The sequence below is a fragment of the Maylandia zebra genome, linkage group LG18 (genome assembly GCF_041146795.1).
Source record: "Maylandia zebra isolate NMK-2024a linkage group LG18, Mzebra_GT3a, whole genome shotgun sequence".
NCBI lineage: Eukaryota > Metazoa > Chordata > Actinopteri > Cichliformes > Cichlidae > Maylandia > Maylandia zebra.
The window spans coordinates 13189142-13259875 of NC_135184.1; the positions used below are offsets into that span (position 1 = coordinate 13189142).

Sequence of the window (70734 nt, forward strand, 5' to 3'; positions counted from 1 at the left end):
TTTGCAGTGTTGTGTTACATATTTTTACTTAAAGGTCAACAAGAGCCCATGTGAATTTAATGAAGAACTAGATGCATCTGATGCAGGGACAGGAGTGCGGTTTTCACAGTTTTTTGTAAAATTCCATATTCTTGTGCCTTTTTTCAATCACTGTCTAAACTAATCAGAGTGTAACTAGTAAATGGGATTCCCAAGTGCAGCATCATCTTCAACACTACCATAGACACTGGTCTATGGTAGTGTTGATACTTGAATAGCTCTACTCAGGACTGCAGACCAAAGCAAACATCACCTTACGATCATGGCCTGTACCTATGACTCTGGTAATACAGTTTGGTTGTCCTCAAAAGATATTCCATTAAAAATGGAATACACTGTGCACAACATGGGATCTGTCAATGTCTGGGATACATGTTACTGTTTCAGTTTAAGTATCATGCCACAGCTGATGTTAACATAAAAAGATAGCTAGTAAGTGAGGATGAGCAGATTTAGGATTAAAGAAAGGTGAGATAGAGTCAACATTACATTGGTATTGTTTTTTTCTGTAACAGTTCCTCTCATTGAATTCACAGAGTTGGTTTCAATAATTTCCTGTTTATACCACTGTTATGGCACAAATAATCAGAATCAACAGGGACAACTTCAGCTCTACAAAAAATACTTGTAATAGGCACTTTTAGTTACTTTGTTGTGACTGCTGACAAATGAAAGAAGGAACTCTACCAGTTCTCTTTTCAAGGAATGACAATAAAATCCACACCAAGACCTAATGCGTGTGAGCATCGGCAGAGAGCACTGCATTGTTCATGACAACAGATAAAGGTACAACCCTGGTTTCAAATTCAGTGTTTTGCAGGCTCAGACAGGCACATACTTTTCTGCCACTCCTTACTTCCTCATTCATTAGTTCCTCAGTTAGCACATGTTTTCTCTAGATCCACAACAGCACAGTGCAACAGCGCAACAGTCCTGAGTTTCAGGAGTTGCACAAATTGGACATACAAATTGGACTCTCTATAGAAAGCAGAGTCCAATTTGCATGTTTCCCTGAGAGTCTCCCCATTGACAAACAGTCTGAACACACACAAGCATATTTTATGTATGATCTACAACAGCTCTGAAACTCCAGAACAGCTTCAAACATCTGTTATACGCAGAGTACCCTAACTAACCCTAACATACATCTTTTTTTCTAAGAAAACAAAACCAAAGTCAAAAAATAACAAAAACAACCAAGAGATGCTATAACAATAAATAAATGACAAAAAATGAACTGAACTGGAGATTTTAGTCTTAGAGCTGAAAGCTGAAGCTATAGCATGTTCCAACTACACTTTTCACATGCAGTATATTCTAAATAAACGAAACTAAGACCAAAGGAAACATAGTAAAAAAAAAGTAAAATAATTTTGAAAGAATAAATAACAATAAACATACAGAAATAAACACACACAAAAATATTCTTTTTTTTATAAACAATGAAAGTTTTGATTCACTTTCATATTTTTTAGCACCATGTTTTTAAAACTTACATAGTGGTACACACTCTTAATAATTTATAACAGCTACTTTTGACTAGTTACTAATTATTATACATTTTATTTTGCTGTAATTTAGTGATGATGTATCTGTCGCAACATTTTTTTCCACTGCATTCAGGCACTGTTCTAAACTTTTCCCAGAGAAAAGTAAATGACTATAACTGATGATACATTACAGCAAATAAAGTTGTAGTAATTTAGATACGATTCATGCATGTCCAGTATAAACTGTTTGGGGTCCAGCACTGAACCGTTGAACCCCACAGGTAACCTTCAGTAAATTGAAATCAAAGTTAAAATAGTTAAATACTACAGTATCAATTAGTACATACATCTGTCATCAAAGTAACTGTTTACCTTTGTAAATGTTAGATAGCTAACATTTTTAGAATTTTTCTATTTTATTCCTAAATAAATGAAATAAATCTTAAATTTTATTTAAAAATGTACTAAAAAACACTTTACTGCTCTCACCTCTCTATGCAGAACTTTAGTTTAAAGTGTGCACAGACGATCTGAATATTAGTTCAGGTTGTGCTCAGTGCATGTGCCAAGTGTTCAAACTGACTGAAACAGACATTTGAGAGCTCACAAACACACAGTAGTTTTACATATTTGTCAATGTGACTTTTCATTTGGTAATGACCTTATTACTGTGAGTTTCATTTGGAAAAGCTTCATCAAGAGATGAATCACATTGACTGAACAGTGAACAGATTCACCTTTGCCTTTTCATTCAGATGACATAATTCTGTCTGTTCTGTCTGGCACACGGGAAGAAGCTTCTGATGGTTTTCAGCCAGCCCTCTGTAAAGAAGAAACACAGCATCAGGTCAGATCAGAGTCCTGACCAAGACCAAGATCACGTGACTGTGTGTAGTTAGTATGAAGGACAGAGGATAATAAACACTCACATTCAGAGCTGTTTTTCCTGTTTCCTGAAAACGTCTTTGCTGAAAACAATTACTTTGTACTAAATATAGTTATTACTTAGGACTGTAGTTTTATTCTCTATGATTTCATCTACAAAAAAAAAAAACTCTTCCCACTTCATGACTGTTACTGGAGATTAATGCTTCAGTGGGAAATCTGCACAATTGCAACTGCAAACCATTCTGAAATGCTATGAGGTAACCCATTTTGTAACCTGATGTGCTCTTCCCTACAAATGTAACTGCCTGTTGCATCAACACAGCTCACAACTGCTGTCACTTTGCACTTTTGTAGTTTACTACACAGGTTCTAAGATTCGTGATAGCCTGCATTCTTCTGTCTCTCACACTGCTTTTCATTTACTGTATAACTCATCAGTTCTTCAGTTTTTTTTATGTGAAGACAGACCTTCACAGACAACTTAGTAATATGCTTAAATGTGACTGTAGATGTTTCTTTGAAACAAAGCAAGTTAACACACTAAGACATCATCAGGATCTTTCAAGCTCACATCCTCTAATACTGACCTTTGACCCAGAGTGCCACTACTTTCTGTTTCAGGGCCTTTCCATGCGTGTCATACATGGTGCATATGTAAACACCTCCATCTTCAGAGCGAGGACCTAACAAAGTTAGGCTGGCGTTTCCTGTGTTCCATGGATCTTTCCTCATCTCTGTGCGGTTTGTGTAAGGTACGTCTTGACTTTTCCGATCCTTCTCATACACGACCTTCATTTCGTCTTCTTGGATATGTTTCCACTCCACTTTGGCGGTCTCCGTATTCCTCAGTTTTTTGGATATGAAGGGTAGCAGGACAGAGTCTGCTCCCTCTGTCACATCAACAACTTTGAGCTGGCATACTGAGGGAACAGAGCAGAACATGAGCTGCGCCAAACAGAAACTGTAAATCACATTAAAAACAAACATTTGAAGTATAGTTGAGACGAAAATCAGTGTTCAAAATGTTTTTAAAAATCGGATTGAGAAATGTCTTGATGCATTTTCAATCATCCAGGAAAGTAAATCTCCAAAAGTTGATTCTGTTCATCTGGACGTAGCGTTTTGTGGGAGAAACGTTTTGTCACTCATCCAAGTGACTTCTTCTGTCTCAGCTGACTGCAGGTTTCCCCAATCTTATAAACAGTACATTTGCATAATGACCATTGATCAACAACCACTGACCAAAAGCCACTGATCAATGGCCATGAGTACCATTCACAGAGAGTTGGGGAATGGCTGCAAGTCATGAGAATTTGCATGGTTATGATTAAAGAACTGACCTCCCAGCCCATTGTTCCTTCAGTGGGCTGGTTTCAGTCATTATGCAAATGTACTGTTTATAAGATTGGGGAAACATGCAGTCAGCTGAGACTGAAGAAGTCACTTGGATGAGTGACGAAACGTTTCCCCCACAATATGCTACGTCCAGATGAACAGAATCAACCTTTGGAGACTGATTGAGGAATAATTGTCATTAAGTCAAGTTATTTTGTGTTCCACTATTCAGACAAAAGATAATTGAGAGGTTTCACAGAGGTATAGAAAGAGCAAACTGCACAAGACATCAACACTAATTTAAAAACATTAGAAATGAGACGAAGCTACTTCTGGATATTCTCTCACTCACAAGGGGTTGCCTTTAATTTTTCATTTGGCAGGTTTGAGATGCCAGGAATATCCACACAGAGAACTCAGATAGCACAACAAGAATATACAAACTCCACTCAGGAGTTTCCACTCTACCCTATTTAGTCCTCATTCTATCTGTATGTAGACATAGCTCCAGCATACCTTTGTCTTTTGTCACAGTTTCTGTATTGTCCTCCTCGGGTTTCTAATCCTTGTTTTGTTCATTGTTTTTTTTACCCTCGTGTTCTTTTGGACTTCTTTTGGCTTTTTGGATTTCAATGCTCTTTGAATTTGACTTTAATAAAGGTTACAATACCTTTCTTTTTGTTCTTTTGACATGAGGTTTAAATCCTGCATTGGGGTCTTCATTGAGAGAAATGTGATTTAATGGCACTGAGAGGTCAGTAGCTTTTTTCTGGTTGATTGCACACGCATGTTTTGGGTCTTTGCGGGGAGCCTGATGGAGGAGAAGTGTTTGAGGCAACCTGCGTTTGGCTCTTTCACTTCTCTGTTACCATCTCGGCAACACTGTTTAATAAAACTGGTAAGTTGAACAGATGCAGGCTCCAGCTTTCGAAAAAACATCTATTAGGAATCACTTATTTCCACGATGTACAGAGTTTAAGCCATAGTACATTTACTTTTGATAATTGACGTCCTTTTTATACAATTTTATGTGTATTGGGGTGTTTTCATGGTGTTTTATTGTTAGAAATGGTTTTAAATAAATCAAAATTAAATAAATAATTACATGACAACTATAAAGTTAATAGCATTTTATAATTCTGCAGCCAAGAAGAAGTGCAGAAAGCATCATTTCTGGCAGTCTTCCTATAAGTGTCACCACACACCGCTGCTCAGGCTGATTCAGCTCTGCTGCCAGAAGGACAGATACAGATTCATACCACACATTTTTATAACACACCTGTCCAACAGAGACAGGTGTGTTATAGGTTTACTCTGTCAAGTTATCAATAATAATTTTCCAAAAGTATTTCTGGGGAAAATAGAAAAAATTTCATCTTATTTTTTTATATCCAGTCAGAACATGTAGTAGCTGGGGCTTCTGTAGAAACTTTGCTCAGTGACATCAAATGTAAAACTGAAACTGTAAGCACCGCTCCTTTAGGAGCAGGCCAGGTATTCAGCATTTGTTACTATGGTGATCTATAAAGGGCCACCCACCCACTCACACACTACTACACCCACCTGCTGTTTTCTTCATCCTTTGATATACAAGACACATGAAAATACTAATGCCAATAGCCAGGACAAGCACCGGAACCAGGACCCCGGGGAGAACTTTGGGCCAGATTGGAGGAGGAGGAGGACGCTCTGTAATGAACACAAACACAACCTGAACATGATGCTGAATGTTTTGAAGAATTCATTAATAATTAATATGAATTCACTGATAATAACCATGCTAATTGAAATGAATTCTAGTATGACCTCTGCTTCAAATGGATTTAAGATTTTTAAATCTTATTTTGATTGTTTTTATAATGATTTCTGCTGATGAAATCACAGTTATATGTTGGTTTATCCTTTTTAAACAGAAGTCTGACCTTGGCTACGTTCACACTGCAGGCGAAAGCGCATCAAATTCGACTTTTTTGACCCTATGCGACCCATATCCGATCATGGTATGACAGTTTGAACGGCACAAATCCGATATTTTCAAATCCGATCTGGGTCACTTTCGTATGTGGTACTGAATCCGGATACATATCTGATGTTTTCGAAAGCGACTGCTGTTTGAACGGTCATGTCGCATTAAATCCGCCTTTTACATCACTGACACAAGACAGACGCCAATTATCAGCGCCTGGCTATTTAATCTGCAGATTCTAACAGAAATCTGCAACTATCCTTTGAAGCACCGCTCCTCTCTAAAACAGCAATAAGGATCATTATTAGGCCATATGTAAATAACAAAATAACTTTATTACTTAAAGCAAAATTGGGAAACCTAAAGTCCGAAACAAGTCTTTATATTAAGTGTCATCAGTCAAACAATGCTGTTTGGTCTGGGTCTAAACAGAGCGCGTTGTGTGTGACGTCTTCTTTTGCGCTTTGAGGACCGTGAATGGTTCACACTAGAGCGCGTTTGCTGTCACATTTTATTTGTAGTGTAAACAACCAGACAAAAAAATCGGATTTGATCAAAAAATTGGAATTGAGCATTAAGACCTGCAGTGTGAACGTAGCCTTTGATCTTCTCTGGTTATGTTGACTGTTCCTGAAAGCCTTTCATCTTTGTAATGTTGAATGGTCACTTTTCTCTCTGGTCACTCTCTAAGGGGAATCTACAGCACTGACCTTTGACCTTTAGTTGCACTTCAGTCTGGTTCTGTTTTTCTCCAACCTTGCGTACGGTGCAGGTGTAGAGTCCACTGTCAGAGAATGTAGGTTTTCTCAGAGTGAGGCTGAGGTCTCCGGTCTTCAGGGCGTCCTTTTGAATGGATGTTCTGTTGACGTATTGTTTATTTTGCTCTGTAAGATAATCACCTTCCTCTGTGCGAACATGGATGATTGAAGGATTCAGGTCATCGCGTCCCCACACAACTACACCCTCTTCAGCTGGAACGGGAAGCTGGCAGAGCAGAAGGACAGACTCCTCCCCCTCATACACCTCGACTCCTGAGGCATACTGGGAAACTGAGGACGCAGAAAGAGGTTAAATCAGTCTGAGTTCCATATTAAACAAACAATGTGAGCCGGTGTAGAATTATCTGTAGCTCAATTGTGCAAACACATGAAAAGAAAGTCCAGCTTTCCTGTTTCTATTCTGAAATTTAAGAAACTACAAAATGAAAACGGTAGTGGGTGAACTTCTGTCCTGAGTTCCTGAGGCTAAAAAACAGTTTCTGAAAGCAGATCTGAGTTTTGTCATAGTTAGGGGTGGATCAGGTGACACTGACTCATTCCTTAGTTATGAGGTCAGGCTGCTGGAGGCTTCCCATGATGCATTTTTCCTCCTTTCCCATTATTTTCATTCCCCGTGCATTTATACACCACTACAGGATGTCATTACCCTTGTCTTTTCTCTCCCTTTTTTGTTGTTGTTTTTCTTCCTTCACACAGTCACCAAGTGCTGGTCATAGGGGATCATCTGACTGTTGAGGTTTTGATTCTAATACTGTAGGTTCTTTACAATATTAAGCTCCTTGACATGACTGTTGTTCTGAACTAGTGGTATATAAATAGGACAGAATTTAAATGAATTATTTTAATGTTTAAAAAACAAGTGGAAAAGTAGACACAGCTGAACTGAGCCAGAATTGCAAAACTAGATTACAAAACTAAGACAGAACCTATAGAAATAAGCTAGAAAATATCTACTAAAAACAAAACTGATAAAACATAACAATATACTAACTATGAATCAAGCAGGAATTAGACACCAACAAACAGAACTCTTAGGTCCATAACTCAAAGATGGAGGACCATGACAATGTCACTTATTCAATATAACTATAGTATAAATCCTCAGAGGTATACACACTGTGTGAAAACTCTGTCAGCACATGTAAAAACATGCAGGAGGAGCACAGGTGTTTTAAATCGAGTAAAATAAGGAAATTTCCTGCCTCAGAGCCGCAGCGTGACATAACAGTAAGTACTATTAGTCAATATACAGCGATTCTCTGATGTTCATGCATTTTCTTTTGTGACCTTTAGATGAACAGAAATGTTAGTTATTGATTATAAATATAAATACAATTAATTTAATAAACATTAATAAACTAATGCTATGCTTTATACTGACATATAGCTCAGGTGGCAGAGCAGGTCAGCCACTAATCAGAAGGTCGGTGGTTCGATCCCAGGCTGCATCCTGGCTGCATGTCAAATATCCTTGGGCAAGATACTAACCCCATGTTTGCCTACTGGTGGTGGTCAGAGGGCCTGGTGGCGCCTGTGTCCGGCAGCCTCGCCTCTGTCAGTGCGCCCCAGGGCAGCTGTGGCTACAATGTAGCTTGCCATTGCCAGTGTGTGAATGTGTGTGTGAATGGGTGAATGACTGAATGTAGTGTAAAGCGCTTTGGGGTCCTATGGACTAGAAAAGCGCTATACAAATGCAGGCCATTTACCATATAGAGAACACAGTCTGTTCAGGACCAAGTCTTCTGCCTAATATCATAATGTTCCACATGCATTGTAATTTAATGAAATATATTTTCAAGTAGCCTAATAAATGTGTCACTGCATGTACATCATCATCATCTGTCAAGTAAGAGAAGCAAAGTACAATTCAGTAGGCCAGGTTTCAACAGCATTGATGCTTATTGATGACCTGGGGTCCCCAGTTTCACAGCGGCAGGGGAAACCCAGTACAAAATGCATGCACGCAGTCGAGCAGTGGACTGGCAGGATTTTAATAGGCTACCGACTTTAATAAATACCCAGTATGACACTGCACAATACCGGTACATTGGCATGTGCGTATTTACCCAAATGACACAGTTACTGTGTAATGCGGATGTGTCCGACGCAGATCATGTTTTGTTCTTCTGCACTCTGCGCAAGTAATCAACCCATATTTGAACGCAGAGCAGTCCTGCTTCCACCTGAGCTATCAGTTATATCTGTGTTGATATCTCTGTGAAAAGCGGTGGAATTTAAATATTTACCCAACTGTAAGTGAGGGAGAGGGATGACAGAGAGACAGAGAGGTAATGAGGAAAGAATGAAAAACGTAAGAAAACACGCACACGGGAGGGAGCCGAAAGCAGCGATTAAGAACTGATACAGATGCTCACACAGACGACTTCATGTTCTTAACTTCATACTGGCATTTTAACAAGTTATATCTGAGTAATCTTAAGTTGTTACTGTGGTGAAATAACGTGAACTGGACGTGAAGAATCGCCACACTCGGTGCGTGTGTGCGCCAAGTGAGTATTTCAACTGTTGACTGATCAAACTGACAGAAACAGAAAGAGGAATAAAGGTGATGTTACCGAGCAGGAGGGAGACAAGCAGCACGGTTATCCTCATCCTCCTGGACGACTCCAGTTTAATCTGACTGACCGAAGAACCAGATTAAAGTGACCGAGAGGAAGAAAACAGATGAACAGACCTCCTTCACCTTGCACTAGTTTATCGCCCTTCCCACAATGAATCCACCTTTACTTTCGGTTGAACCGGAAGTCTGATGCTTTCACAATACAATACAGTTTTTAAATTAAGTAATTTCACTAAAGAATGTTCTGGGCTTTTATAAAGTCAGTGAATTCACCGCATCATTATATTTGACCGATTCTTAGTATTGTTATTCTAACTGTTTGATCTTTAGTAAAGACGCTGGATTCGTGATTCTTTGTAAGCATTTGCTGTAACTGAAGAGACATTACATGCAAACAGCTTGACTCATGGCTGGGGACCCGGCACAGTCCCGTCTTAGACATTTTTACTGGTGCATGCGCAGTGCACTATTTGCTTCGAACAGATATGGGAAACCCCTGTTTTACAATAACACTGGTGAGATGTTCTTTCTTTAGCTTAGGACTGTATGACTAACGACATCTTCAGCATAATGCATTAACAATAGATTCTAGTTTATAGCATTATAGCTTGAAAATAATCATTCACTTCAAACCTGAAACTCTTTCACTGGTAAGAACATAATCAGCATTTCACTTTGTCATCATCAAGTTACATGTAGTTTCCACGAATAGCAATAGCTTTTTTAAACAGTCCATCTTCTACGCCTTAGTGTTCATACGTGGAGTTTTGGCTTGCAAACTCTCCCAGATCATCTAATGTAAGAACTGCCAGCCAGCTGAGAGGACTGTTCAGCCATCTACAAGCCTTTTTTTTAAAACCATCTGGAAGTTGTACCTTTGCAGTCTCAGCATCATACGCTGCAGTCTGGCTGGAGCTGACTGTATGGGCTTGTTTAGGATTGTGACTGATGATCAGTTTAGATTTGGAGCTGTGACGTTTTCTAATGTGTGGGCATCTCATTAATTGCTTTGGTCTTCACTGGATCAGGCTTTAAGCCTTTGCCTGTGAAAACACGTCCAACATAACAGGCTTCTTTGAGTAGGATTTGCACTTTAGGGGGTTAAGTCCCAGTTTGACTTCCCTCGCACGGTTGAGTACCATTCTGAGATTCTGTTAATGCTCTTTCATATCTCTTCCACCAGTGATTATGTCGTCGACGATGACAGCACAGGGGTATCCAGCAAAGATCTGCTCTACTGCACTCTGGAACACCTCACTGGCTGAGTTGATTCCATATGGCATTCTGAGAAAGCAGAAAATGGAGAGTTGAAAGTTGTGAGCATGGATGACTTGAAGTCAAGCGTTATCTGCCAAGAGGAGCATTTCACATCCAGGACAGAAAAGACTGTGAAGTTAGGCATTTGTGCGCCCACTGCCTCTATGGTACGCATAGGGTGATGCAGGCGTTTCAGAGCTTTATTTAAATCTCTTTGATCAATGCAGTGTAATGTCATCTGAATTTTAGAGTAGAGGTTGTACATCTTGATCCACTACAAAGAATTGCAGAGGGTATTCCTTGTCTCCAGAGTGACACGAGCGTTTAACTGTGCCAGCTGTTTGATTTCCTCACCTCCATATGCCTCCAGTTTGGTTTTCTGTGATGGCAGGAGTTTTCCATCTTGTTTCAGTTGTACAAAAAAGAACGGCTGGAATGTCATTACATTTAGCGCCGCTCTATTGGTTTTCTATTAATATGCACAGCGGTGAATATGTCATTCCTATACAGAAAACAGGGGTTCACAGAGTCTACATTGACCCCATTCACAAAGAACATTTCCTCATCACTGCTGGGCGCTTGCATCTCAACACTGTTTACAGATCTCTTTTTAAATCCCCTTGTTTGTGATGACTTGCAGCATTTCTGGAAGTGATTCCATTTTTTGCATTTATGACATTACTGCCATATGCTGGGCATTTATCTCTTTTTGCCATGTGGCTTCCTCCACAGTTGTTACAGTTAGTTATTGCATGTGCAGCACTCTGTTCTGATTGTGTTGAATGCTATTCCTTTCCTTACACAGTTTCCGGGTCTACACTAACCATACATTTACTTACATACAGAAATACATCTTTATCGTATGTATTTCTCCTCTTTGTTATTTATTCCTGCACAGCTGGCTTGGATCACCCATAATTTCATTGTACATGTACAATGACAATAAAGGTCTATTCTATTCTATTCTATTCTATTCTATTCTATTCTATTCTATATTTAACATTTAAATATGAATAAACGTATACTGATATGAAGTCAGTTCATTAAAAGTCCCTTATTTTCTCCTTCATAGTTTCAGTCGAGTGTTTAACGGTGGGTTAAAAGTTGCCTCTTTCAGTTCCGTGATCACACAGAAAACAGGGTCACAATGACACAGACGTGTTATTAGGAGTCATTCTTTATTCCCACTACACTTCATAAACACTTTTTCTTTCCAGTTTTATACTGAATACTGAAATGTCTGCATTTGTTGAAACCATGACTCATTCAACCAGTAGAGGCTTGTTTTTAACATTTACTGAGCAGCAACCTTCAAAATATATGCTGGGTGTTCACAGTAGAATTAAAGTTATTAGGTGGCACTGGATTCAGCTGCAGGTTGTGCTGTGCAAACACTGACCTTCTAGTTTATAGTTGGGTTTCTGTGAATGTTTTTATAGTCAAAAAATTTTATATCTACTATTTATTGTGTTATTGTGTTCTCCTCATTCTCCCAAATAATTGATAAGTACTGAAAAAACCGTGAGAGTGACACAACAGTTTCTTGTTTGAAGAAGATGGTCAGTTGAGTTCTTCCGCTGTGGAGTTTCCCATCTTCTTCTTCCTGGTCCTGTGTGTGTGTGGGTTCCCTCAAGATACTCAGTCTTTCTCCCCCAGTCCAAAGACATGTATATAAGGATAACTGCATGAATGGCTGTGGGCCTCTCTGAGAAAGAAGAGAAGAAGAAAAAAGAAAAGAAGAAGAAGAAAATGGCAGCTGACAAACCGTATCCATGCAAACGCTACACAAATGCAGGTGTAAACACAGCAGGTTACAGAAACAACAGAAGTAAGATCCAAAGTGTGAGTAACACTGTTTGTGTGGACTGAATAACTTCACCACACCCTGAATATGAAACTGAGCCGAGCAACAACTTCTGCACCTCATTTCTGCTTTTCAGATCTTCACATCTGTTTTAGGAACCCATCATCACACTGAGCCACTTCAGTGCACATCATCACTGAACACATTGTGATGTTTTTTAAACCCACCTGAACCAAAGGACTTGGTTTGTTATGTTCAGAAAAAGAGATCCTGTCAATTAAGACAGAGACAGACAGTGAAAGTAACAGACTGACACTGGATCAACTACAGCAAAATGAAAGCAAACACTGAAAAAAGGAGCAATAAGGAGAATCAGAAGTGGCGAGGACGTTGATTTTAGTGGCTTTAAAAACAAATGGTGTTAGCAGTCGTTACCAGGGATTTTGTGGTTCTGTGGTTCCACCTCTGCTGCTTCCATGAATAGCAGAGCGGGTTTGTGGCTTTCTCTTGTGTTGATGTTGTTCTGTAAGTGGGCCATGACTATCAGGTTCAGAGCTAACGGGTGATGGTCATTCATGCTTTTTACTGCTGCAATCATTGTACATGTCTTAAGGCACACTGGCACCAAAGCCTGGGAGAGTGAGATGTTATCTGAGTTTATGAGCACACTCTCTTGTATTATTCTGGCCTGCTGCTTCATAGGGGCTGCTGCACTGCAGTGGCCTCGTCTTCACGCCCTCCAAAGCTATTAGCCTGCTATTTGTTGTATTTAGTGTGAAAATAAGATCCTTATAATTTAATTCATTCGAACAAACAGATTTCACACTTTTGTGTTATGAGTTTCACCAAGTCCTCCAAATTTGGTGTTTCAAGTAAATGTGTACCACTGTGGACAGTAGAGGGCAGCAGAGTGCCAACCATGGGACTGCAATAATGATATGACTGTATAAGCTTGCCTTTCTGACCAAACTGATCAGCTGATTGGCAGCACGTTTCATCTACTCATTCTTTCTCCTTTTTTAAGGGACGTTAATCTTTTTTCATATCCACTGTTATAATTGCACTGAACTGTTTCCAATATGCTGGATGATAGTCTCTATTAGGTATGTCCTTATGAAGTTATATTTGTTATTCATTTTATCTATTTATTTTCATTTTTTGACTTATTGTCATGACAGGTTATTGTCATGCACGTGAGTAGATGGGCAAAGTTTGCTGACCTCAGCTGGCCAGTGGCTTCAAACCCAGGACTTTCTTGCTGTGAGGCAATGGTGCTAACCACACACCACACACCATTGTTAAGGCCTGTGAGCTGGTTGTAACAGTGCAAAGAGAAAATATTCAGTCAATGATCATGAGTAGAACAAAATGCAGATTTAGGGCAGAGACATGGACACAAGCTTCAGTTTTGGAGGAAATCACAACATTTACTTGTATTTCTGTAATACCTTTAATCCCAGTGCTGCAGAAAACCTAAAATGAGAGGGTTCTGCACCCTTGTGGAGAGGTGACTGGGAGGTCCCAAACTCTCTACTCAAAGCTGTTCGCTCCCAAAGACGATGATACTGGCGTAAGAATACTTGACATTTCTTTAAATTACTGCTAAACTCTAACACAACTCATTGAAACATGTTATATTTTATCTGCACAACAATGTCATTTTGTGACTTTTCTGTTGTTTTGTGTTCCTGGTTTTGGAAGAATACAAAAGTTTCTAAAACAGATGGACGACTTCTGTAAAATAATTTTTCATTTGTGATCGACTAAGTAACTTTTTTTTTCTTTTTGTTCTTTTTATTTTCAATTAATTATTTAATAAGAACCTTAATTCTGAAACTTGGTGGGAAACGTTTAGGAGACCTAAAAGAAAATGGATTTCTTCCAAAACCATAAAATTACAGGTTATCGTTGCTAACATCCTTTATTTTTACAGCAACTACAATACATGTCCCCACCACTATTTACTCTCCTTATTTTGACAGTTAAAGACATCAAAAAGTCTCACCATCTGCAGTGTTGTTAGTCTGTTCAGTGATGTTCTTTGCAATCTTTATGGAAAACTGAATTAACCTGATGACCTGAACCAAAGCATTTGTTTTTTCCTTTTTTAAATTGATATTTCTGTAAATATTTGCTTTTATTTGCTGTGGATGACCCAGTGTCAGTCTGTTAGTCTCACTGTCCACCTGTGTTTTTATACTCTGTATGCGCAGGGTCACCTGATGCTGTCTGACCGTTATCCAGTTTTTTAATGTTAAAGAGGGATCACAGAGTGAGTATATGATATCCTGATGTGGTCTAAAAATGCTGCAGTGTGTTTTTGAAGGTTCAGTGTTGATGGTGTTGAAATGACTACAAGTGAGTGCGGTCAAAACAGATGACGATCTGAAAAGCAGAAGTGAGGATGAGGAGCCCGTCCTCAGGTCAGCTGCTTTTTTGGCTTTTCCAGTAGAAACGTGAGATTGAGGAGCTCAGAGACTGAGCTATGGGAAAGTTGGGGAGCACTGAGGTAAAACTAGTCAATCTGAATGAGGATTTTCATTTTCTTTCTTTTCTTTTTTTAATCATCTTTCTATTTCTTTTCTTGTTCTTTCTTTTCTCACTCAAGTAAAGGCAATATGTATCACTTATAGATGGTTTATCACCTGTTTGTCTGGCATAAGACATTGTTCTGATTGGATATTATTCCTATTGGTCATGTGACCTATCACAGTTGATTTAAGATGGTACTGCCCTGTGCTTCACGATGGCTGCAGGCCCTGGATTTTGACAAACCTTATTACCGATGAAGAGTAGGTGTGCTCGAAATGTCTGAGAAGATGCAATAAATAAGGAAACTGGGGTTCTGCAATGAGCGAACTGTTATTTCTTTTCTATTCCCACAAACTTAACCTGCAGTTAACGACCCGTTTCAGCCACAAATATGATACTTTATGGAAAAAAAGATTAAATAACAATTCAGTTTGATTTATATGACAACAATACTCTTCTCAAGGTGTTTTCATGGTAAGGTAAAGACTCTACAGCACACAGTGATAAGCCAATCTCCTTTTAACAGCACTCCTTTTAAAGTGTGGAAGAAGAACTTTGAGCAGAAGTTTAACAGAACGAGACTCAAACAATCATCTAGGGGGTGAAAGAGAATCTAGAAAGTTGCATTTGCTTCCTGGTAGTCAGATATCGGTGGAATCTGTGTCTCCAGATGCACTTTAGAAATGAGCAACTGTGTCACAGCTTTTTTTAAATGCTGCCTGTAAATGTTAAACTGGGAACCAAATGTCTGATTCACACAGCCTCCTCCAGCAAATGTTGAAATGTGTCTGAAAACCATTTAAAGTGACAATATCATGAAGCTGGTTAAGATTCTGCAGAACAAGTCAGCCTCCTTTCAGGAAATATGAAACAAATGCACGTTTACGTAAAAGGGTTCGTTTTTAAACCCTGAAAGAGAAAGTATTCCTAAATCCTAAATGATGACCCCTTATGAATATTAAAGGGTTTGAATTTATGAATTAATGAGATATATTTTCATGTATTGAAACTTTACATTCATATAATGTCTTTATGATCACCTGTGTCAGTATGTATACATACTGACACAGGTGATCATAAATACAATAACCATACAGTATGAACTTCAGTTTCTTGTAAAGCATTTAAAGTCTTGTAAAGTTAAAAGTTGTGATGGACTCAAAGCATTTAAAGGTCTGTTGTCTTCTCCTCACAGATGTTCACGGATGGCAGCAGAAAATCTTTTTGTGTTTCAGTGTAAAAAAGTGTTTATGTGCTAAAGAAATAAATATTAAAAATAACACATAATGCAGCTTGTTTTTCTCAGAGGTTATTAAAGCAGTGATGAGTGAGCCTGATGTTTTACCCACACTGAGGTCACACAGGAAGCTGTGTTAGAGTGGTGCTGATTTCTGATGCTGCAGATATTTAAAGCTTTAAACTGCACTCAGAGGTGATGTGAACGGGTTTCCTGACAGTTTCTGAGCTCTGACAGTGAAACAGAAGCATGGAGCTCAACCTAAGGACCTTCATCTATTTTGTTAACATGTCTGATGTTATCTGCTCACAGAAAATAAAATGGTAAATGGCCTGTATTTATATAGCGCTTTACATATCCAGTCATCCACCCATTCACACACTGGTGATGGCAAGCTACATTGTAGCCACAGCCACCCTGGGGCGCACTGACAGAGGCGAGGCTGCCGGACACTGGCGCCACCGGGCCCTCTGACCACCACCAGTAGGCAACGGGTGAAGTGTCTTGCCCAAGGACACAACGACCGAGACTGTCCAAGCCAGGGCTCGAACCGGCAACCTTCCGATTACAAGGCGGACTCCCAACTCTTGAGCCACGAAAGGTGAGCTTCAGTGTGGGTGTGGTTTTAGAGCCTCAGCAAATAAATGTGAGCAGAGGGAACTGAGGGAATCGTGTTGGTGCTTCATCGAGGACAGACACAGAAATGGACTTAAAAAGTTTTATGTGATGGGTTCTCGATGATATTAAGTTATATGCTTGTGATTATTTCCAGGTAAAAAGATAATTGATTAGATATGAGGTAGTGCGGTTCAGCCTTCAGCTAAACTTACTCGTGTTTATTGCTGAAGTGAAACAATATGGTGGACGGGTTGAGTTTCATACCTGTACCCTCACACAACCTGCTCACATTCACACACGTAGCAGAGGAGCGGCTTCTTCATGAACACACGGAGGGCTGACGCTAAATAATGTTCTGTGTTCTGCTGTGTGTCCCACACAGACGTCAGGGTTATACAGAACATTAGTTTATGATTACCATCATTATAAGATATATGGTTTTATCTACATTACATAGATGCAAGAAGGAAATTCTCATATCTGTTAATGTGCATGTTAGCGGAAGCTGAAGCACTCGAGGCCAAAATAATTAAAATCTTTAAAAGAGAAACATGGTGCAAAGTGAGCACAAACCTTCAAAATGAATTAAATAGCTTTATGTGAGAGCATCCAGATAAATTATAATGAAAAACTTTGCACATTGACTAAAAGTGAACGAAAGCTTCAACAATACCAATACTTTGTGTTTGTGGCTGACCTGCACCCAAACGAGCTGCTCACTCTTCGACATCTTTTCAATCCTCTCCTGTTTATCCTCCTGTTTGACTTTCTTTCTCTTACCGAGAGAGCCTCTCTTTATTTCCACCAAAGAGTTTAAGCTCATTGACATTTAGGAACAATCTATAAGCAAGGCTGGTATGTTTGCATTAAGTGACTGCTTGACACATAATGCTCAGATATGTAACAGAGTTTTGAGGGGATACATGTCTTCTCTCTGCATTTTGGAAATGAATGTGTGATTTGTGATTATTTCTCTTAGGGGTTTTGTGCAAAAGATAAGTTAGTGTTTATCTGGTCTGCTCATTGATATTCTGAAATAAAGCTTCAAAGAGAAAGATTTTATTCCAAATTAAAAAAAACAATCAGTGGATTTAAATGCTTCCTTAAAAAGTATCTCTTCTACAGTTTTTTCACAGTTTTGGTGGGCATTGGTGTTGACCTCAGCTCTGTCCGAAATGAGCCATGTTACTTCCTCTTCTTTTAAGATTACGTGTTCATTTTCTGGTTAGTTGCTTCTTGTAAGCAGAAGCTTTGTGTGCCTGAGACGACCACAGTGGATATCCACTCTCTGAAATTTTGAGTTGTTGTATTATTGACTAATTTTTAATACAAGGGAAACTGCTGAAGCTTAACAATTAATTTGCTTATGTTTTAAGGAATAAAACATTTTCTGGTTAAAGTATAATAATGCATTTGATGCTGACTTCTTTCTTTTACTTTTTCTTTTATTTGTTCTTTTTTGACTGTCCTCTCCGGCAGTGTAGCGATCAGAATTGTTGTCTGAAGGTTAAACAAAATGTCCAAGTGGACCATTATTGCTTTTGCTATACTAGTCCACTTGATATGCGTACTTTATTAGACTTTTACAAACATTTTTTTATTTTGAATTATTACAGCCCGAATAGACAATACCGGGAAAAGGAAAGAAGAGAGAAAGAGAAGTTGGGGAGAAAATTAAGAAGAGGGAGAGAGAAATAGAGAAGAAGAGGGATAGAGAGAGAGAGAGAAACACTGAAAACAAAACAAGCAAAAAAAACCAAAACAGCAGGGAAACCACAGAGACAACCAACATATGCATACGTAGCAGTAAATAATAAATATTAAATGTTACTGAGCAGCACACAGTATAAATGACACATGACATGTTTACAGGCAGCAGCCGACCAAGATACTGTGCATTTGTAAGTACCTGTTTTGACATGCCAAATATCCTAACAAGATACTAACCCCAAGTTGCTCTCTGATGCATCCGTCGGAGTATGAATGTGTGTGAATGTTAGCTAGAAAGCATTTAAAGCATAGAAAAAATGCTTGTGTGAATGTGGCAGGTTGCATAAAGCACTTTGAGTGCTCAGAGCAGACTCTATGTAAGAATCAGTCCATCTACCAAATCAGTCCGAGGTGGGTGGGGGCACAGGCCACAGGCAGGTAGTGTGGTGGGGGTAAATAGGCCTGACAACAACTACTATAACAAGAGAGAGATTGATCTAATGTGGCAGCAGAGGCTGTATCAAGACTAATATGGTCCAACAAAGGATTTTAATTTTGATGGTTGATAGTGGAAGATTTCTCCAGTGTTTCACATCATCTTCTATTGTTCTCTGGACTGGAAGGAGAATAAATCTGACAGCCTGGGGGAAATGATAACACAGATGAATGCGATGCTTCCCACTTCTAAAGGATAGCGCTGTCCTCCTGAGACATTTAAGGAACTGAGAGAACCTTTAACATGGAGCACTGATACTGAGGTCACAGAGAGGAGGAAATAAAAGTCCCAGTAAATCCCTAGATGTGCTAACAGGGAAGTGGGGAAGCTGAAGTTGTTTATCTGCTCAGTGTGGAGTTAAATCTTCATTAAGACACCATGAAAACTTCATCTGTCTCTCTGCTACTCGGTGAGTCAAACACAGAGCTTCTATCTTAGTCATTTATTAATTAATTCAGTATAGATTCAGCACATATGAATAATGGAAAACACATAATTTCAGAGACAGATTAAAGTCTCCTTGAGATTATTTGAACTTCTCTCTCATACTATCTGTTTGAGTTTGAGGGTCACTCTGTCTCTAAAAGACAGAAATATGTTTGTTTTTAGTTAATACTGCTTTGAAAAACATCTAACATTCATTATAACTTTCACAGGCACATTTTATCTTCAATTTTCTACATTTCTGTTACTGTTATACTGTTGCCTCACAGCAAGAAGGTCATGCATTTGAATCAGCCATCTGACGGGGTCTTTCTGTGTGGAGTTTGTGTGTTCTCCATGTTTTGTGGGTTCTCTCCAAGTACTTCAGATTGTCACGCCATCCAAGGGCATGCATGGGGTTAACTGGTGATTCTAAATTGCCTGTATAGGCTGGTATAGGCTCCGGCACTCCCACAACCCTGACCTGAAATGGATAAGTCGATTAGAATGAATAGATGGATAAAATTTTCCAGCACCTAGTGACATGGTGATGTCATCAATTAGGCTGCTGTGTTAAGTCATACTTTACCGGACTCGCATGTTATGGGAAGGTGAAAGAAACGACTTTGTTGTTGGGATATATGAAGTTGTGTTTGTGTTTGTTTTAGTTGTATTTGTATAAGAAAAATTATGTAAGAATTCAGTTAAGTATTAGAAGTTAGACGAAAGACAGTTTTTTGTTAAGACAAATGTTGTAACTTTGGTCATTACAGTCACAAGGAAAGATTTAAGGTCTGAAAAAAATGAAGTGAAAGTTTGGCCTTAAGGAAAAAAACAGAAAACATGTGAATCGGATTTGGTAAGGTTTCACCGACAGGGAAGAAGCTTATCTAAGACAAGGGTCAGGACTTTCTGAAGACTTTTAACATCAAGCTTTTTACAGTTAATTAAACCTAGATATGAAACATTTTAGATAACTGAAAAAAATAATAAAGAAAGATGTTAGCAAACAACAGAAGCTAATGGAAACCACAGTGCACACTCAAAAACATCGGCGTAACTTTGTGCTGAACATAAATCTGGGTAAATTCCTAGATGATTAAACATGCAACTATTTTGCTGGTAATACCTGAAACGAGTAAAGAAAATCAACAGCCTATTTATGCAAGATAATTCATAATTTTATTGGGGGTGTTATATTGGTTGGGTCTGATTATTGGGGGGTCATAACCCCCCTAACCCCCATGGAAATTACGCCCCTGCTAAAAAAGGAAAAAAGTCAGTAAAAATGAATCTATTTTTGAGATTATGAAAGTGACCAGAGGTGGCAAAAGTAGAGACATTCTGTACTTAAGTAGAAGTACAGATACTGGTATTAAAAAAATATTCTAGTAAAAGCTGAAGTACTGATTCAACTTCTTTACTCAAGTAAAAGTGAAAAAGTACACACAGTACACTGCAAAGCTAACCAAACCTTGCTATGTTAAGGTAATAATAAAATAATATTAGTAGATGGGAATACAAACTTTATTTTAGTCTAAATTTTAATTCTAATAAATATTCTCAGCTTGAGTCAGTTAAGGTGAACATGAAAATAAAAAGTTGCTCTGTTTTCTGTTCCTACTTTGTAGAGGGTGACTTTGCCTCTAAACAGAAATTGTGTACGGTCAGGGGTTAAAGTGAGATACAGCAGGTGGGAAATCCCCAAAATCGGTTGAAATGTCTTAGTGTGGAGAAAAGAATCATAACTTACAATAATTTCTATTGCGAATTCGGTAGATTTTATAAATGTACAGGCTGTGATCAGCTGACCTGCTGCTGCTCTGAGGTTTACTGCTCTTTGTGGATTTACACAACTAAATTTATCAAGATGAAAGCAGATGTTTCCATCCTCTACACTGGAAGTATACTGTTCATACGTACTAACTTTATACTAGACCATGAGCATCACAGCCAATGTGCCCCATCACACAGTACAGCAAACAACCTGTTTATCCTGCACTAACCTGCAGAGTATTTTTTATCTGATTTAAAAAACATTTAACATTGATCACTCCCACATCTAATGCAAAAACTTGACCCTAATTTCTGTTTCCTTACAAGTTTTAACTGAATTATTAAACTGTTATTCTACTGTTAAACTGCTGTGCTTCTCTGATCATGTCCAGTTCAAACTAGTAAAATGTGTACAACATAAACAGTCAGGTTATCAGGGCTTAACTGTGCCAGCAAAGTGTATTCTTGTGAAATTATAACTAAATGTCAATACAGTTCAATAAAATCTAATGTATACAGCTCCAAAACACAAGAATCAAGGTGCTTTACATTGTAAGATGAAGGTTCTTCAATTATACTGAGAAAACATCAGATGACCGTCTATGAGCAAGTGTGGGGAAGGAGACGGGACCAAAAACATGCTGTGGAGGAGCCAGAGAGTAATAATAACTAATGAATAAATAAGCGAGGGGATAAAAGATGACTCGAGAAGAAAACCTCACCATGATCGTTGGGGTTTTCTCTGTCAGTAGGTGACTGTTTTGGTATTATATAAATAAAATGTAACTGAATTGAATAGTCATCCCACAGCTGTATTATTACCCACAGCAATTTGAATAACTACTAAAATTTACTTAGACTCCTCTCTCTCTGACCTTTGACCTTTATTGACTGTCTTCATGTTGCAGGTGTGTGTGTGCTGCTGCTGTCTGCACCGACTGTTTCTGCCGGTGAGTTTATGGAAGTGAAATTATTCACTCGACCAACAATACAAATACATTTAGTCCGTCTGTGTTTCTGTCTGTCCTCCAGTCTCTCTGTATGTCAGCCCAAACCATCAGCAGTTCTTCAAAGGAGACCGTTATGTCTCCCTGAGTTGTGTCGATGATGGTCAGACAGCTGATGGATGGAGAGTAAAGAGGACCAGAGGAGTATCCACTGAGGGCTGTAGTACAGCTGCAGACTTTAGAAGGTTTAATAATTCCTTCTGTGTTCTGGATCTCTCCGTCTCATCTGGTGGAAGTTTCTGGTGTGAAAACTCATCTGGACAGAAGAGCGATGAAGTCTTCATCGCTGTTTCAGGTACAGAAAGCGATCTGTTCCCATCTGTCTTGCTGTCTCTGTATGACTCTGCTTTGTGGACCTCTGTCTCTAAATGACTCTGTCTGTCTCTGCTGGTCAGAAAAACAGTTGATCCTGGAGATCCCAGCGCTTCCAGTGAACACAGGAAGTAATGTCACTCTGCTCTGCAAACCCAGAAACGGTTCAGCAAAAAAATCTTATTTCTTCAGAGGTAAAGTCAAACTTGGAGAAGGACCTGAAGGAAAATGGATTCTCCATTATGTGCAGCAGTCTGATGAAGGGCTCTACTCGTGTTCTACTCTTATTCATCAGTCTCCTCAAAGCAGGCTGAAGGTCAAAGGTCAGAGCAGCGACATCACTCCTGCTTTAAAGATATGAGTCGGGGGCAAAAAAAATCTAAAACTAATCCCTCTCTCTCTTTACTCCAGGAAGTGAGAAACTTAAAATAAGAAAAGCATTCATTCACAAGCATAAACTAAACTGCTGACCTGATAATAAACTGAACCATCTTCATCATGTCTCTTGCAGAGCCTCCTCCTCCCCCTCACACAACCATAATGTACACTCCTTCACCCTCACCCTCACCCTCGCCCTCGCCCTCTGGTAATACTGAGCCTTCGGCCTCTTCCTCTCTTCGTCCTCGTTCACCCTCTGTGTCTGTACTAAGACTCTTCTGCCACCTGCTGGTTTTCTGTCCATACTTCATCTCTACCATCCTGCTGCTGTTGATCTGCTGCAGCAGGAAATGAGGTACACTCTCTTATCTAGATTTCAACACATACGCCAATCATCCACTTCAGTTCTCCATCCTGATTTCTTAACTCTGCCCACAGGTAACAAACATGATGTATCCATGGAGATGACCGAGGAAGAGGATTGAAGCTGCAACATTTTCAGTGTTTCAGTGATTTCTTTTTTAATCTGTTGCATTGATGCATGTGGGGTTTTTTAAGGTTCATGATTACACTAAAAAATCAAACATTTGTGAAATATGAAAAAACTGGGCTAATATAGGTGCATTTATGTTTGTTATATGATTTATAATTATTGGTTGTATTTGTATTAAAGGAAATTCAGATCAGCACATTATCTTTTTTAAACACCTGCCATATGAAACACTTGTAGTTTGTAGAATCATGATCTGATTGCTTTGTTGTGCAAAACACATTCGCTTTTCCAAGAGAAGCACTATGGACTCTCTGTAGGCTCCTTTTATTAATATTTTTATTGTATTTATTCATTATTTTTATATTATCTGTGTGGATATTATGCTGGAGCAGACAGGAGGAGAAGGCCAGGTTGGCAATAGATAGAAGGAAAAAGAGGAACAGACAAAAAAAAGGGAGAGAAAGAAAGAGAAAAGAAGTGGGGTGGGGGATGAAACAAGCAGACATGCTGGTCTCCAATTGCTGCATCTGTAGCAAAGCACACTTATACGCAGTGCCTGAAAGAGAAAACAGGGAGAGCCAGAGGCAGAGAAGAAAGAACCAGGAGACTCCGGCCATCCAGGGTCCCCCATGAGTGCTGAAAACCCAAGGCCACACATCGCTATCACAACTGTGCCTCCACCCCAGCAGGGGGAAGATGGAGGAACCAGACAGAGCTCCCACAGCCAAGAGCAGGAGAGGCAGGGCAGTGATGACCAACGAGGAGCAACAGAACACAGATAAACTGTTAATTTGGTTATAAATTCAGCTTTTATAGTTCAGAAACAGTGCTCATACATTATATGACTACTGTTTTGAACTATGAATGTTAAATACACTATTTTTGTATCTCATAAACCCATATTTTATATATATTTTAAGAAAAAAAATTTCAATGACAACAAGAGCTCTGAAAAATATTGCGATTAGCGCAACAGAAGGCTGAAGAAATAAGTAGCAACAAACAGAAACAGCTGGAGGAACATTTAGCATCTCATCAGGTTACATAGCAACAGGTAAATATCATTGCATTGTTTTTATTTATATTTTGAACATCTTGTATGGAATTGTGGTTGTAGTTGTTTGTGACTCTTATGTTTATATTTGAGCTTCTCTTGTTGTAAAATGAATACGGGACCAATGAGGTGCTTTCTCGAGAAGAATAAAAAGGACCTAAAATTAATGGTGAAGTCTTGATGTAGTTCACCATAAATATCTCTGAACACTTGGACTCCACAGTATAATACATGTAGTTAGCGTGAGGCATGTGCAGGAAATCATGTATATTGTGTCAGGGCTTCAAAACAAACAGAACAGCAAAAACCAAACAAACAAAAAAAAACAAAAAACGGATGGACTGACACCTCCACGTCCTCTAAAGTCATCATAAAGGCTGATTTTTAAATGCACAGTAAGCAAAGCAAGGAAGAAGTTTGGGATTAGACAAAGTCATTACAAGTTTTCTTTAATCTGAACTGTAAATTTGAAGGAGTCTGAAAACTAATACCTTACTTATGTTAGTACTTTACAGTTGATCTTCTTCAATTCTTCTTGTAAAACAAGGACACAGTATCGTGTGTAGTAGAGAGGAGAGTAAGTAAAATTTATTTACATTTTGTAACTTTTTACAAATAAACTGCCTCACAATTATACAAGAAAGAAAAGGATAACATATCATAAAGATATAATACAACATAAAATACCAAGCTTTGAACAAAAATGTGTTCTGCAGCTCTTTTAAACGGTTAGCAGAATCTGCACAGCATGAATGAGTTCTAATATTTCGGTCCAGAGGGAGCACATGAAGCAGACAAGGAATCTGACCCAAAACAGACCCCTGAGGTATCCCAGAAGGAACAACTGTTGTTTCAGAGATAACTGAATTCATAAAAACACTAAAAGATCTCCCAGATAGATATGACATGAGCCATATTAAAACATCACCAGTAAACCCAAACTTGTCCTTAAGCCTGTTTATCATTAGCTTAATTATAAAACAGTGCAAAAACTTAATGCACTCAGACTTTAAAAACACTGGTATGTGAGGAAGATTGTGAGAGAAAAAATTGTTAATTGTAGTTTTCTTTTCTGAAGTAATAAGATGTGAAAAATAGTCTATTCTGGCATTTTTTGATAAAACTGATTCTTTAACATGTAACTCATGAAGCTGGAGCTTGGACGCCTTCCACAAATGTTCCAACTTGTACAAATACCTCCTAAAATAATAAATATGTTCATTTTTCCAAGTACAAAAACTTGAATATTGGACAATTCTTTCTTTTAGTGGGTCAAAAGTAGACCTACATTCATTGTTAAAGGACAAAATAAATGTGTGAACTTCACTATGAGTAATGTTGGCATCAAAAAAGGCAGGGACCCTCTCAGCAGGATTGTGATTTATAATCCACCTTTGAATCATCAATTTCTGAAGTGAAGGATCCAGAACAAATGACAGACTAAAAAATATACAGCTGTGGTCTGTCACATGTACATTTTTCACACATACATCGTTTGTTTTTAAACCCAGGGAGAAAGACCCAAGATCCAGCGTGTGGCCTTTTATATGTGTGGAGCCAGAAACATGGTGCTTAAAGTTCAAAGACTCAGCAGCTGAGTTACAGGATCCATCGATATGAAGGTTAAAATATCTCAGTATTACAACCTTCCCCAATGTAATGATAAATGATGAAAGGTCGCCGAATTCAGCTGAAAATGCTCTGGCAACACCAGGAGGTCGGTAGACTGAAATACAATAAAAGGTTTTCAAAGAACCGACCCTAATCATCTGTAACTTAAATGAAGAAATAGAGTCTGACTTCATCAGCCTGCATGTGAGTCTGTGCTGGTTGTTACGGTCGCTGACCTCTAGTGGCTCTCCCTCTGTCGAAGAGTTGTTTTTCTCCTTTTTTCTTGTGTTGCAGGTCTGCCTCATGAGCCGCAGCTGAGGTGTGTTCCAGCTCGTCAGCCACGGCATATAGGCTGCCATCCTAAACTGCCACACCTCCTGCCATTTTCCCCATGTTGCCAGAGCTGTGAGCTGTAGAGTTTTGGGCAGCGGGCCTTTGTGTGTATGTGTGTGAGAACTTACCCTCTGTGAACTTTGGTTTTTCTTTCTTTTATTGTGAGCGAAGGTGTGCCCTTATTGTGATAATAAGGGAACACTGGTACACAGCAGAAAGTCCTCTGCCACATCCCCAAAGACACCCAGTTACAATGACGGAAATGCCAGCTGTGCAGATCTCCTCAAAATAAACATGATCCATGTCCTGCTGTGATGTCTCAGTCAGGAGCATGAAGTCTGGAGACTCCTTGATGAAGAGATCATTTAGAATAAGTGGTTTGTGGAGCGAGCATCGAGCAGAGAAATTGGTGATGGCTGGTCAGCACCCTCAACATATGACTGCAGCATCACTTTGATTAAACAGCTGTGCACATCTGTGTAAGTGGCACGTTGGACAGTGAGTCCCGAACCAGGTGAAGCCATCATCGATGTCAGGACATCAATCCTGCTAGCAAAATGGAGGAGAGATGGCGAACATGAGGTCCGCTTTCTCAGGCATCATCGGTAGTCCCCGAGCAATTATTTTCTGCTCTTATCTGGTTTCCTGAAAAAACAGAGTTATTAACATGTTAGTGACTGTAGGTGCTGTGCAGAGGGAGCAGATTTGACACTGGTTAGATGGCACTTACCTTGCTTTCACAAATCCTGTTGTCACAAGGCAAATTACTATTATTAGGAAAAGCACAACAGATGAAATAAAAAAGTAACGATGTCTTGATGCGCTTCTACAGACAACGTCACTGGTTGAGTTTCCTTCTTCAACTTTAATCTGGCTCTCAGAGCAACTGTGGCAAAAAAGAAATAAAATATAAATAAATCATTATTATCAGTGTTTATTTGTGTTTGCACTGTAAAGATCTTTGTAACAATGTGACCATCAATATTAACTGTTTAACTGTCCTGTCGTCTGTCTGTGGCTCAGATATGCAGGACAAACATGTCCTGGAATGTAGCTGGTTCCACTTTAATATCTAGTTACCTGTAACTACCCAGTACTCTATCTGCGATTACCCAGTACTCATCATTTTACTAACATTTTATTGGCATGTCATAATTCAATTTTCACACCAATCACGTAAATAATCATTATTGCAATATCTATAGAAACACAGTCAACAGTCAAAGTTTTTTAAACCTTTATTTTGTCTTTGTGGCAAAATAATTAAACTAAATGTAGCAAGACTGTGTAAAACAAATAATTAGACAATTATTTGTCACTATGTGACTTTCACACTATAGATATTATATTATTAAAATCATGATTATCATCAGTACATAGTTACTGAGACACCACATTATTATTGGTAATTAATACAGTGGGGCAAAAAAGTATTTAGTCAGCCACCGATTGTGCAAGTTCCCCCACTTAAAATGATGACAGAGGTCAGTAATTTGCACCAGAGGTACACTTCAACTGTGAGAGACAGAATGTGAAAAAAAAATCCATGAATCCACATGGTAGGATTTGTAAAGAATTTATTCGTAAATCAGGGTGGAAAATAAGTATTTGGTCAATAACAAAAATACAACTCAATACTTTGTAACATAACCTTTGTTGGCAATAACAGAGGTCAAACGTTTACTATAGGTCTTTACCAGGTTTGCACACACAGTAGCTGGTATTTTGGCCCATTCCTCCATGCAGATCTTCTTGAGAGCAGTGATGTTTTGGGGCTGTCGCCGAGCAACACGGACTTTCAACTCCCACCACAGATTTTCTATGGGGTTGAGGTCTGGAGACTGGCTAGGCCACTCCAGGACTTTCAAATGCTTCTTACGGAGCCACTCCTTTGTTGCCCGGGCGGTGTGTTTTGGATCATTGTCATGTTGGAAGACCCAGCCTCGTTTCATCTTCAAAGTTCTCACTGATGGAAGGAGGTTTTGGCTCAAAATCTCACGATACATGGCCCCATTCATTCTGTCCTTAACACGGATCAGTCGTCCTGTCCCCTTGGCAGAAAAACAGCCCCATAGCATGATGTTTCCGCCCCCATGCTTCACAGTAGGTATGGTGTTCTTGGGATGCAACTCAGTATTCTTCTTCCTCCAAACACGACGAGTTGAGTTTATACCAAAAAGTTCTACTTTGGTTTCATCTGACCACATGACATTCTCCCAATCCTCTGCTGTATCATCCATGTGCTCTCTGGCAAACTTCAGACGGGCCTGGACATGCACTGGCTTCAGCAGCGGAACACGTCTGGCACTGCGGGATTTGATTCCCTGCCGTTGTAGTGTGTTACTGATGGTGACCTTTGTTACTTTGGTCCCAGCTCTCTGCAGGTCATTCACCAGGTCCCCCCGTGTGGTTCTGGGATCTTTGCTCACCGTTCTCATGATCATTTTGACCCCACGGGATGAGATCTTGCGTGGAGCCCCAGATCGAGGGAGATTATCAGTGGTCTTGTATGTCTTCCATTTTCTGATGATTGCTCCCACAGTGGATTTTTTCACACCAAGCTGCTTGCCTATTGTAGATTCACTCTTCCCAGTCTGGTGCAGGTCTACAATACTTTTCCTGGTGTCCTTCGAAAGCTCTTTGGTCTTGGCCATGGCGGAGTTTGGAGTCTGACTGTTTGAGGCTGTGGACAGGTGTCTTTTATATAGATGATGAGTTCAAACAGGTGCCATTCATACAGGTAACGAGTGGGGGACAGAAAAGCTTCTTACAGAAGACGTTACAGGTCTGTGAGAGCCAGAGATTTTCCATGTTTGAGGTGACCAAATACTTATTTTCCACCCTAATTTACGAATAAATTCTTTACAAATCCTACCATGTGAATTCATGGATTTTTTTTCCACATTCTGTCTCTCACAGTTGAAGTGTACCTCTGGTGCAAATTACTGACCTCTGTCATCATTTTAAGTGGGGGAACTTGCACAATCGGTGGCTGACTAAATACTTTTTTGCCCCACTGTAATTGATAATATACGACTGTATATACAAACAAGAGAACATGCCCACATGGTGTTGCTATAGCAATGATATTCTGGTATGACACTAAATCACATGGAAATTTATGTTGGTATTACTGCAGGCAATGTGATGTGACACAGCCCAGGATATTGGAGATTCCATTAAGACATTGATGATCAATAGCTGAATATATAATACACCTTTAGAGGGATTTGAATATAAATTATGACCTACGTTTTCCAACCTGTGCAGTTCACACCGTCCTTGGAAAAAAAGCCTGGCTGACAGTCTTCACACACTGTGTCACTTCTGCTGGTTCCTGAAAGAAACACATTCGTTGTTACACACAATCCAGAAAAAAAAACAAAAAACTTAAAATCACAGTTTATCAGCTCATCTTAAAAATGGTCTTAGACTTTAAATTTTCTTACCAGGTTCTTTTATCCTCTGACCAGCTTCACACTGTGAATGTTTCTCTGCCAAACTACATCCGTTACTGTCTATCAAACCTTTGCAGTAATATCCATTTAAAACATCACACACTGTGTCAGTTGTTGCTGTACAGTTCTGCTTGACAAAGAGACCATGACCTAAAAAAAACAAAACAAAAAACATTAGTGTAAAATGATGTTTCTGTAATTTACTTTTAAATGAAAGCTTTATTTTTTTTCAATCTAAATTTGACAAAGGATTTCTCATCTGACTGTACCTGTGTCACAGGCAGTGCAGGGGAAACAGTTATACAGGCCGTTGGGTTGGTTCATAAAGGTCCCCATCTCACAAGAACGGCACTGAGTTCCTGAAAATGCTGTGCAGTCTCTCTGAACAACTCTACCTGTTCAACAGAACACAACATTTATGTCAGACTTTTAGCATTTAACACAGAGTGAATCTACAGTTGTGCAGTTGTAGTGTTGGGTGTTATATACAGTAAGTCAAGCAGCTACAACATTACAGATCTACAAATTCAATGTGGCCCAGTTTCCTGATCCAGTATCACGGCAAAACGTGTAACAGACACATCGGTCCACTGTGTCCCTTTCATGCTTTACCTCTCCAAAGCGTGAAATGGACACTTATGCAGAAGCTGCAGTAACAGCAGAGGGAGATATTTTATTTCAAGTAACATGAAAATAATCATGTTTAAACAGACATTATTAACACATTTACATGTAAATCCTTCTTAATTGTTTTAAGAACCATGGAATGTACTTCATAGGTTTCTTGGTCACTACCGACTTCTTGCCTTTACATATATTGTCTCCCATTGCTGGTGATGCAACTTGTGCTTCATTTTACTGCTTGTGATAAATAATAATAAAAATAATAAAACACATATTTCTTCTTTTAAATTTAACTGAGATGCAGGAAGTCAATATTAATTACCTGAATGCAACATAAAATATCTAATAATAGACGGGGCTGCTCGACACTGGGGCAAGAGGGGGCAACGCCCCCTTAAACAAAGGTCCTGCCCCATTAAATCAAACTTTCAGAAACTGAGAAAGAAAAAAAATAGATTACCCACAAACTGAATATGGACAAGATTTACTACAGCATCTGAAAAATGCACTGGACAAGGCACAAATGTCATGGTTTCACCTCTTGTTCACTCTTTCCCTTCGTGCTCCCGTTTTGCACAGGCTCACACAAAACTCAGCAGAAAACCCCCCTCACCCCAGCTAAACATCCAATCACTGTTAGTATATAAATGACCCATTGATAGGTTTCTCAGTAAGCAGAGCAGAGCAAAATGAAGCAGCAAATCTCTGTCATCAAAATCACAGCGACTGGTCAGATAATTAACAACTAAAAAATACCTATATTTTAGTCGAGCTCAGGGGTGGAGCGTGGGGGTGGCTTACTGGGCTTAAGCCCGGGTTGTTTTGTCAGAAGCCCGGGGTCTTTTGGAGTGTAATTTTTTCATAGTTAGATGCCTGGCTGACAACTGTATAAAACAAAAAGTACACACAATATTCGAAGCACATAGTGCACACTGTGGGAATTTACGACTGTGCGTGAATCCCCCCCTGATATTGGTATGATCCGAGCTCAGGCACTAAGCGACTGAGCGAGAGGGCGGGGCAGCTGCTGCCTGTGAGTGCGCTGTTGGAGAAACGGAGCCAGCCATACTAAGGAGAGCTTAAGTTTGACCAGGTATCAAAGCAAATCATTCGTACTGTACAAATAATGAAAATATGACGGTGTATCACGAAAGATTGATATCAAACTGATCACTTGACCCATATTACATTACTTGCTGTTCAAGTGAATCAACAAGTGCCTATTATTGATAAATAATATATCTATCAATCTAAAAAAATAAAAATTTAGTCTGATTTGATGTTACAATTAAAAAAGTGTTTGTGTTTTTATCTGAAGAGTGTGTAAATATCTGGTTTCAACTGTATATTTGATGATTGTCAGCACAAGGAGGGAGAGCGAGGCACAGAGAGGGAGATGGAGAATGAGGACAGAACAGAGGTGGAACAAGAGCAGGTGAGACACACATGTTAGTCAAATGGTTGTTTACCAAAAGTATCACCGTATCATAGGTACTCATGTATCTTGTACCTAGTGTTTCTTTTTAGGTTTGCTATTTTTCAAATTCTACATTTATTAAGTTATGCAGGCTTGTTTGCACAACAAGGCTAAATAATTACATAAACTTTTCTCAATCTAAATAGTGGACTTTGGCAGAATTAAAAAAATAAGTGTAGTGCAGGTCTATGATGATTTTTAGTGCTACTATCATCTAGTTCTGATTCTGGTTCTGTCTTGGTTAAGTCCTCAGTAGTCCTGATTTTGAACTGTTGTAGTCCTGTTTTAATTCCGGATCAGTTCTGGGTCTGGTTGAATTGGGGTTTACTCCTCGTGTCTTGATACAGCCCCGACTTTGTTCTGCCTTCCTGCTTAATTAAAAAACTAGTTTAAGGTGTCCTGCATATGTGATATATACTTTTCCCTATATGAAGTCATTCTTCTTTGAACAAAACTCAAAACAGAGCCAATTAATCTTTCAGTCATTTCTAACCCCCCCCCCAAAAAAAAAAAATCCCACATGCATACTACCCTTTAGGGCTAAGCCCCGGGTGTTTCAAATGTCTGGCTCCGCCTCTGGTCAAGCTCAGCGATTTTAGTAAAACTCATTTACTTTTCAGGGAGGGGGGGTTCCTTCTTCTATAAAGTACCTGCTTTGGAGGTTTGTGCACATTTGCAGTCATCGCTTTTCTTCCTACCTTTGTTGCACGTCGGGCAGCACTGTCCACCATTTGTTTTATACTCCTTTGGTTGACACGATAACACGGGCACCATGAAGACGGCGGCATATCCTACAGGAAAACACAAGAATATTAATATCCTGGGATAGACAAATCGAAAGGAGCCAGCTGAGGTGGTTCGGGCATCTGACAAGGATGCCCCTTGGGCGCCTCCTGGGTGAGGTGTTTCAGGCATGTCCCACCGGGAGGAGGCCCCGGGGCAGACCCAGGACACGCTGGAGAGATTATATCTCTCGGCTGGCCTGGGAACGCCTTGGTAGTCCCCCGGATGAGCTGGAGGAGGTGGCTGGGGAGAGGGAGGTCTGGGCCTCTTTGCTTAGGCTGCTGCCCCCGCGACCCGGCCTCGGATAAAGCGGATGAAGATGGATGGATGGACAGACAAATAGCTCGGTTAGCACACAACCTAAGCTAAGGGTTAGCTTAAGCTAAAGGCTGTGTCGTATACACGAAAATGTTGCAGTACTTACCGAAGATAAGTAACACAGACAGCATGATATCACATCCTAACACGCTGCTCTGTAATACATTTATAGGCTTTATTTCACTAATGTACTATACAAATCTAACAGAAACCGCTAAAATGCGTTAAGCTTTCGGTTGTGATGTGGGCGTAACAGGAAGAAAACTTGGGGAAGAAAGAGCCAAAGTCCATCCCACACTGACGATTCTCGTGACTTTTGTCGACAAACTGAAGATATTTTACTTATCTTTTACAAGGCTCATCTTCGTTTAGACAGAGACAATAAAACAGAGAGAGTTTGAAGGAAGATGAAGGGAATCGTAGGATTTAATGTTTAATTTGTACACATTCCAGCGATTGTTTTACTCCTGAACCCGATGAATATTTACGAGTAACACGAGACAGACTGAGGATCGCGGAAGTATTCGTAGCCGAAGATTTTACTAATGAATAATGAAGCTGAGATTTTTATTTGAACCTGTACCTGGATTCGTATTTGCCACTGTGAAATAAAAAGTAAATAATTTATAGCCACGTAGATGGTTACCATTAATTAATAATATTTAGGTTTTAAGAGTAATTATTTAAGAGGGATTAGTTTGGTGAAACGTAATCGCCAGATGATGAGACGTCGTGGTGTATTCACTGCAAAGAGTTGAAAATCCAGTGATGGATTGGATAAAAGAGCACAAGAAGTATAAAACAGTTCAGTACTATCATTACTTCAAGTATAAATAGATAAGACAAGTAAAAACAAACAAACAAAAAACAAGTGAGAGTCTTTATATAGAATTGACAGTCACCTCTTCACTGGTATTATTAAGCAGCATCAGTACAAAGCAGTGATTGGAGAAAACCAGCAGTTTCAACAGCTACGTTATCTTTCAGGACATCCTGATGTCTCCCTGTCTTCATCCTCACAGTCTCCTCTACCATTTGATTAATCTTCTTTGTATGTAGACTCAAATAATTTGTGACCTCATAATGATCAACACGGCAGTGCTTCACTTACACTGAATCTTGGAAATGTGAGGATGCAAGAAATGAAATAAAACCAGCTGTCTGTGATACCAACTAACGTGTTAACTTTTTAAAATGATGTAAACTTTTTAGAAAACGTGTCCGTGAATCTGATGAAGAACTACTGCACGTCTGCTGTACACAAGTTTGTTGAAGGTTTTCTTTATTGTCTCTATTCAGTCAACCTGTTTATAAAATATTCCCCATAAATACATTACAAAGATAAATATGAACTTGTATCTACACAAACATCTACAACGAATTCCACAGAAAATGTGTATAGCAAAGATAAAAACATATATATATATATATATATATATATATATATATATATCCTCACATTGCTTTTAGATTCCAAATTTAATCACTCTTTAATGGCCGAGTGCAGCTTCAGGTTAAAATCACACACAGAAGGCGAATCAGCTTCCATTGGACAGAACACTGAACTTGGCCAACAGATTATTTCATCCAGCTTGTTTTCACTGTAACTTTTACTCTTATTGCAGTTCTTCTTTTCCAAATGCTTCTCCCACAGTCTTTGCTTCTTTACATCAGGTTTGCTTTGAGCTGTTTGCCTGTAAGCTGTGACTTAAAGGGCCGTGAATGAAAAGTGAACCAGCAGGTCACTAGTTAGTTACAATTTTACTTCAAATTAACACAATATTCAGAGTTTGTGAAACATTAATTAAGGTATGTTCCACAGTTTCAGCATCAACCAAATACATCATAGCAGCCATCAAATCTGTTAGTTTGATTTTAAAAACTTTATACAAGACTGAACAGAATTGTATATGATTTATGAATATTTATAATTACATTACATGTTTGTATCAATCTGGTACTCTGGTATGTCTTATATAAGAGAATCAACCATGCTGGCTTTATGGATCCAATTAAAAAACCTCATAAACATTAAAAATGTCTTTTTAAAGAGACGTTGGATCACGAGGCTAATAGAAATTGCAACAAATATAACATAATAGTATTTTAGACATTTAAGTGGGCAACAACCAGACTGATTATAATTTGGGTACAATAATGCAGTCATAAAGATATTTGCAAAACAGGTAATTTCTTTATTTTATATACAACTGATAAATCGTTTTGACTGCAGTCTACCTTCCAATATAAACAAAGACATTACACATACATACACAAACACCAGAAACCAGACAAACAACGCAGAAACCATGATATCACATCCTAACACGCTGCCTTATAACACATTTGTAGGCTCTATTTCACCAAACTTCTATATAAATCTAACAGCAATGATCGCTTTTGGGTTTTGATGTGGGTGTAAACAGGAAATCTATTCATTGTTGGAAAGAATGAGCATCAACGGTTTTCGTGGCTTAAAACAGAAACCGAAAACAAGCCATTTTATGACGTTTGAGGGCAGATGGTGATCAACTTCGTTTAGACAAAGACAAAAAAGGGGGAGAGGGCTTGAAGGAAATCGTAGGACCTAATAGCTGTGTCCCAAACCCTCAACCGCATCCTTGCAGGACCTGGTGTCGTGCCAAAGTAGGTATCCCCGACAGACACCGCCCTTCGCGGTCTACGTGGGCCGGGTCATTCGAAGACCGAGAAGGCCGGAAGTGCAAGGCTGTGAAACTGGAGATGTGAGAGTGCAGGAAATAAAATAAAACCAGCTGTCTGTGATACCAACTAACATGTTGGCTCCTTAACTTTATAAAAAGATGCAAACTTTTTAGTGTCCATGAATCTGAAGAACTACAGTCTGCTTTACACAAGTTTGTTGAAGGTTTTCTTTATTGTCTCTGTGCAGTCAACCTTTTTTATGAAATATTCCCCATAAATACATTACAAGGATAACTATGGCAACGTAAAATGTTACACTTTGGGACTGAGAACGTGTTGACTATGAACTTTCATCTACACAAACATCCACAACCAGTTCCAAGGAAAATCTGTATATGAAAGATAAAAACATTAGAAACTGCTATTCTTTGTTCCATAATGCTGCAGTAAAAATCTGATCGTCTCTAAATATCGCAAAGTGCTTCATTACAAAATTCTAAGACATTAAAACAAAACTTTACCCAAATACAAGTTTAAAAAGTTGAGTTTTTAGCTGCTTTTTAAAAAAGATCAGAGTCCACAGTGAACATTTCACTGTTGTCTTGTCTGCTCCTTTGACCCATTCAGTGCTTCATTTTCTTTTCTTTCCTTCTCAGAAATAAAATAAAAAAAATATAAATACTTTCATTTCCTATATTGTTTTGAGTTTTATTTTTGTCTAAAAAAGTTATTACTTGACAGGAAATATAATCTAAATCATGATATCAGTGATCTTTGACATCCTCACATAGATACATCTTTTAAAAATGACAATAATTAAAATCACTACAGCTATGGCAATCATAACTAAAACCACCACACAGCCAGTGATGGTAACAATTTTTTCCCCTTTGTTTCCAACATTGAGCATAAGCCCTGGAGTTATCATGTGGTTTAGTGACTCACATCTGGAAGGTACAGAGGGGGGAAAATGAAAAAGTTGTTGCACTGGAAGAAATCACGTGTCCATGTCTGCTCTGAAGTGTCACTTACTTAGTGCGTGAGTGACAAGGTGTTAATGTTCCACTGCTGCAGTCAGAGCATCCACTGTCTGTGGAGGCTGTTCCTGCAAAACCACAAATATACACAGTTTTATACTTACAGGTCATCTGAAGGAGTGTCTGTTATGACCTCATCTGAGTCATTATTTCATTCTGATATAAAAAAAAGTCTGAAACATCTAAAAGCATTTCTTTGTTTTTCTTAAGCTGTGAAAGAATGAGCGAGTGCAGCTTCAGGTTAAAATCACACCACAGAAGGCGAATCAGCTTCTATTGGACAGAACACTGAACTTGGCCAACAGATTATTTCATCCAGCTTGTTTTCACTGTAACTTTTACTCTTATTGCAGTTCTTCTTTTCCAACTGCTTCTCCCACAGTCTTTGCTTCTTTACATCAGGTTTGCTTTGAGCTGTTTGCCTGTAAGCTGTGACTTAAAGGGCCGTGAATGAAAAGTGAACCAGCAGGTCACTAGTTAGTTACCATTTTACTTCAAATTAACACCATATTCAGAGTTTATGAAACATTAATTAAGGTATGTTCCACAGTTTCAGCATCAACCAAATACATCATAACAGCCATCAAATCTGTTAGTTTGATTTTAAAAACTTTATACAAGACTGAACAGAATTGTATATTATTTATATTTATATTACATATTACGCTCATTTTAGTACTTTGTCTTGTAGCAAGAAAATCAACCGCTCTGACTCATGTGTCCTGGTTTACAGCTCCTGTGTTTCTGTGTCTTCATGCAGTGGACACCTTCAGATTCAGTAAAGTCCCTCCACAGACTTTATCTGATGTTGCTGTACATGAACTCCTTCAGACCAAAGCCCCTCAGCACACACAGTACAGAGGATACATTACATTTCTGCAATGTTTAATGTGATACTCTACATCTAAGTCCTTTGTGACTAAATTACACTTTTAGTGAATATCTGACTTTGGACACATGTTTTCTATAATTAGCTGTGGTGCCAGAAAAGTGATTTCCAGTATTTTCCAAAAAGTGATTGCCCCCATTTAAACCGTCATTAATGACCTGTTGGCCTAAAATGTGTAAAAAGTATGTCAGACGTTTCTGTTATGAATGATATCGAGTTATTCTGAATTACAAACAACATTTTTTCCCACAAGGTAGAAGCTGCAATCAGTTTATGACAAAGTGACTTTTATATGTGCTTCATGGATTCAGTTAAAAAGCCTCATAGACATTAAAAAAAGTCTTTTTAAAGAGATGTTGGGCCAAGAGGCAGAAATTGCAACTACTTACCAATACAAGCAAAGACATTACGCATTAAAAACAAAACAAAAAACATACAGAAACACCAGAAATCACCTTTTGGAACAACACCGTGATCCAAAAGCACCTGTTCAGTTGTCAATGCTGGGTCTTCTGGCCTTCCCAGCTAAAAGTCTATTAATGATATAAATAAACTGCTAATGTTTAGTGAGTTCAATTTTCTTTTTAAAAAGTCATTTTTTTCCCTTCCTTCTTCTTCTTTGCTTTATTGGTACACAAAGAAAATTAGTGTTACAGCAGGAAAAAAAACCCTAAGCAATAATAAAAAGGCAACACTGTGTTGTTAAGGCTTTAAACTGAAAAATCAACACAATGCAGACGATGCACCAGGGCTCGCAAAATTTTAAAATCCCTGGTAGCCCTTTGGGCAGGCACTCTTTAGTTTTTGGTAGCCTGAAATAAATTTGAGTAGCCCGAATAAAAAAAGATAATTTTTATTGTATAATATTGTAAAGGAAACAAAACATCAATCAAAAAATTGTTAAAACACAAATTACAACAACTGTGTAAACATTACAATCAACTCAAATATCTGGTTCTAATTAAACAGAATTTTCTGTGAACTTGTTAGAACTGTGTAGAACATGAATTAGTCTGTGTCAGATCCTGAATCTGAAATTTCCACTGAAGTCTCGGATGAGAAAATGCCACTCGACGTTGAGGGCATAGCATCTCCTTCATCAGCTTTCTCTTCCTGTGCATTGCCCTCCATTTCACTGCTCTTTGTTCTTGTCGGGGTTTTATGATCCAGGTGTCTTGAACCTTTTCCAGAAAACATCCAGAAACGAATCGACTTGTCAGGGCAAAAAGATTCAACTGTTTCCCCATTAATGGAGAGTTGCATGCAGTCATTCAGTGTTTCAGGGTGTAGAGAGGTACGATGTGTTGTCTTCACTCGGTTCATGCAAGAAAATCCTCTCTCACAGATGGCTGTCGATGGACTAAGTGTCAGCATTAATTTCACCAGCAACAAGATATGAGAGAGATGTTCTGGATTCTCAGAGAGGAGATCTCTGTACAAGCAATCTACTTTGCGACCCCGGTGTTCTCCAAGCCACACTTTTAGATCCATCCATTCTTGTGGAATTTTCCCTTTCTCTTCTGCATCTAGCAAACAGGCAAAATGTGTGACAAGATAATCCACCTCTTCATCCCCATAATTTGCTAGTTCTTCTCTGGGGTAGGGAAGAGTGGAAGGGTCAAAAACCTTGAAACAAGAGAGAGGTTTTTCATGGAGATTTTTAAATCTGTTGTCCATGTACTTGACTGTGTTGTCAATAATCTTCTGGATCTCTGCACCAAAGGTGTCTTTGTCTGTTCCCTCACCTCTTCTAGCAGGTCGCTGACTTTTTGTTAGCTGAGTTCCACAGTAGCAAATGCTACCATCCTGGTTCGCTGTGAACTTTGTGTCCAAGGTTTTCTGATATTCTCCTGGTTTTGTTTTTAGGCTGAGTAAGCGTGATGTTGTGCTCTCAACTAACTGATTTGTTTGTGTGATGTTTAGGTTATCATGCTGAAAATCAGTAGAGCACTTGGATAAGATGGTACTGTAGTCCAACATGAAATGCAGGAAGCGAACAAATTTCTCAGTCTTCATCTCCTGCACCACCCCCTTAGCCTTGGCTGCATCCTCGGCTTTGACATCACTTCCTTCTGCCATGTTCTCCATATGAACAACAGTGGGAGTGTAATTTTTTTCCACAGCCTTTAGACATCTCAGCCGGCTTGGAAGCCACCGTGTGCTCTTCAGCCCACTGAAATGTGCCAGCCTCTCATTTAGCAGTTCACTTATTTCTGTCAGCTCTCTTCGCTTCTTTGGGGAATAGTAGTAGATCTTAAAGATGGTTTTCAGTGTATCTTCAAATTTCACCAGGTACTCACAGCCTTTCACGCTATCCAGCACGGCTAGCTCTAGTTTGTGTGCCACACAGTGGATTGTTATGATGTGGGGTATCCTCTGTTTCAGTCTCCCAGCTACTCCTGTTTTCTCACCTATCATCACTGCAGCACCATCAAAATTTGCACACACTACTTTCTTTTTCCATGTGTCCTCTCTGATACCCATGGTGTTCACTGTTTCATCAATAGCCTCTAAAATACCTGCAGCATTTGCACTCTTGACTGGCTGACATTTGATCATGTATGTGGCTATGTCACCATTATCCCTCACATACCTGACGTGAACCAACTCCTGTTCTATTATACCAGTGTCTGTACTGCCAATCTGCAAGAATGGATAAGAACCTGCTTTCTTGAATTTCCTTTTCAATCTGGTCTCTTGAAGTTTGTGCTATTGCTCCAATAAACTCTCTGCAAGCATGGTCATTGAGGTAAGTGGAACCAAGATCTAGGCCATTTGCTTTCTGAAGTTTGCAAAGACTGCTAAATTTTGCCAGTGGTAGTTCACTCTTTGCAACATAGTACGCAGTTCTAAACAGCTTTTTCAGGACTTCTTGTTGTGCTTGGTTTATTTTTAGTATGGTTTTTGCAATTGGTGTTTGTTCTGGGACAGATGCTGCAGACTGAGCACCAATGCATTTCTTGTGATGCAGAGATTTCTCATGAGTTCTGATGGGGTCTTTCCTAAAATTACTGGTCCCAGTAACAAAGGCGCTTGTCGACTCAGCAATAGAGGGAAACTCACGACACACCAGGCAGAACATCATGTTATTTACCTTGTCATATTCCAGCCACAGAAATTCTTTTGTCCATGAATCCAAAAAACTGTGCTTTCTTTTTGCCTCGTAATCTGATTTATCATAACTTTTCCGCTTTGTGGTAGGCCTTTCTTTGCCTGTCCCTTCTTCATCCTGACCTGTCTTTTTTGGCTCAGCAGAACTAAAATACCTGCGTAAATCCATCTGTCTTTACACATGCCAGAGATTTTTTTTTTAAATTCTCTGCGCAGTCAACCTCTAGCACGTTTAAGCTTGCTGCGGGAGATTTCACGTGCCACGTTTGAAGAGTAAGCTAGTGAGTGATGTTGTGTCCTGTCTGACTATACCATATTGCACCACTAGAGGGTGGTGTCGTGAAATAAGAGGAAAGTGCAGTCGGGAAATTGTAGAGTTAGAATATAGTTAAGACGGCTATCTGATAACTCGATATGTCTCCCTGTTACCTCTACGATGTAAAGTTATGTGCTGCATTCATTAAAGAGCACTGTTCTTTGATGAGGACTCAGCTAATTAGCGAAAGAAAGCAAAGGCATTGTCATATATTTTTACTTCCTATGATAGCCCGACGGGCAGAGCTGAGATAGATTTTGGTAGCCCGACTGGAAACATCACTAGCCCCGGGACGTCGGGCTAGCGATTTTGCGAGCCCTGTGCACTAACCTGTCACAAGGCTAGTAAATGCTACTGAGCAAAGCAAAAAAGGTAAAAACACAAAGTAATGTTGACTTGATGTTCTCCCACAGACAACGTCACTGGTCGAGCTTCCTTTGACCTTTATCTGTTGGTTTGAGCAACTGTTGTAAAAGAAGAGGTGAAAGAGAAAGAAAATCCAAATTAATCCACGTGAAGGAGCAGGACCACAGAGAATTTCCAAGATAATAATTTTATGTAAATTGTTATAATATTTTGATATCCTGTCAAATGTTGATGAAAAACTGAAGTAATTTTGCAAGTCTGAATATTACATCAGTAGTTCTAACTTTTAAGTTCTAAGTTAATTATTATTTTATTTTATGAGCCTGACATAAAAATGTAACAGTGTATTAATATCTGTAAAGTGCATTCTATATGGGCTCCAGTTAGTATTCCTGCTGACAAGCATCTTGTGTCTTGTCTAAAAACAAGATGTTTGTGATAAAGCAGAGCTCATGTTTATGTGTTTGAATGTGGCCATCAGGATTAACTGATGCCTCAACTGTGCTGTCATCTGTCACTTTATTTTAAACAAATTCAAAGTTTTTCTTGTACCATTACAACATTTTTAAAATAAAAGTTGGCTAATTTTCTGTTCAATGAGCTGAATCACTGGTCCTCAGGTTGCTAAAGGAGGGCAATTCCCAAAGTCCTGTGTGGAGGTGAGTAATATATGACAACTGAGATATGAAGATATAGAAAAAAATACTGTATGTTTTTTAAATGCTCACAGGCAGCAGCATTAATAACTGTAAGTAGATGAAGCATCCTTCTTTTCCAGAGAGCTAGTCTCACCAATGTCAGACTACTTAAACTGAAATGTGAATCTAATGAAAGAAAATGTAAGCACAAAAGTAGCCTAGGTAGTATTTTCCCTGGAATTTTCAAGTCAAAGTATAAAATAAATTTTAAAACTTGACTTTGACAATAACTAAATGACCTTACTCTTGTAAAATGTTAGGAGCTGCACAATATTGTCATATATTAATATTAAAAAATAGAAACATAAAAAATATTTTCTGCCTTGGTCAGTCTATGCTTAAAGTGTATGCTTAAAGTTCTGCTTTTCCATCATGTAACTGCATCACTAATTTCCATCCACTGTTTGCTCCTCCTGTTATATAGAGGATAACTAGCGAGTGCAGCGAGTGACTGCTCATGTCCCATGTGTCTCGTTCTACTCAAAGGTATGTTTTTACCCTCTTCTACCAGTTTGTTGTTTTCACTTTTTTCCAAACAGTTTTCCTGCATGTTTTCGTCCTGTGTTCACTGGAAGCTGCTGAAGTAGCTCCATTTTTAGTTGCACACTGCTCTTACATTCAGACATGCATGGTTTTGACTACTTGTCATAAACACTAGGATACAAACACATATTCTTGCTATAACGACACACAGTGTATAGTGTAATACCGATATTATTGCAGATGATATGATGTGGCACAGCCCTAGTGCGAAGTATATGAGAGATTCCATTAAGACATTGATGATCAATAACTGAAAATAAAATAAACTTAGAGTGATTTTGTTATAAATTATGACCTACGTTTTCCAAGCAGTGCACTTCACACCGTCCTTGGAAAAGAAGCCTGGCTGACAGTCTTCACACACTGTGTCACTTCTGCTGGTTCCTGAAAGAAACACATTCGTTGTTACACAAAATAAAATCCTACTTTATCAGCTCATCTAAAAAACTTTTCTTACCAGATTCTTTTATCTTCTGACCAGCTTCACACTGTGAATGTTTCTCTGCCAAACTACATCCATTACTGTCGATCAAACCTTTGCAGTAATATCCATTTAAAACGTCACACACTGTGTCAGTTTTTGCTGTACAGTTCCGCTTGACAAAGAGACCATGACCTAAAAAAAAAAAATATCGGTGGAATTTGAAAACCTTTTTATTTTTTAAATTAAAATTTGACTAAGAAGTTTCCATCTGTACCTGTATCACAGGTAGTGCAGGGGAAACAGTTAGATAGACCATTGAGTTGGTTCATGAAAGTCCCCAGGTCACAGGAACGGCACCGAGTTCCTGAATATGCTGTGCAGTCTCTCTGAACAACTGTACCTGTTCAACACAGCACAACATTTATGTGAACATTAAAGCCACATTAAAGGTCAAGAACACAAACGCACAGTGAATGCACAGTGTATTAAATCTGGGGTGAATCTTTTTAGACACACATTTTAGAAAACTTTAAACACCACAATAGACTGTGTAAAGTTACTAAGCAACCACCAGCTGGTACTGGCAAAATAACTGCCAGAATATAATAGTTTCCTCTGTACTCCTACTATATATTACTAAATTTTTTATATTTCAAGAACAATTGGTGTGCGCAATTATTGCAAAATACAAGCCTGTGTGGATGAGTGCTGTGGAGCAGATAATAGTATGCACCACTTACAACTTTTTCTGATAGTGGAGGAGCCTCTGCTCTGTGAACCATCTGCATATTTCACATAATTATTACAACAACAAGATAACACAGACTAGTAGCTTACCTAGTCATCTTTTGGGCATTATGAAGAACTAATTGTTGATAGATAGAGAAATGTTATATCACTGATTCAAATGTACGTGCAGATGAAAAGAATAAACTTTTTTCAGGTACTAATAGATGGGTATAAGAAATTGCCTTGTTTAGAACTGTACAATCCTTGTGTGCATCATTATTTTTCACACAGTAGCAGTTTCAAGATGTGACAATACCAAAAGAGGTCATTGGGTGTCTCTTGTGTGTATTACTGTAGGGTCTACCTTACAGTATAAACTGCCTTGAGGCGACTGTAGTTGTGATTTGGCGCTATATAAATAACATGTGAATTGAACTGTGAATATGGGGATCAAGTTGTTTTTAAACCTCTACAGCTCTGGTACATTTGAAATGGTTATAGTGTGCCACAAAGCCTTGCATTACTTCACCCTGTGCCAGCAGTGCTGTAGAGGCACATGCTCAACACATCTGATCATATGAAATGACGTTTCAGTATGTGTAAGATGAACTGAGTCGAGGTGGACGGAAGGTATGAAAAAAAGGTTTATCTCATCTGAACGTGCAACTTAATAACTTGTTTGTGTGCTGCCCCCTCAGACAAACAGTTACAATTTATTTACAATACTTGTGATGTTTCCTGAAAGCTATTATCTGAACTGTGTCAATTCTAACTATTAATGAAGGTTAGCTGACAGTTTCAGGGGAAAAAATGATTAAAAAAAAAAAAAGAGTCAGCAGATTTTCTGGTTTATTAACTTAAAGAATTGTGAGATAAAAGAAGCAGCTGTAACATGAAATAAGATAGACGGCTCTTTATTTACTCTTTGTTCTCACAGTGGGAACTCACATAATGTGGGCGGGTTTACTTCTAGAAATGTTTTCTTATCGTACCTTCTTGGCACATCGGACAGCACTGCCCATCCCTTGTTGCATACTCCTTTGTGTGACAAGACACCGCAGAAACCACGGAGGCAGCGCGACATGCTGCAGGCAAGCACAGGATTAGGACGCAGTGATAAGCATCCTCCACACAGGCTACAAGCTAAGCTAAGGTTAGCTTTACATAAAAGACGTGTTGCAAACATGGAGCTGCTGTTTGACTTACCAAATACGAGGAACACAGAAACCATGATATCACAGGCTAACATGCTGCCTTATATAGCGGCTGAAGCAATTATTTTTTAAATAACAGTAACCCTTTAAAATTCTGTAGTGAAAGTTAGCTTAAACGTTGCTCTTCGTTTAGTGTGGGCGTTCATGCTGAAAAGCTATCAGTGTTCTGAATGGTTAACTCTGGGATTGTGAAGCTGCTCCGACGTTTGTGAGGTGCAAATCTCTATTGAGGGACCATTTCAAATTAAAATTCCGAGAGGGAAAAACTGGAATCCGACTTTAAACTTAATCTGGAGCACGACGACGTGAATTCATGGTGCGTTTTTTGATTAAATCAGAATTATTGAACTAGGGCGTATTCCGATTTCCGGGATGTAGTGGGACAGGGCCAGAAAGACGGAGAAACCGATGATGGGATGGAAGTGTGGTGGGGGCAGTGTTGCCAACTCCTCAGTAAGGAAAATCGCTATTGGTTGTCCTAAAAGTCGCTAGAAGTCGCTAACTGACGTCATCGCCTAATTTGCATAATTGGTCATGCTAATCTAATTGTAACCTATGTTGTTGGAGAGCGAAATAACATCGTGGAAGAGACTTAAAGTGAGTAAAAAACGTCCTAAATGCATTTAGAGTTTATTTAGAACTACAAATTAAATTTCTTTTAGCAATTATTGTTTTTTTTAATGTCACAATTCCAACCCTGCTCCTTTACCCGGGCTTGGACCGGTGTTCCAGATCTACTGGCGTTTAGATCAACTGGCGTTGGTCGAACAGATGTGTGGCAGACTTGCGTTTCAGGAGCTGCTACCGACAAACCAGCAAAAAAACGCCAAATGTGTCACCTGTGACACTTGTGAGGTTGTCTCAAACACACTCCGTCAGTCTTGATGCTGTTGAACAACAAAATGTTTAAAAATGTGGCGAGTTTACCTGGTGATATCCTCATGCGCGACGCGATCGCGAAAACAGCAAACAAGTAACACCACGCCGTTGTTGTTCACAGGACACAAAGAATAAACGATCGGGAGACTCTTGTCGTCGTTATCGTTCCCCTCGCACGGTTTATTCCTCCGAATTCAGCGTTTTTGCTTCACAACTACAGCGTGCTGTTTACTTTGTGCACTAACATGGAGTCGAGTCAACCAGCGCCACCTCTGGCCAAGTGCCACAGCCTACAGCCAGATCAACCTGTGACACACATCTGCACCACGTTTGAATTCGTGTCATGCACATTTGTACCTTTCAATTGTGTCTGTTTGTGCGTCATGCAAATAAACCTTTGAAAAGAATGAAATGATATGAAATGATATTATTTAATTGTTATTTTATAATTTGACTTTACATACTGCTGGGTGGTTTGTAAAGTTTACAATAACTAGTATTATCATTATACTATATTTTCAAAAATATATAATAATCTCAAAAGTAATGCCTTGGAGTAGAAAATAGTAATGCTTTATTAAAATTTAAAACTAAAGTACAGTATTTGAATGTGTGTATTGTGTCTACTGTTTGTTAACTCACCATATTCATAATGGGTTTGTGGGATTAGGTGTGTGTGTGTGTGTGTGTGTGTGGGGGGGGGGGGTTAGGGTCTTTAGGCTTTGGCCCCCACCCCTGCCACCAGTATATTTTTAAGCAAATATTTCTAACTTTTATTTGAATATTCAGTTTCCTACCATTTTCTCTTAAAGGGTAATTGCCAGGTAATCCGCCCTCCCCCTTCGCACACACATGCACACAAAGAAAACACACAGTATAATTCACAGCCTCGTTATAGTGCATAAATATTTATGCCATTTACACCATCAAACTTAGATTGCTAAGGATGAAGAACCTTTTGTTCTTTAAAGAACCATTTGTAATAGCTGAAGAACCATCCACAAAATAAAAAGGTTCTTTGACGTATGATGGTTCTTTAAAGAACCATGAAGACATCTGAAGAACCATTTAAGAACCATAATTTTTCTGAGTGTAGCGCTGTCCTTAGAAAGTAAACGTTATGAAAGTATTTAGGAAAAAACGCCGCGTATATACTGTTTATCATGACTCTGGTTTTACGTGGCCTATCAACACAATTTAAAAACTGGTATATAACACCTTGTTGCTTTGTCATCTTGAAGTGATCAAGTTTCTTGTTAGTAACGGTAATGGCATTGTAATGATAGTAATTAGTTAGATTACTTGTTACTGAAAAAAGTAACACCATTAGTAACACCGTTACTTATAAAGCTGTTATTCCCATCACTGAATTTAACTGAATATATATGTTGAAGTCTGACATTGATCCTTGATCATATTTGTACCCTAACACAATACTGAAACAGCAGCGAGGTCACTGCTAAAGTGCAGTAAGACTTCAATGGTATTTCTGCTGATACACAGCAAATTACTAATAACACTTTAAACTATTGTGCTTCTTTATGTATGGGCAGGATGAATGTTGTGATGATGCTGTTTTAAATATTTTTAACCTTTTTAACCTTACCATTAAACATTAGGATTCTAACATGTAAATAACAAGAGGCAGCTTTGCATTAAAATCACAGGTTTATTCATTTCATTAAATCAATATTAAAAATTTAGAATTTTTTTTGTTTTTGTTTGTTTTGTTGGTGTTGTTGTTGTTGTTTTAATTGTATGATATTCTGCCTCCAACTGGTCTGGATCATATCTGTAAAGGAGAGTCCCACCCAGCCCATTTGCTCAGTCACTCCATCTACAAAAGAAAAAACCAAAAGCAATAACTGAGTAAATCTAATGAGAAAAAAAACCATAACAAACTTTTATACTCACTTATTTATTGATTCAAGGTTTTCTACTTAATATGCATCGTTGTCGTTTTATGGTCAACCATAAATTAAGGACATTTCAACAAAATTTCTCAGAAAACACGTGACTTTTCTATATTGGGAAGATGGGATGTACCACTGTGAGAGGAGCCTGGTGGAATAGTCCAAGTGAAAATATCTTTAATCTGAAAAGTCAACATTTGTTTTCAGTGTCACGTTTCTAAGCCCTTACATGCCTTGACCTTTGCAAACAGCTCAAATGACTAACTCTGAAAGCAAAAGTAAATAGCTGGTGAAACAACCCCAAAACAGAAAGTTTAAAAAACGTACAAAGCATAACATGTCCCGTTACAATGACTCAAAACGAAACTCACGGGCAGAATAAAAGCTCCGATGGGGACACAAACTGTGGTTTTCTGGATGACACAGCTGTAAACCCAGATGGTGTTGGACATCCTCTGAAGCAAAGACGTGTACCTTTGTCTTTACGCCGAGGCAGCAGGAAATCACACCAAGAGACAGGTGAAAAGCATAAATGTGTTATTTTATATGTGGCAGACTTCAGAACACTTCATGCACATCCAGAGTGAGCTAAGGAGTTTCTTTCATATCTGTTTATATGTGATCAATAATCAAATTTGATTTGATTAAATGACTGATTTTAATGCATATTTCTTTAGTCAAAATGTGATTTATGCGCAGACTTTTAGCTTAACTTCAAGAGGTTATCATAAAGTAGGGCTATTAACTACTAGGAGTTATGGCCATTATTACACATAAAGCATAAAAAAAACTTAATGATGAGAAGTTGTTTTCGTATTGCTTTTATTTTGACATAGCAAGAAAGTAAGTGTTGTATTTTGTGTGTTGTGTGTGTGTGTGTTCATTTCTAGATTTGGCTATTAAATAATCTGTTTGACAGATGGCAATAAGGTTACTGTGCACACACTAAGTTAACCTAATTTGGAGCTATGAAGACACACAGAGCTGCATGGTGTTGTTTAGATGGACTTGTTTTGCATGTTTATATTTCCCAAAGATACAGTTAGAAAATACTGATGGAGAGATGCACTGAGGAGAAAAGACTTTCAGCCAAATTCCTCTGCATATGAGCAACATGGGCTGTCAAAGACATTACTCGTAAAATAAGACACCGGTTAGCATTTTGCACTTCTGCTTTTCCCTTGTTGTTTCTCAGTCCCCCGTTCTCTCTTCACAGTCTCTACATCCTCATAGACAAGCAAAGGAGTGCGGAGTCTGGAAATAGGAATTCAACAAAACTGAACCAGAGTCGTCATTTCAAAGCCAAGTATGTAAGACATAACTGCATGGCGTGTCCATTGTTTAGTTATAGCCTGGGCCTACTGCTGTGTTAATGACATCTTATTTATTCATTTAAGACTTGGGGACAGCGTCCACAATACAGTCCACAATATAACATATTGCTGGAGAGACAGCTAGTTAAAATCTTGTCATTTGCTTTTATGTTTATTTTGGGGTGTCCTGTGTTATGGTGCTTTGAGTTTTTGGAGTTTTCTATTACAAATATTCATGGTTAGTTTCTTTGTTTTCATCCTTGGGCTATTCTTATTTACAGTTTTGCTATCTAGCTTAGTTCTTGGTTATAGTTTGCTTTTAGTCACTGTTTCAGTATATACCACCCATCTCTGTGTAAGGTGTTCTCATGCTTTAGTTATTTCCTGGTTTATTTTGGAAACTCTTGTCTCATGTATGTTATATTTAGTTTTGCTTCACTTTGCAATCTGCCTCCTCCTCTGTCTGCTTTTGGGTCCACACTTGAACCAACTCCAAACATGACAGTATCACCATTCACCTTTTTACTTAGAGAAACATACTTAGATGGTACTAAGATGCTGCCGTGATGCCACAAGTTGACAGGGAAGCTTTTGTTTTGGGGGTGCTTAAAATGTAAAATGGAAGCAATTTACAAACAGGATTTGAAATGATGAGTTTATGTCTTTCTTTAAAATAAGAAAAAGGCTGCTGTTAATTCAACAGATGCCCACAACATGTGGTAAAAGACTTCTAGGCTTAAATCGGGTTAAACGAAGTTGAAAATGTAATGTCTTTTTATGTTGTTTCTGTTTAGCTGCATTCAAATTATTTTATTTGAATGCATATATTACAAGGAGAGCAGAGATGTAATTCAAAGTAAAAGCCTTTTCTATTTTGGAATAAACTGAACATTTATTTGATTAAATACTCTGAAATTATTTTGTTACTTCCACACATATATGAGCTTGAGCCCCAGACTCCAACGGCCAATGCAGTGTATCCCAGGAGCAAATCTGTTTTATTACTCGGTTAAGTCTAATGACTTCAGTGCTGAGTGTATTTGAATAGGCAGTGACCTGTTTTTTAGTTTCCATTGGAAAACAATATTACTGTATCCCACTTTTTTCAAAGATTCTTTTGGTAAATATGTCACTGGCTGCAATTGTGTGCAAGCTTTTTCACCAGTCTACTGTTCTTTACAGCACTGTCGCCCACTATTATTTATTTATTTACTTTTTCAAAAATGACCTCTGACAAGAAAGCCTAATTTCTGCTGTTCAATACCAGAGAAATTGAAACTTTTACAAATTATGCCAAATTGCAAAATGCTTAGCTCTGTCTCTAATAAAACCTCGGAAACTTTGTTCAGCATCAGGCAATGTTCATATGTTGATTCATGGTTTTCTTCCATTTTTGATCTAGTGCAGAATATTTTTAAGGGATTATCTGCTATAAAAAGGCAGGATAGAAAAAAATCTCCTTCATATTTTTCTGTCTTAAAAGGCGCCTTCTGTGATGCTTACACCTCTAATGAAGTCTCACAAGTGTCAGCTTTGTTTTTATACATTGTTAAAAAAAAACTTAACAGTTTTTTTGTTTTACAAATGTGGCGGGGTGGGGGTGCGTGTGTGTGTGTGTGTGTGTGTGTGTGTGTGTGTGTGTGTGGTGGTGGTGGGGGGGGGGGGGGGGGGGGGGGTCATTTCCCGAGGGGGATGTAAGCTGGCAACATAAACAGGGATATGTGGTCCAACTGGCCCAGGCGGGTGATGGTGAGGCTTTGTAGTAGCTCTGTTTAATGTTGGAGCAGACTTTATCCTTTTCGCAGATGTAGCACAGTTTACATGCAAGTGAAATTTGGGGAACACTACTTTTAAGTCCACATGATTAAAGACGTCAGCTTTAATGTGTGCTGCTTCTTATTCATCTTTCTTATTCAGGTGGGTGTGAATGGCATTATGTAGAAGGCTAAGGGCTGAGTTAGATTTAGCATTGGAAGCTATATCTAGTGCCGTGGTCAGAATAGCTTGAATCTCACGAGGAAGAAAAATCTCACAAACTCTAAGTCTGGAGAGCAGTGATTGTCCACAGTCTTAGTATTATTTGCTCATTTTTCATTAATATAAAGGGAAAGACCCCCACCTTGCTGTTGTTTCTTTGAGTTCTGGTTTCTGTCTTGACAAGTGCATTGGGTTTTGCTGGGTAAATCCTCTGCAGCAGTCCCCAGTGAGTCTATTATCTTCCAGCTGTAGCCTCAGCTCATCCCCTTTGTTAATAATCGTGGTTTGTGAGGAAAAGGCTGGGCAGCGTAGGTTTGTGCAGTGTTTTCTTTACCCTTTCTCACTCACCAGCTTGGCAGGCTCATTTTTGTTTCCTGTATCACTGCCTCTGCCTTCTATCCCAATTGATCCCAGGATCCTGACTTGGGAGATGACCTAAAACAGCGCTTGAGTGATACTTTTTGCCTAAATGCTCTGGCACTGCCTTGGGGTAGTCTGTGATCATTAAGTTGTTCTTTCTTTTTTTTTCTTCTAGAAACCTTTCTTCTAGACACCAAAACATCAAAAATGGGTAATGAATTACCAAAGGAGAGTAACATGGGAAGCTCCCTGAGATGCTGCAAATGTTTTAAAGTCTTGCCTCCATGCAAATCATTTGATGACTTCTACAAAAGTACTATTCATGGGCGATACGTATATGTGTTCAATGGAGGTGAATACTACAGACCAGTTGGTTACGATGATGCATATGAGTGTGATTATTGCTTTAATAAGCCAATCAGAGATCAAGAGGAAATGAGAAGAGAAGAGGAGAGGAGAAGAGAAGAGGAGAGGAAGAGAAGAGAGGAGGAGAGGAGAAGAGAAGAGGAGAGGAAGAGAAGAGAGGAGGAGAGGAGAAGAGAGGAGGAAAGGAAGAGAAGAGAGGAGGAGCAACAGAAAGAAAAACTGAATCAAAGACTAAAAGAATCTCACCAACAAGCTAAAGAGCAGTTTGAGAAAAAATTGAGCAGCCACATCTTAGATGAATGTGAGTCCAAACGAGATGTTCTAATAGGGTGTCTGGATGAGTTTCAAGCCAGCTATGAATCAGGCAGTGACAGTGATGAGTTTCTTGAAATCCTCTCAGTGAAATGCAGTCTTCCACTTTCAAATCTCAGTCTGAGTCAGCTCACAGCTGATCAGCTCAGTGAGATCCTTTCAGTCCTGGACAAACTTCTGTTTGATGAGTGGATTAGTGCTCCTCCATCCATCAGCACTCTGCAGCACACTCAGGTGTTCATCACAGAGCTCTGTGCTCTGTCTCTGGAAATATCTGAAGGAGTTTCCCTACAAACCATCTCCAATCATATGCAGTCCCTTTTGGTATCCATCAGCCAATCAGCATGTGGTGTTTTTGAGATTTTCTTCTTGTCTCAAGCCCTGTATCTGAACCTGATGCACTTTTTCAGTGATGGTAGCAGATCTGATAATGATGCTGTCCTCATAGCCAAACAATGGGCAGAATATGAGATTTCCACTGAGAACCTCTTTATAATTGAATTCCTGAGCACCCTCACATCATCACTGCAGAGTGCAGTTGGAAGAGCCTCTGTGTTCACTTTAAAGATGGAAATCCAGTGTTTAAAGCTTCTCTTATTCACACTCACAGATCTAAATGGAAAAGAAGCCCACTCAAAATCCACTGAAATGCTCCTCAAACTTGTGCAAAGAAACCAATGGACTCCAATGGAAGCAGTCACTCTGCTTAAAGCACTATCACAGAAATATGCAGATGATGATTCCATAACTGAAATCCTTACCTTGGTACGAGTGTATGACATACCACCAGACTGGATAGATGACTGTGGGCACTCTCTAATCCAGCTCCTTGAATCTGCTGCTGCTGAGAGATTTTGTCAGGATTTCCAAAAGACTCTAAGAGGAAACGATGAGAACAGTGTAACTGCAGTTCTAGCAGAAGTAAAGATGTTGTGGAATTTGGATGACTCTGTCATTGATATGATAAAAAACATTAACACTGGTGTCCTGAAATATACAGAAAATGTACCAAAAGAAGAAACTTTTATGAAAGATTCATTTAAATGTGAATCTTTGAATGCAGACAACATACAGAAATGTCTGTGTCAGCTCTGCAAAGCAGTGTTCAACATAAGAGGCCGGTGGCCCACGGTGAGGCAGATGGTGCGGTGGTGTGGACTGGTGCTGACTCATAAAAGTGGAGTGGTACAACTGGTTGGTGTGGAAGAAGACCCATGTGTTACAGCCATGTTTGCAGCCATGCAAGTCTGCATGGGAAACAAACTGGACATTGTGCTGAGCTCTGATGTTCACTCAGAGGAGCAAACAAAGGAGTGGTCTGACTTCTACAAGCACCTTAACATTTCACTTAACACAAACATGAAGAAGACTGACCCATCATTCCAGGATGTCTATGAAGCAGACATTGTTTATGGTACAATGGATGATTTTGTGTCAGATTATGTTCAACGTGGCATAGAGGCAATGGAAACAGGGCATACACAGTTTAGTCGTGGATTTATTATTGAAAAACAAAGTCTCAGAGTTCTGCATGCTCTGGAGCTTTCAAGACTCAAAGACGATGACTCCCTGGTGTTTGCTGCGGAGGTCCTGCAGAACCTCATGAGTAAATTTCACAGTGAAGATGTGGGACTGAAACACATGTTCATTAAGGCCCTTTTTCAGGTGCTCCACAGCAATCTAAACCAAGATACAACCACTGACACAAAAATCATCACCATCTCAAAGAAAATCACCGGGAAGAAAATGCTTTCTAATGAGATCTTTATTTTGACTTTTCTTGAAAATCTCTTGCAAGTGTTTGCTAGAGAAACAGAAGCTGTTAAAAACATGACAGATCCTGCAGGCAAATGTTGTTTGGAGAATTTATTTGCCTGCGTGGAACAATTCCAAGACTTAGACAAAGAAACCAAAGAAGTCTTCAAGATGGTTTCAAATCTTGGGGAACAAAGACTTTGGTCACCAGTAGAGGTCTTAAACCTTCTTGGAACATTAACTGACCACCACTATGATCAAAACTGTATTTTCATCATGAAGATTTTACATTTGATGGAAACATATCAGGTTTCCTCTAAGTGGAAAGATGAAAACAATAAATCTCTCCTTGAGCTCATAGATTCATGCACAACTAAGAATCTGATCCAGCATCTAGAAAAGAGCCTTAAAGATGAGAAAACTGAAAGCATTGACAACCTTTTTTATGAAATACAGCAGATGAAAGAAATTGATGAACAAACACTGAGTAAATCATACAACATAGTAACTCATGTAACAAACTTAATCAAAACTGGTGAAATTAAAAAACACAGAGACATACAGCGAGCTAGGACTCTGAGTCACAGCATGGAGGTTGGGGATTTACAGCAGGTCCTTGCAGTCTTATGCAATGCTGTACACCTCCACAAAGCTGAAAGGAAGTGGTTTCCCAGGACAACTCAGATGATAAGCTGGTGCCTGTTGGCCTTGTCTGACACTGGGAAGCTCCTGGAGATGGGAACTGGAGAAGGAAAGTCTTGTGTCATAGCGATGTTTGCAGTGCTGCGTGTGCTTAGAGGTGAAAAGGTGGATGTGGTGTCCAGCTCTTCTGTGTTATGCCAAAGAGATGCTGAAGAATGGGCAGAATTTTACAAATACTTTGGCATTACAGTCGACACAAACACAAATAAAAATGAGGATAAAGATCGGAAAGAATGCTATCAGAAGGACGTGGTGTATGGAACCATTGAAGCCTTTGCTGCTGATCACCTTCGCCAAATATTTGAGATGAAGGATGTGAGGGCTGATCGTAACTTTCAGTGCATCATTATCGATGAAGTGGACTCACTGCTGCTGGATCAGGGAGTGCAGCTGACATACCTGTCCAGCCCCATGGTCTCCATGCAGCACCTGAACATTATTCTCACCATGATCTGGAGCCACGTCAGTCAGTATGGCTTCCTATCTACAGGACATCAGACATTTGTAAGAGGTCCTCCTGCTTCATTCTTCAAGGCCATCTATGACTCAATAAACACAGAAGACACTGAAATTAATGATCCAATGGACATTTTAACTATTGCTGAAGAATCCAACTTTGTGCCAAAAGGATTTACAGAAGATATCTACAAGAGCGAAAAAGATGAACTTCTCAGTAAACTGAAAACAGTGAGTCAGGATGCTATGGTAGACTTTTTCAAAGAAATTGAGGACTATGTGCCTTATGGCTTTACTGTTTACACGCTAGATGACAAGAGACTACTCTGTCTTCAAAAGTGCAGTCCATATAATGACCGGGACATCCCAGAGCTTTCATTTCTTGTGCTGGAGGAAGGATTGTGTTGTCCTCTCTATGAGTCAGAAGAAGTTCTCATCAAGCCCATTGCAGAATTGATCTCTGAGAGGATTCAGTACACCCCATGTGAAAACAATACAGAAAAAATCAGCATTCCTGGATTCTTGAAGACTCTGGTGGAGAAGAAAGTCTCAGTGTGGGTTCAGAATGCCTTTCTGGCAATGTTACTGAAAGAAGGACGAGAATATGTCATAGAAAATGACAACGTCTGTCCAGTGGACTTCAGATCCACTGGTATTGTTGAACTGAATAAGAAATGGGGGGATGGTCTGCAGCAGTTTGTGGAGATTAAACACCAAGTCAAACTGAGCACAATTTCAACAGTGACAAATTATATTTCCAACGTTTCGTTTTTTGAGAAATACCAGGGGAAAATATACGGAACAACAGGAACACTGGGGAGCAAAGCAGACATTCAGTTTTTGCAGGACCTGTATCCAAATCTCTCTGTGTGCAAAATACCAACATTCAACAGGAAAAAGTTATTTGAGGTCAAAGGTACTCTGAAAAAAACAGCTGAAGAATGGAAATCTGAAATAAAAGATGTGGTCACAGCTCAGATTTCCCCAAATTCATACAGAGATGGAAGAGCAGCGTTGGTGATCTGTGAAACTATCAACAAAGCCAACGAGATCTACGAAGAGTTGAAGAGCAGCATCCCAGGTGAAATCATTCTCTACTGCCGCAGTGACAGAGACAGTTTGAGTAAAATAGACAAGGAGCTGCTTCCTGGTGATGTCATTGTACCTGGTGATGTCATTGTACCTGGTGATGTCATTGTTGCCACAAACCTTGCCGGCCGTGGCACAGACATTAAAGTGTCCCCAGAGGTGAACAATAATGGAGGGTTATTTGTGATCCTCTCTTTCCTCTCTGAGAACACAAGAGTGGAACTCCAAGCTTTTGGACGAACTGCACGCAAAGGTAAACCTGGATCTGCTCAGATAATCATTTCCACTGAACACCTGCAGCCATCTTTCAGCACAGTGTCCTCTCTGGAGGAAGCCAAGAGCACAAGAGACAGACTTGCAGCAGAAAAGATAAATCATATAATGAACGATGTTGCTGAGATGAAACTGCGGGAGGACCTTTTTTCAGAATACTGTGAAACACTTCAAGATATTTATAACACCACTGATGGAGACGAGGAAAAAGCTGTTGTTGCCATCATGAATGAGTTCTGGGGGATTTGGCTGCAAACTAAATCAGAAGAAATTGATCAGTTGAAAAGAAATGAACTGCAAGAGAGTCTGAAAGCTGATTTGTCAAAGGCAAAAAGTTAGTGTCAATGTCAGACTTCACCAAGTTCCAGCATTTATCACTACATCAAGTTTGGAAATGTTGCACTGGGTGATGGAAAGTGGGATACCGCAGCCAGACTGTTTGAAAAAGCCATGACAGAGGATAAAAGCTGGGCAGCTGTAGCATTTTACAATCATGCATACTGCACTATACAACAAAAGAAAGCAGATTACCTCACTAAGGCCATAGATGAGCTAAAGGAAGCACAGAAGTCTGTGAAGTATCTCATTGAAGAACAAATAGTTTGCCTTCAGTTTGCAAAAATGTCCTCTGCAGACTCAACCGACAGTAATGCAACCAGCCTGGAAAAACAGTTATCAACCAGGTCCACAATGTATAGTTACTTTGACAACAACATTACTGAGGCCATCCAAAAGTTGGATGAAATAAAAAAGAAAGAAAGCAATGCAGCAGCCGAAGAAACAACGATTCGTGAACTGGTGTCAGATGCTGATGAAGATCTCCAGATAGAAGCTCACAATCTCTGCAGTCGAGGTCTGAACTTTGTATTTTCTGTGAAAGAAAAGCCTCGTTTCTCATGGGAAGGTCTGCTGGTGTTCTTTCTTGGAGTTTTACAGATTGTTGGAGGAGCACTGCTCACTGCATTTACATTTGGAACATTTGCTCAAGTTGGAATGGGACTGATTATTGAGGGAATATCAGACTGCATCACTGGCATTGAGGCCATGGTGACAGGAGAATTCAGCTGGAAGTCATGGGCTATAGAAAAAGCCATTTCTATTGGTGTCTCTCTCATTGGGTTTGGAGTTGGAAAGCTGATTTCAAAGGGCTTCAAATGTTTTAAATCCTTAGTTAAATTTGGCAAACAGCTTAAGTCAATGCCAAAATTTCTCTCTAGACAAGCTAAAGATGGCTTCAGTACTGTTTTAAAGACAAATATGAGGAATGCAGTAAAACACACAGCTAAAAAAACTGCAGAAGAACTAATCGCCTATGGACTGGGAAAGGCAGAAGATGAAATAATAAAAAAAATATTAGAAGAAATCAAAAGCAAGGTGAAAGAGAGAACTGATCATGATGTGAAATTAAAAATAGAAAAAGAGCCGTCATCTTCATTAGTAGACCTCATTATTCTTTCACACCTTGAGGACAAAAAACAACTTCTCCTGAATGACGAGAGAAGAAAGGAAGAGCTGCTGGCCTTAAGCAAAACTGCAATACAGCCATTCCATGAAGACCTCAGGTGGCAGAACAAACTGAATTCATCCCTCTACAAAGTGATTGAAAAAGCTAAATCACACACTGGAGGAACAGCAAAAGCAATTCTGACAGTTATACAAGGTGTCCACATGGTCACACTGGCAGGGGAAGCCATCAGTGCAGTGCTCAGCCTGTCAGACAAATTCTTTTCAAATTTTCATGAACAGCTGAAAATATTTAAAGAAAAGCAACGAAAATCAGAGACTGTGAATGTAAGTGATCTGTCTGCAGAAGACATTAAACTGCTGAAAGATTTCAAGCAGGATTTAGCCAGCACCATCAGTACGTTATTGGCTGATGCTTTGGTGGAAGTTTTCCACCAGAAGTTCTCCAGTCACATTGTTTCTATTGTTAAAGACCAGGCAAATGGTGTTATTGGTAAATATGTAAGAAAGGGTTTAAAGAGTGACAGAACAGAGGAAAAGCTCAGAGCAGGACAGGAAAACAGATACATTGCATACATGCCAAAACACCCAAATTCTAACCTAAAAGTTGAAGGAGAGGCAGGTCAACGCTCACGATCACATGCTGAAAAGATCAAGAACTCCACGACTGCAGGCACCATCCTTGATATCAGAGTCCTGTCAGAAGCCACTGGCACTAAAGTTGTCATCCTAACAGAGGACAGCAATGGAAGACTTACCAAAATGCAGGAGCTGAGCCCAGACACTCGACATGCCAGTCAAACTGTGACCCTGATCTACAGACCAAAGAGTGACCAATACCCCGATGGCCATTATGATGTGCACATCAACAACCAGACAGTGAGCATAGACAACAAAGGCAAGAGCTGTCTGTTTTCTGCTTGGGCACGTGGAATAAAACCACAAGCCAGTGAAGAAGAGATCACTGTGGAAGCAAATCGTCTTCGATCTGTGGAGGCTGATGCTCTCCTCAGTTACCCAGGCCAATGGGAGCCTTTCATCAAGCGGAAAGAATTAACTGAAACAATCAGGGGAGGGGACTGGTACATGTTAGAGGGAACTGCACCCAAACAAGCCATAAAAGAAAGCAAAGAGTTACGTCAGAAATTAGTTGGCCAAGTAGAAAAATACAAAAACTGGCAAACACATGCAAAAGGAAATAAAGGAATTGGAAAGTTCATCAATGCAGATCACCAGCCACCAGTCAGTAGCATATTGAAGGCCAGAAAATTGAACCAGAATAGCAGATTAGCAGAAGCCATGCTTGAAGTGGCAACAAACTCATCTACTGGGAACATTTCTGATGTACACAAATATCATGGCCGTGAACTTCCAACAGTTTATGTGCCTGCAGAAGTACATCGTGAATTTCCCAGTACAAAATCACCAGCCTTCAGAGACCTCTTGGCTGCAGCCATAAGTAGTAATGATGTTGTGGGTACTTTCAAGCTGACAATCCTTGGTTCAATGCCAAGATTCTGGTTGGATAGTAGCAGGAACTTCAAAAACTTCCAGAATACAAATATAAGCAAAAGCAGACTTAAAGATTTTGAAAAAAGTTTTCCACACCACAGTGAAAAGATGGTAAAGGAATGGTCTGACCAGCTTAAAAACAAAGGTGTTATGACAGATGACCATCTAACTACTATTAATAATTGGATCGCTAACCAGGGCTACAAAGATCAAAACGATCCACACAGGAAAGAAGTTGCCAACCTCCTCTGATGAAAAGGTAACATCAAATTTTACATCATATTATATGTGATTCATAATGAAAGGGATGGGAGGTACCTGGAGTAGCATGCATTGTGGTAAGCATCTGACCAGAGTGGATTTCTGTTTTCTTTTCAGTTTGCGAGAGAGGAGAATGTGACTCTTACAAGCAAATGAAGTACAGTGAAAACCTGGAGATCTTCCACCTGCCTAATCATCATTATCAGATATCTCTGTGCCTTGGTTTAATTTTAACTTAATTTTTGTATTCAGTGTGCTTATCACAGAAAAAAACTGTTTGTTTAGCCATTTTTAGCTCAGTATAGATTGTAAATTAATTTGTTAACTTGCTTAGACTTTGTAGCAAAGCAATAATTACACTGTGTCCAGCAAATTAGTGTGGTGATATTAGATGTGATAGTTTTAATCTTTCAATACCAATGTTGACAATAACAAAAAGGGAAGATTTTAAAACCTGAGACCTGTTGACATTTGTCACCTTTTAACTCAATGTTCAAATATATGAACAGCTGAAATTGGTCACACATGTTCTGACTCCTTAGCCAGTGCACAAAGAGGACACAAAAATGCAGCAACAAAGTGTGTCTTAAAGTACATTAATAATCACTCTCAAAGGCTTCTAAATCATTAACTCCAGAGTGCCTGAGGGTCCTCCAGTGTTCAAGAGATAAACTACACATGTGTTATATTAAGATCTAGCAGCTTGATTTTCTTTTCTGTTGGTTGGAGCACAAGGTGACTGCTGATTCTGCAAGAGCCTGACTGTGAAAGAAGCTCTGGAGATAAAGAAACTGCTTGCAATGAATCACAGAAGCTACAGAAAAAAACCTGCATGTAGTTCTCTGTAAGCAGCATCCCATTCGTTATCTGTTTAATTCAGTGTAACTATGATGGTGGTGGCGAGGGAGGTTAACAATGAAATTATAATACATATTATCTGTATTCACCTGAAAACCATATATCCATATCTCTAAAATATTTCTGTCAAAATAAAAGTGAGTTAGTAGTAATAATTGCAGTGATTTCCTGTTTTCTTCCAGTGGTGCAGATTACTGTAAACTGTAGTAATTTCCCTTACTACTATGGAAATGTTTTTACACAATACTGGACAATAAAACTGCAGGGAAATGTACCAATATGATATTACATATTTTAAAAGTTTATTTAAATATATTTAAAACATATTGGTGAAAATATGGCCTATAAACATAATTGGCCACTGTTATGAAATTCTGGATTAAATTGAATTACACACAAGCTGGTTGTCTTTGTGAGTTTTTAATTTGTCTTTGCAAAGTGGTCAGAACAACAATACAAATTTAATCAAGATTCAATCAACCAGGTTCAATCAAAGTTATCACTCTGTGTCATATGGAAACCATGCTGCTGTTTTTAGATGGAATAGGCACCGTTAGTGTGAAGCAACAGTTATAAGAAAAAAAAAACAGAGACAAAATGTCAGGTTTACGGAAAATTGAACCCAAACACAGGACTTCCTAATTACTAAGTTAAACTTTCAGTCTATTTTATTTCATTATTTATTTGTGCAATATCCAGATCGCGGCTGTGGGTGGGATTAAGGGGCCTCTTCCTGTAGTTGAAATTCATGGCATGCTAGTGGTACCAGTCTCTCTCTGATCTCTAGCTTCAGCTGGGGTGGAGTGAGGCAGTGTCGCAGTTCCCAAATAGTTGTTTCTCATCCGTCAGGTTAAAGCTGGCCCAACCCGGGGTAGCGGTCATGTCCGGTTAGGGGCTCTGTTGGCTCTCAGGTGACTGTTTCCTCGCGGCTGCGTGCAGCGGGGCTAGGGGAGGGTCTGTGCTGACGGACGTGGGTTACTGACCTGGTAGCCTGGCTGCCCCTGGGTGGGTCCGGGATGGGCGTGAGGTTCTGGGGGCGCTCCGTCTCTGGGCTGGGGCCCGGGCCGGGCCTCGGGGGCTTGGGTCCTGGTTGGTGTGTTGGTTGTGGGCGGGTGGGTGCATGGGGGCCCAGCCCTGGAGCAGGGTGCCGCCGGTGCATCGAGCCACCTGGGGGGCTCTTCAACTGGTGGGGAAGATTGTCACATCTCGCAGGAGCTTTCCTCTCCTCAGAGGAGGCCACCCCCCCCCCCCCCCCCCCCCCTGTCCCCTTCTGGCTGCCTCTGCCTCAATTTTATCCCACAACTTAGACATTCACATTACTCACACTCTCATTACACATACATATAGGATCTTGGGGGTGGGCACGATACACGGAATCCAAAGTACCATCAGGGTGTACACCCCACCCCTGGCGTCGTTGCCCACCTCTCAATGTTAAATACACGTAGACATTGAGGGCTAGCAGGAGGGACCATGCGCTCACCTGCTGCTCTCTGGCAGGTAGCTCCATGCCCTCCTGGGTTTTAAATGCACCTTAGAACACACATGCATCAACACTACAATGAGCGGGTGGAGGGAGGTTTGGAGTCTTCTCTCACCCCCATTCTCTGCGACCTGCTGGAGCGGGGGGGCTAGGAGGAGGAGTTGGCCGTCCGACTGCGGTCTGGAGTGTGGGGCCTCCCTGCTGCTGCGGAGTCGGGGCGGTCTGCCTCCCCCCACCGCAGGGAAAAGGGTAACACCACCTGGGTCTGGGTGCAGTTCCCCCCTCCAGGGGCAAGGGTACCTAGACCCGGTTTGTAGAGTACGCTTGGGGAGTGTGATTGTGTGTACAGCGTCTCTTTATGTCTGTCTCCACGTTGGTTGAGTGTGGAGTAAGTGCATATGAGAGCATGAGGGTGGGAATGGATGTTTGTATATGTGTGTGCCTGTATTTCTGTGTCTATATGTCAGGTTGGGTATCAGGCGCCACCTCTCTGGGGACATCTTAGGCCCTCCAAGGTTTGGAGGCCTATCTCCCCCTACCACCACTTTCCCTACCAGTGGCAGACGCCCTCAGACATCGGTGCGTTGGTGGTTCTTTGTGTCCGGGGATGGGTGTCCAGGTACACACCGGCTCACTCCTTGGCGGCCGCTTATCGGGGCCTGGAGCCTGGGGCTCGCTCGGGCCACTTCGGAGGTGGGGTGCCCCCAGCCTCTCGGCCTGGGGCTCGGTCACTCAGGCATGGCTGGCTGCCGGCGGAGCTCACGGGCGCGTCACTACAACCCCCCCTGGCTTCTGCTCCGCGGCTGCTGAGTGACCCCTCATCTGGGACTCTCCTCAGCTCTTTCTGGGACAGTGGCGCAGCTGCCCCTCTGTTGGTCTTCCTTGGTCTCTTGTGTTCTGGGGGCCTCTGGATGTCTGGAGTTTTGATCTCCTCCATACCTGCTTCACGCCCTGGAGGACGGGGCTGCGGCCCCCCCACACCCTCTAGCAGATCATTACATGAAGGAACCTTTTAAAAAACAAAAAACAAGCGCGTCCATGCTCACAGGTGTACACACGGGTGATCACACCCACAAACTACACCCTTTTTGGCTCCTACCTCAAAGCACACTGTGTTATGTTGATCTTATGTGCTGCACAATAATGTTTAATATTTAGTATTTACTGTCATATTCCCATATATCATCATGATGTTGTTTATTCTATTACTCTTGTTCTCTTCTGCTTGTTTTCTTTTTTCTTTCTCAGCAGGTGATCGATATATGCATTTTTTTCTTTTTTTTTCTGCTCATTCTGTTGGTTTTTGTCTTTTGCCCTTCTCCCCCGTCCCTCTTCTCAGCTGTTTCTCTTTCCCTCTTTCTTTCTCCCCTTCTTTCCCCCAGTCAAGTCTGTCCCGTATTCAGTAAGTGAAAATAAAATAAACAATAAAAGGTGAATCAAATGGACCATTACGGCAAGGCTGGGATGGTCAATTTGGTAAAGTAAATCCGTTGGGCATCTTTCTTTGCCTTTAGACAACAATTCTGATGGCAAAAGAGCCAAACGGGACAGGCAAAAAAAAAAAAAAAAAAAAAAGTATATAGAGCTTTCTACTTAGCTGAGCACTCCAAGCGCTTTCTACAGGCTTCGTTCAGCCGGTCACACACATTTTCATACCCTCATTAGGGAGTTTCATAGAAGCAGAGTGTAGGAACATAGACTCTCCTGGAGATTAAATGGATGAAAGAGATTGTGTAACCATGGAGCTAAACTTCACCGAAGCCTTGACAAAAGGCTAAAATTGGTAGCAGATGTTAAGTGTTAGTGCTATTATATCTGATGCACAACTTGAATCCCGTCGACCAGGCAGGCCCTTAAAAGCAGCACATATAATTATTCCATTCACCTCAGATTTACAGCTAACCACAGTCTCAAAGATGAAGCCCACCACACACCATGTTGATTCAATCGAAATTAAAATGTTTTATTATTCGCTCCCTGTGCATACAAAGAACTTTGATCATGTCACTGTGAACAGGGCATTAATACAGCAGAACAGATCTGCACTGCACACACAGATACTCGCTGGAATGACAGGATAAGAACCCTGAGTCTGGAATTATCATCTCTTCTTTTATTCATTGGTGGTCGTGTTGTTAAGTAAGTCTCCAAAACGTACAACTTAAGCAAACTGATGCTGATGTTGCCAGATGTCAAGTTGTCAACATGACAAAAGACACAACTATCAATCACAGGCAAAACTCTGTGATTACAAAACTACTCAAAGAGCTGAAATGTTAATGTGAAATTATTTTGTTCTATGTTTATTGCTTCATTAATTCATAGATTGAGTAATAATGGCAGTTATTAGTAATGCTGGCTCTCTTGCATTGAACTCTTCAGACTGCGACGACGGCCTTGCCGGTGTTTTCTCCCTGCAGCATCCCCATAAAAGCAGCCGGCATGTTATCAAAGCCTTTTGTGACGTGCTCCCGACACTGCAGTTTGCCCTGTGGACGCACAATACACAGATCACAAATACAATACATCACAACAGAAACATGGGGAAGCATGTTTATATCTTTATTTAAAAGAAAAGGCTCACACTAACCTCTTTCACCCACGCTAACAGTCTCTTGAGGGTCTCAGGGTGCTTGTGCTCCCACCTACTTTGCAAGAATCCCTCCATCTTCAGCTCCTTAAAGATCATGGTGAAGTAGGGATACGGACCTAAAACACAGGTCGTTCAAGAGAAAAATTTAACCCATCTTTCACTCACAGAAACTACAGTTCATGTCTACAATAACCATCTGTGTGCCTCCACAGCACTTGTGGATCTTTAGCAGTGCAGCTTCTCCCTCCAGTGGAAAAAATACATGAATACAGAAGAAGTTGTTGGTGGTGTATTATATGCATTTTGTGTTCTTCGCAGTGATATTTGTGGGCCTTTGGGTTCCAGGCCCCTCCAGAAAGGTCACTGTTCCCCTTCAGTCTAATGCCATCTACATACCTTTACACCTGTAATTCAAATGAATTCATACAGTTTGGTAATGAAAGCTTTGAACACCCCAGTTGTCACTCCAGTAAGAATCAAGCTAAATGTTGACTGGGAGCTGTAAGTGTGCCAGAGACAGTTTAAAAAGGGGTTTATTTTATATGTTTCTGTCATAGATTTGTGTGTATTTAATTTATTTGCTGAAATTGATTAAAAATTATTTTAATGAGTTTTTTTTAAATTGTCTAAAATATGTGATTATAAAATATTGTTATATAATATTTTATAATTATATACAATAAATATAATTATAATTTTTTAAAGGCTGTGTAAATGAGCTATACACCTTGCTGTAAAGTTTGTTTGAGGTACAGTGTAACGGTCACATGACCAGAATTTAGCTGAAGGCAGAACCGTTGCATTGTGGGTCAGAACTAGCATGGACACAGAGGAAGGACATCCAAAAATTTAATCTGATTCTTGGACATTACCATGAGCGACTTTAAAAATGTCTGAGAGAGGGGGGCAGAGAGAAAACTTCCAAGGACATCAGTGATGTGTGGACATCTGTCGTTCCAAGTACACTGACCCCACCTGAGCAGCTGATGGAGAGACCTGACTCACAAAGTCCACGCACCAAGTTGCCAGACACGAATCTCCGCTGTAGAACACCCATCTGGACCTCCTGACAGTCTCACGGGTTTCTCGCCCCATGCACCTGCCTGCCTCCCTGCCTCAACGCCAGGGATTTCAGATTTCGGACCACTCACCCAGACCACTCACCCCTCCACGCCACTACTGACCACCCACAGCAATGACTCTGACCCTTTCCCCGGACCCAGCCAACCAGTTTGACTCTCCCTTCAGCCCAATCCTCGGAACAGCAGTTTCACTGACGAGCGACCAGATTGTTTACTTAGCTCAGGCTGCATAAACCCCTTAGGTTTAGGTGTTGCTTCGAGTACTTGTTAAACTCACGTTTCAGTTTTCTGACTGTGTGCACCTGCTGAGAAAATAAACGTTGTCACTGAAAAAAAAAAAAAAAAAAAAAAGGTTAAAGCTGGCCTCCCCCACTCTCTCATTGCCTGATGTTAGGGCCTTCCTCTCTTTTAATTACTATATTGGTCATAAGTTTGCTCATTGCTAAAAGGTAGGGCAACCTCTATGCTGAAATGACTTAATTGATATTCAGGGAGGCGTTCCAGGTCACGGTTTGAACCGTCAGCCATTAGGTCCAAAGTTGCAGTTTTGTGAAGAGACATCTGCCTCTCCAGAGCAATGTTCCCTCTAAGCTGCGCACGTGCGCAGTTGCGCACTGTTGGCACGGTCTCTGCGCACAGAAAATCTGCGTTGCGCACAAAAAAAGTAACCTGAATTGAAATTAAAATTAATACTTCCAACAATCATGTTTTGCAGTGTTAGTCAGTAAGTGACTGGCTGCTCCCATATGGAATTAGAACGATGCCACCTTATAGTTCAGCCGATGCGTATACGCAATCAATCAACGTCATTGACAGGCTATGACAGCGTCCTTATGTGCCGACACCGGTGTTTTAGCTAGCAAAGCGGCGTGGCTGATGTGGAGTGAAGCCACGTTAATTTCAACGTGTACAACCATTGGAGATGTGAGCAGGACAGACGGAACAATTGACGGAAAAAGTGTTGACTTTATACCAGTTTTTAAATTGTGTTGATAGGCCACGTAAAACCAGAGTTGTGATAAAAATATGCAATGTTTGGTTTTCTTCCTGAATACTGTCGTTGTTATATTTACTGCGGTAAGAAACGGTAAAAACAGCGTTTCATAAGAAAAAAGGCTCGAAAGCCTGTGAGCAAAAACAAACCCCACCCCCCACCTTTCCCATTGGTCCAAAAAAGTACCATGTCGACCAATCAAAAAAAGATATGGCAACATGGCATCTTGTTGTTAAGAAGCTGCAAAAAACTTTGTTGTTTGCCAAACTGAGTTACTTTTTGAAGAAGTAACTATATAATTAATTGCCCAACATTGGTCATTATATACTGTATTTTGCAGACAGAGAGTTACAGACTCTCTCACAGACCACACTCATACTCATATGATTGTATGGTTGCCGGTTCAAGCCCCGGCTTGGACAGTCTCGGTCGTTGTGTCCTTGGGCAAGACACTTCACCTACCGCCTACTGGTGTTGGCCAGAGATGGTGCGATATGGCAGCCTCGCTTCTCTCAGTCTGCCCCAGGGCAGCTGTGGCTACAACTGTAGCTTGCCTCCACCAGTGTGTGAATGTGAGAGTGAATGAATAGTGGTATTGTAAAGCGCTTTGAGGTTCTTGAAAAGTGCTATATAAATGCAATCCATTATTATTATTATTATCATCATAATACAAGTCAGAGCTTTATAAAAAATAATAAAAAAAGTAAGTTGTGTTTTCAAAATTGGAGTTCAAGTTATTTTTACTTCCAATAGTGTTAACATACTACACAGCTCATGAACAAGATTTATTTATTAATTTTTATTGTAAGTGGGCTAAAGCAGTTAATTAAAAGTAGTCTAACATAAATGTAAATGCTGTAATTTGATTATTTTAATAAACCATGTAACTTGGATGGATAAGATGCCGGCGTGACCACAGTGCACATGTCTGATGTTGCTCACAGTGGTCAAAGGGATCGCTCAGGGAGTTTGTGTGTTCGCTCAGACACATGAAAACTTAGAGGGAACATTGCTCCAGAGTCTCACTCTTGGATGGCCGACTCATGCAAAACTGAAGCATGTTTAAGTTTCACTCTGAGTGTGATTTTTCTTTAGGATTAAACAAATCCAAGTAAAATTAATCATAGATTTCCAACAGTGTATTGTGGTGGCAGATTTATTTTCTCATGTATTAATCATATATTTTAACCATATCACTTTAGTATAGTAAGAGCACTCCTGTCACCAGTTTGTATGCATGTGGAATGTGATCACAAGTGGGGCCCAAGTTTTATTGCACCTTCACAGCAGACTCATTTTCCTCTTGAAGGCTCTGGACATCCTGTTGCAGATGAGGTGACGGTTGGTTGCAGCTTTTCTTAGACTGAACAGTGAAGGATCTGCTAATAATTGATCTGCTGTGGAATGTTCTTTGTTTAAGAGTGTCTTTGTCTGCATATATAAGATTTAAGTGCGGTGGCCACAATTTGGAGATGGTCCTAGTGTTTCACTGGGATGCTCTCTCCACATTGCAATGTGTTTATTAAACCCACTTCAAATCAAGCTTACTGGGTGTGTTGCAGGTTATTGTTAAATTTTCCACAACAGTCTCTCTCACTCTCTCTCTCTCTCTCTCTCTCTCTCTCTCTCTCTCTCTCTCTCTCTCAATTATGAGAAACACAGTGAATAGCTTGTCCTGAGTGCAATCCTGACCTTCTCCATTAGATGGCGCAGAATTGTAGATATAAAAAAAGCAAAAACAAATCACTTGCAGAACTAGTCTGAGTGTTGTGCTCAACAAAAACAGGGCAGGTAATTGCTGCCTCAAACCTCTGGTTTTCATTCCTTGTGCCTGTGACTTCAGTAGCTGCACCAAATGCTTATCTTAAACATAATCCATGTTTACCGGCCATTAAAATGTATAATCTCCAATCGGAAAGCTCTCCTCAGTCATACATTGTTTTGGATAGGTTAAGAAAACATTTCAGTCATACAGAAGAAAATATAATTTTGTCCAATATCTCAAATACACACAGTTACTTTAATTTGCTGTTTTATTAGCAGGTGTTTCACCAATAATATGACACATATTTGGAAAAATAATGCAGTATGTTTTTTCTTCTTTCATCCCCCTTTTCTTGATTTTTATCCCCTGCCTGTCATCTTAGACATTGTCTTACTATAATATATATTTTAGATGTAATGTAATAGCTGAAATAACCTGAATAGAAATGAATAAATAAAGAGGGAAAAGAAACACAAAGATGAGCCTGTACAGAATTTATAGAGCTGATCTTAGAAAAGCAGAATATATTTGGCACAACAGTGCATTCAGATCATAGTTCTGATAGTAAAAGTTGCCAGACAGGACAGGATTAAAAAGAAAAAAGCCTAATTATCTCTCATGTTATATGATACCATAACATAATAATCCCAATGTTTTTTAATCTCATTTTGCCACTAAAATTAAATTACCTGGTGACGTATGAATTTGAAATAAAAACCCCACCTTTCAAGCAAGAACAGAATAACTGGTTATATTTAGAGCTGAGGAGTCCTCACAGAGCTGACAGTGTTGGAACCAGTTAGTTCAGACTGTATCTCTTCCAACCTTCTCTACTTCAGTCCCCTTAAACAAGACCAGTTTTTTAAGGTTAGATCTGAAAGAAGTATATGCATATATGCAATTGAATTCATGGAAAATGTCTTTAAAATACGTGGTCCAAACATTTCAATACAAAATGAAACATGTAGACAAAACAAAAAGCCACAGCTTTGTGTTTAACTCTCAGTTTAAACATTCCTGGCAGGTAACAGATTTAATCTCTGAGTTACAATGTAGTTTCACTTCATATGGATGCTGTAGTGCAGACTGCTTTCTCCATCTAAAACTCCACATGAAGGTAATGCAACAACTTTGACATTTTTTATGTATTTTTTATTTTTTTTATTTTTTATTTTTTTGCCTGTCCCGTTTGGTTCTTTTGCCATCAGAATTATTGTCTAAAGGCGAGGAAAGATGCCCAACGGATTTACTTTACCAAATTGACCATCCCAGCCTTGCCGTAATGGTCTATTTGATTCACCTTTTATTGTTTATTTTATTTATTTTTTTATTTTCACTTGCTAGATACGGGACAGACTTGAATGAGGAAAAGAAAAGGGAGAAAGGAAGAGGGGGAAAAATCAGTGGAGAAGAGGGACGGGGATAAAGGGCAAAAAAACAAAAACCAACTAAATAAGCAGACAAAAAAAATACATATATCAATCACCTGGATCACCTGTTGAAAAAGAAAAAAGAAAACAAGCAGAAGAGAACAAGAGTAATAGAATAAACAACATCACAATGATATATGGGAATATACCTGTAAATACTAAATATTAAACATTATTGTGCAGCATGTAATATCGACACCGCACAGTGTGCTTTGAGGTAGGAGCCAAAAAGGGTGTAGTTTGTGTGTGTGATCACCCGTGTGAACACCTGTGAGCATGAACGCGCTTGTTTTCAGAATCAGAATCAGAATCAGAATCAGAATACTTTATTGATCCCTGGGGGAAATTATTTTTTGTTACAGTGCTCCATTATAAACCAACATTAAGACAAGACAGACAATACGCTAACTAAGAATAGTACAATATATACATATATATACATACATACATAAGTCACTTATAAATAAATAGCTGGAAAAGAAACATGTGTAGTTGTAGCAGTAACCAGTGTGTTAAGTGGATGCGTTGTACAGGGAGATGGCCACAGGCAGGAAAGATTTCCTGTGTCGTTCAGTGGTGCTTTTCGGTAATCTCAGTCTCCTTCATGTAATGATCTGCTAGAGGGTGTGGGGGGGCCACAGCCCCGTCCTCCAGGGCATGAAGCAGGTATGGAGGAGATCAAAACTCCAGACATCCAGAGGCCCCCAGAACACAAGAGATCAAGGAAGACCAACAGAGGGGCAGCCGCGCCACTGTCCCAGAAAGAGCTGAGGAGAGTCCCAGATGAGGGGTCACTCAGCAGCCACGGAGCAGAAGCCAGGGGGGGTTGCAGTGACGTGCCCGTGAGCTCCACCGGCAGCCAGCTGCGCCAGAGTGACCGAGCCCCAGGCCGAGAGGCTGAGGGCACCCCACCCCCGAAGTGGCCCGAGCGAGCCCCAGGCTCCAGGCCCCGACAAGCAGCCACCAAGGAGTGAGCCGGTGTGTACCTGGGCGCCCATCCCCGGACACAAAGAACCACCAACGCACCGATGTCTGAGGGCGTCTGCCACTGGTAGGGAAAGTGGTGGGGGGAGATAGGCCTCCATACCTTAGAGGGCCTGAGATGTCCCCAGAGAGGTTGCGTCTGA

General features: G+C 39.7%; 5 protein-coding genes across 16 annotated transcripts in view; 2 read left to right on the forward strand and 3 right to left on the reverse strand.

Annotated features, from left to right (window-relative positions):
* The window catches only part of LOC101484641 (uncharacterized), a 9932-nt gene extending 717 nt beyond the window's left edge, over positions 1-9215 (reverse strand). Inside the window, exons 1-5 of the mRNA XM_004542975.3 lie at positions 9074-9215; positions 6429-6767; positions 5316-5441; positions 3005-3337; positions 1-2351 (exon numbers count right to left, since the gene is read on the reverse strand). The exon at positions 1-2351 is cut by the window's left edge and continues 717 nt beyond it. Coding sequence (XP_004543032.1) covers positions 2281-2351; positions 3005-3337; positions 5316-5441; positions 6429-6767; positions 9074-9110 — 906 coding nt within the window. The 5' untranslated portion in view covers positions 9111-9215 and the 3' untranslated portion in view covers positions 1-2280. The remainder of the gene's footprint in view (positions 2352-3004; positions 3338-5315; positions 5442-6428; positions 6768-9073) is intronic.
* A 9829-nt stretch (positions 9216-19044) lies between these two features.
* Positions 19045-24500, forward strand: LOC101476291 (uncharacterized). The gene is made up of 6 exons (XM_012916871.4): positions 19045-19141; positions 21840-21881; positions 21964-22233; positions 22334-22573; positions 22762-22983; positions 23067-24500. The coding sequence occupies exons 1-5, from the start codon at positions 19111-19113 to the stop codon at positions 22980-22982; spliced, it is 804 nt and encodes a 267-aa protein (XP_012772325.1). The 5' UTR covers positions 19045-19110; the 3' UTR covers position 22983; positions 23067-24500.
* Positions 24501-24607: 107 nt separating this feature from the next.
* Positions 24608-33237, reverse strand: LOC101484190 (tumor necrosis factor receptor superfamily member 14). Its single transcript, XM_004542974.6, has 7 exons — positions 32886-33237; positions 32377-32469; positions 29847-29972; positions 29569-29727; positions 29372-29456; positions 26850-27005; positions 24608-26764 (listed from the first exon to the last, which is right to left on the reverse strand). Exons 1-7 carry the CDS (start codon positions 32908-32910, stop codon positions 26740-26742), a joined length of 669 nt encoding a protein of 222 aa, XP_004543031.1. The 5' UTR covers positions 32911-33237; the 3' UTR covers positions 24608-26739.
* Positions 33238-35656: 2419 nt separating this feature from the next.
* On the reverse strand, positions 35657-45926 carry LOC101483435 (tumor necrosis factor receptor superfamily member 14). 10 transcript variants are annotated; one of them, XR_013094062.1, is made up of 8 exons: positions 44763-45351; positions 44549-44641; positions 43102-43227; positions 42861-43019; positions 42703-42787; positions 41127-41260; positions 37856-37991; positions 35657-36548 (listed from the first exon to the last, which is right to left on the reverse strand). XR_013094062.1 is itself a non-coding variant. In XM_076876580.1 (7 exons), exons 1-7 carry the CDS (start codon positions 45711-45713, stop codon positions 37954-37956), a joined length of 651 nt encoding a protein of 216 aa, XP_076732695.1. In that variant the 5' UTR covers positions 45714-45926; the 3' UTR covers positions 35657-37953. The 10 variants fall into 10 exon arrangements, 8 of the variants coding, with proteins under 8 accessions (XP_076732695.1, XP_076732698.1, XP_004543029.1 ...); XR_013094061.1 differs by having other exon boundaries at positions 35657-36390; positions 36476-37991; XM_076876580.1 differs by lacking the exon at positions 44763-45351 and adding an exon at positions 45698-45926 and having other exon boundaries at positions 35657-37991.
* A 1942-nt stretch (positions 45927-47868) lies between these two features.
* LOC101482961 (uncharacterized) lies at positions 47869-60651 on the forward strand. 3 transcript variants are annotated; one of them, XM_076876860.1, is made up of 5 exons: positions 47869-48081; positions 48779-48868; positions 51388-55950; positions 55987-59400; positions 59520-60651. In XM_076876860.1, the coding sequence occupies exons 3-4, from the start codon at positions 51420-51422 to the stop codon at positions 56502-56504; spliced, it is 5049 nt and encodes a 1682-aa protein (XP_076732975.1). In that variant the 5' UTR covers positions 47869-48081; positions 48779-48868; positions 51388-51419; the 3' UTR covers positions 56505-59400; positions 59520-60651. The 3 variants fall into 3 exon arrangements, with proteins under 3 accessions (XP_076732975.1, XP_076732974.1, XP_076732973.1); XM_076876859.1 differs by having other exon boundaries at positions 48758-48868; positions 51388-59400; XM_076876858.1 differs by having other exon boundaries at positions 51388-59400.
* The last annotated feature ends 10083 nt before the right edge of the window (positions 60652-70734 follow it).

What these genes read in the sequence shown, in the direction of transcription:
- LOC101476291 (XM_012916871.4), top strand. Translation starts at nt 19,111, where the DNA reads ATGAAAACTTCATCTGTCTCTCTGCTACTCG. An exon ending in ATCTGTCTCTCTGCTACTCG is followed by an intron (nt 19,142 to 21,839) that starts GTGAGTCAAACA and finishes TTCATGTTGCAG; the next exon opens with GTGTGTGTGTGCTGCTGCTG. An exon ending in AGTCTTCATCGCTGTTTCAG is followed by an intron (nt 22,234 to 22,333) that starts GTACAGAAAGCG and finishes TCTGCTGGTCAG; the next exon opens with AAAAACAGTTGATCCTGGAG.
- LOC101483435 (XM_076876579.1), bottom strand. Translation starts at nt 44,805, where the DNA reads ATGTTAGCCTGTGATATCATGGTTTCTGTGTTCCTCGTATTTG. An exon ending in TCAGAAGATAAAAGAATCTG is followed by an intron (nt 42,788 to 42,860) that starts GTAAGAAAAGTT and finishes TGTTTCTTTCAG; the next exon opens with GAACCAGCAGAAGTGACACA. An exon ending in ATTTACTAGCCTTGTGACAG is followed by an intron (nt 37,992 to 41,126) that starts GTTAGTGCACAG and finishes GTACCAATAAAG; the next exon opens with CAAAGAAGAAGAAGGAAGGG.
- LOC101482961 (XM_076876859.1), top strand. Translation starts at nt 51,420, where the DNA reads ATGGGTAATGAATTACCAAAGGAGAGTAACATGGGAAGCTCCCTGAGA.
- LOC101484190 (XM_004542974.6), bottom strand. Translation starts at nt 32,910, where the DNA reads ATGCTGTCTGTGTTACTTATCTTCG. An exon ending in CTGCACTGCCTGTGACACAG is followed by an intron (nt 29,728 to 29,846) that starts GTACAGTCAGAT and finishes TGTTTTTTTTAG; the next exon opens with GTCATGGTCTCTTTGTCAAG. An exon ending in ACAGGATTTGTGAAAGCAAG is followed by an intron (nt 26,765 to 26,849) that starts GTAAGTGCCATC and finishes CTGTTTTTTCAG; the next exon opens with GAAACCAGATAAGAGCAGAA.